This window comes from Phragmites australis, chromosome 23, assembly GCF_958298935.1.
Source record: "Phragmites australis chromosome 23, lpPhrAust1.1, whole genome shotgun sequence".
Taxonomy (NCBI): Eukaryota; Viridiplantae; Streptophyta; class Magnoliopsida; order Poales; family Poaceae; genus Phragmites; species Phragmites australis.
In genome coordinates, this window is record NC_084943.1 from 14,753,282 (window position 1) to 14,825,370 (window position 72,089).

General features: G+C 42.3%; 1 protein-coding gene and 2 pseudogenes across 1 annotated transcript; 2 read left to right on the forward strand and 1 right to left on the reverse strand.

Annotated features, from left to right (window-relative positions):
* Window positions 1–385: 385 nt before the first annotated feature.
* On the reverse strand, window positions 386–3,777 carry LOC133906000 (uncharacterized; annotated as a pseudogene).
* A 36,184-nt stretch (window positions 3,778–39,961) lies between these two features.
* Window positions 39,962–41,015, forward strand: LOC133906001 (putative cyclin-dependent kinase F-2; annotated as a pseudogene).
* Window positions 41,016–43,581: 2,566 nt separating this feature from the next.
* Window positions 43,582–47,015, forward strand: LOC133906300 (uncharacterized). The gene is made up of 4 exons (XM_062348164.1): window positions 43,582–44,003; window positions 45,789–45,885; window positions 46,014–46,073; window positions 46,720–47,015. Exons 1-4 carry the CDS (start codon window positions 43,687–43,689, stop codon window positions 46,798–46,800), a joined length of 555 nt encoding a protein of 184 aa, XP_062204148.1. The 5' UTR covers window positions 43,582–43,686; the 3' UTR covers window positions 46,801–47,015.
* The last annotated feature ends 25,074 nt before the right edge of the window (window positions 47,016–72,089 follow it).

The window sequence follows — 72,089 nt, forward strand, 5'->3', positions numbered from 1 at the left end:
ATATGAACTTAAGCCCATTTTACTTGAAAAATTTATCCCAGTTGGCTGCCAATCCATCTTTTTTGGCCCAGTTGGCAGCTCATACATATGCATATATCATATACATTCATAAAACACAAAATGTGCAAAGAAACATACACTAATTTATAATACTAGTTCACATCAGAAATACTACAATTTACATTGCTCATAGATAGCTCCAAGGAAGCAAAATATCACTGTCTCTAAGACCAAAATATGACCTCCCACAGACCAAAATACAATAATAATGTTCATAGACCCTAGATAGAATGAAACAACAACATGGTCACAGAATATACTGTCTCCCAGGTCTCAAAATCATAGAAATATAAACCATAGCAGTTCACCAACAGTTGGAGCTACATCAAGCTGATAAGCAGAACCTAAAAATTTTAGGGAGTAGATTGACTTGACCCTGATTGAAGCTTAGCAGTTGACAAAGGAGGGAATTAGTTTCTTGTGTTGTATTCTTCAAACTCTGAATCTCTTCTGACTGGTTTTTCATTGTTGTTTCTGATTCTTGTGCATGCTTTTTCAAGGTATCCAACTCTTGCTACTGAGCATCAATTTGTTGTCGAAGTTTTGCTGCTCCTTGTTTCTCGGTCTCAAGTTTAGCCTGAAGCTTTTCTACCTATGAAGAAACACCACCTCTGTAGCTTTTCTTGGAGGCTGACTGAAGGCCCACATTTTGAAGAAATGTACTTGATTGCAGAACTTGAGAAATAACTTTAGTAGCAGACTTTAGTTCCTGTCCATCTTGTACTGGTTCAGCCATGATTGCTTCCATATCAGCCTAGCAATAGAAGGATTACAACTCAGACTTCCATCTTGTACTCAGATTTTTTCAAGTGTACTTCATGTAGAGAAGGAAAAAAAAGGAAACAAGGACTTACAATAGCTTTATTTACTGGCTCACTAAAACCAATATTCTTGCTGCAATGGCAGTCCTTTAAATGATCAATCGCGATGGTCTCTACATATTTATATTTGTCTTGCTTCTAAAATGATGTGCAAACAATTTCAAACTATTAGCTTGGAATATGATCAAGATTTCATGAGTAGTGATCACAAACATCATTTGTTTAGTTTCTTACCATGCCATGGACCTATGAAATGTAGCACCGAGAGCCTGTCTGCTGCTGAAATCAGACTTTCTCACGATTCAGTTGGTTTTTGATAGACTTGTCCTGCAGATGATACATTTGTCTAAGATAGACTAATAAAAATACTAAATACAAAAAATACTCCAAAGATTCTACTTTCATGAAAATACGGTCAGCATTTAGAAGCAACAATGCCATATAAGGATGTGACATTCCAAGAACATCCAAACTTCGTTAAACAGAAAGTGTGCAGTTTAGCAACAAACATCTTGCTGAACCATTAATCCATATGTTCCGGTTCATGCTAAATTCAAGTGCTCTGGAAAAATGGTTTTTTGGTTGCACATTTTTTATCTAGCTGAGAAACAACATTTGTAACATAAGAAGAATCAAAATCTGAAACTCAGTTGAACAAGACTCATCTAAACTACATGCCAGTAACATATCGCGATGACAACAACATATCGCTTGTGATGAACTAATGCCATGTAAAACAAAGGAATAATTAATAATAGTACATCATGAAAAAATAAATTGTCTACAACCTTGTTTGTTGAAGGCTGTAAAATAAAATTTTTAGGTACAAAACTGTACTGGTGAAGCTGTCTAGAACTGAATTGAACTGATGCATAAAACTAAGTTCACATCACAGTTACATATGGCACTACTGAGTTCATATCTCAATTGACACATACTACATGCAATACATAGTTCAGACAATTTGAAGTTCTATCATACCTTGTGCTTTGAGCTTGATCACATCTCCACCAGTTCTCTCCATTGGGCATCATTCATACACTTTGCAAGCGATGTGGTTTTCACTTCATTTGCTGGTACACCATTGAAGTACTGTTTTTTCAATCTATACCTCATCTATCGTTGTCCACCCTTTAGCATATCAGAACATGCATTTCTCACTTCCTTACTATTGGTATGTATAGTAAACTAGCCTTAGTAAAGAGCATGAACTTTAGGAAAAGAGAATGAAAAGGATGCAATGAACTTTGATAGAACAAGTAAAATAGAAATTGACTTCACTTTTGGCCAAGAGTTGATATAGTTACAACAACTTTGCCAATGTAGTTTGTAAGATGAGACTCATTCTTCTTGTACTCCTTCTAGTGTGGAAGGATTGGTATATGCTGCCTAAGTATGATCCCACCCTCTGATGCAAGCTTTGCAACTTGTATAGGTGCCTCCGGCCATCTCTTCCCTTCAGAAATATGGATTGCAATCTTACTGCATAACCCTCTGCTTATCCTATCAAGATCTTTCTCCATTCTTCTTCCCCTTTGCCCTTGTTGTGTACTGGCAGTTGGTGCACCAAACAAAATTTCATAGTGTTAGTGTAAATCATTTAGTTGCTATTTGCAATAGCGTAAAGAATATTTGCCTAGCACAAAGGAGATGCAATCACTTGCCTTCATTGCTCATCTGGATCTGGTCCTTATGTTGGGTTGGAGAATTAGCAGATACCAATGCATCGTGTGTGGCAGTAGACAGACTTAGGGTGGGTACTTCTTGTGGATCTAGACTCCTACCATGGAAAACTTCCTCAACTGAAGTCAATTCCCTTGTCTTCTGCTTAGTGACTCAAGTAGGTTGCTCTTGTGCTCAGGTGCCATCACTTTCTTTGATGCTCTTGCTCCTCCAACAGACATGCTGTCAATCTACTTGGAACTCTTATTAGGTACATCCTTAGGAACCTATGAGGCCTTAATAGGCAGAATACAAGAAGAATTAGATCCAAATTAAACAAATTGCATAATCAAAGCTAATGAGAAATAATACTGCAACAGTGATAGCACAAACTTGCACATGCAAAGAAGAATTAATACCTTATCAACTTCATCTTGTTTAGAGTCCTCGTTCTCTTGAGGGTCATACAAAGAACCTGAATCTTCGGGACCACTGCCCTTGCTTTTTGAAAATGTATTGTTAACTATTGATGCTAATGCAGTGACACCAAATCTTTGCAACACTTGATTGTTCCTCATCATAGTTTGAGCCCTCGTTTTTTCATGTTCGGTAAGTGGAGCTTCTATACATTCATAAAAAACAAATAAGTGTAAGATTATTTGTTTGAAATGCATGTAGAAGCAAGTCAACTCAATGTAAGTATCCAAGTATATAATAGTATTATGTGTGTGCAGTAAGCTTTAGATACAATTTCTAGTTAATATTGCACTCCTATGTGTGCATCCAAGCTCTATTTGCATTTCAGTAGTATAAAGAATTTCAGATGCATAATCATTAGTATTTCAATATTCAGAACAAAACGGTACAATTGTAGTAATAATGATTTACACAGTAACTAATGTAAGCAACAATATTGATATACATTATTTAAGATAGAACATGCTAATTGGAGATGGTTCTGGCCCAATGGGTTGCCTGGCTGGTGGCCTCTTTGATGGATCAAACAAATAAGATACAAACATATGAATTCAACATTTTTCAACATGTGAACGGCCAAATCGAGCAAGCAAACAAGATTAAAAAGCAAGAACAAAAACCAACAGCTCTAGTCTTTCATCAACCTACAACCTACAGACAACTACCTCGCTGCTCCCTGCCTACAGCACGCACGCCCTCCTTGCCCCCTTCCCCCACAATCCCCGCCCACCTCATCCGTCTCCAGCGGCTTCCCCATCGTCAGATTAATGGTAAACAATTGAGGGCAACCAGCAAGAATATGAACGTTGAGGGGAAGATTGGGGATATTTTGCTGGGTACCCTCAATTGTTCACCAAAACACCCTTTATGTGGTGTGGCACATCCAGAGAAGATTTTAGGAAGGCAAGCACAAAATAGACATTTCACATATCATTTTGGGTGGCTGTCTGGCATGGTGGCTTTTGGCACACAAAATTTTGTAAGTGCTGCGCGCACCAGCTAGTTTTTGCGGGCAAGGTGCAGCGGCGGAGCGTGAAGCAAAACGTGGGGAGCCAATTTGCCGAATGCAAAGCTATGCAATTGTAAATCGTATGAACTATGGAATTAGGTGATTAGGGCTTATAAACTAGTGTTGACACTCAAATTTGGCTTGGGTCAAAATTAATGCGAACATCGGATAGTCTAGTGATAGCTTGTTTAAATGCAGGATCATACGGTGAGTTCGAATTTGAGTTTACTCTTTGACTTTTTGTCCGATGAATACTCCGGTGTCATCACCAGATCATCCAGTGTATAGAAGATGGAGGAAAGGAGTTGCAGTGGAAGATTATAAACACTAAACAAAGAGTAAAACTCCAGTCGGTCATCGGAACATCTGGTGTTAAGAAGGATTTCCTGATGTAAACATAAAACTCTGGTGCTAGCATTTTGTTCACACTGATTTATCCGGTGAGAACAGAGCTAGAAGTCTAGGGTTTCTAAAGATTTCATTCACCGGATAGTCTCGTGATAGCATTTTGATTCAGATTGGTTTGGTATATGTGTTATATTTGGACTCTTTCATATTCTTGGCCGAATATGACTTGTTTATGGCATATAAACGCATCCCCTGGGTGGGAGACTTGCTGGGTTGGACAATCCCGCATGTTTGGGATGTTTTGGTCGAGTTATTTTAGGAAATAGCTAGAGACTCGGTTCAAGGACGAGATAGAGTCCAATCCTTGATGGAGAAGTCCATTCCACCCCTCATAAATAGCTAAAGGGGTGCATGCCACTTGAAACAACACACAATCGATCTCTTATCAATACAATTTTTCTTTTCATTCTACTTTTTGCCCTAGTTCTTCAAGGTCATAATATACTCCCTAATGCGCCATAATATACTTGCCATCACTTCATGAACCTCCATTTCATCAAGGTTCTTCTCATGAACAAGTGAGATGAAGATGCTATACTTGGGCTTGGGGAGCACCATCAAGATCTTGCGATGATATCACCTTGAGACATTTGAGAGAGACCAAGTTGAAGCTCACTAATAGGTCATTCCTATTCCATCTAACTTGAAGCACACAAAGAGGTCTTTCAAATCCTTCGGAAGCGGCGACCCAAACTTTTGGGGAAAGATCCTCTAGGTAGCTCGCCATGTGAACTTTCCAATATGCAAAGTTCTTCCCCTTGAACTTGGGTATGCTCCCCGCATTCTTGGCCATATTCTAGTGGATACATATTACAAGTCCTAGGCATTGACAAACACACATATATACATTATAGTTCTCATAGGTCACCCTTTGAAAAGTCGGTCGAGTTGAGCCAATCCAGTATCTCTCTACCTCTCCCGCGATGAGCATCACATCTCCTCATATACAGATGATGGCATGTGTATGTCCGATGATGCCAGGGGCAATGGTGGTGGAGCGGAGGACCCGGTCAAACCTGATCGATCGCAGCATCGCCTATGCTCCAGGGTCGTTGGTGTGTCAAAGACATCGAAATCCGACACCTGAACACCACTACGGTTTGAGCCTTTGGACTCCTCAGCGCATTGGCAGGCCACCTCTCGTGCTCATCCACAACACACTGACAGCCCACCCTCTCATCCTCCTCCTCCTAGCCACGCCAGCCTCTGATCCTCCTCCTCCTAGGCATGCTTACGGGACGTTGCTTCTTGCTCCTCCGCAGTGCACAGCTAATGGGCCAGCCTCTGATCCCCCTCCTCCTGGGCACACTTATGGGCCACTACTTCTTGTTTCTCCTTCGCATCATCGTTAGAAGGCCATTATGTCAAAGAGTCATCCGACGGTACCAACTCCAAAAGTACGTCGAGGCTGATACTTCGTGGTCCCACCTTCGGCCCCATCTCTGAGGTTGAGAGGCCCGAAGTTAGCACCCGAGCACAAAGGCCAGGCCAAATCAGTACAAGACACATTACATTACTTATTCACACATACAAATAGCTTGTCCATACATGAAAACCATATAAGGTATCACATATCTAGCACTCTACTCCCTCTACTCCCCCCCTAAATATCTACCTCTTTGGCATTCGAGGTCGAAGAAGAAGGAGGCATCGTTGTGGCAGTAGAAGGACGGACCTTGAACCTAGAACTGGAGCTGGAACCAGAGTCGAAGTCATGCCTGGCTTCGTTAGAAGCAGAAAGAGCGTCAAAGTCAGGTGACAAAGGTCTCAGAGGAAGTAGGTGCGGTCGCCACAAAAGGATCCTCCGCAGTAGGTGCACTAACACTAGGAGTAGGAGTAGGTGCGGTCGCCATAACTGGATCCTCCGGACTAGGTGCACTAACAACAGGTGCAGGAGTAGGTATGGTCGCTGAGACAAAAATAGAAGTGCTAACATCAGGAGTCGCTGAGACAGAGACCTCAAGTACTGGAGCAGCAGGTGACTTGGAGCTAGAAACCACAACACCCTGTGTGGCCATCTCCTCAGCTATCTAAGCGTTCATAGCCCTAAGTGCTGATTCTGTCAAGCTAAGTCCAAACTCAGGTTGCTGAACTGGAGGTGTTGGACCAACTGTGGCACTCAGATCAGGTAGAGATGACCGAAGTGTCTCCTCAAAAGTGAGTGGAGATGTAGACAATGGAGTGGACACCTGAGAGGTAATTGGCAGTGAAAAGGTCCCACCTGGTCGAGGCAATTGCTCTGTCTAAAGAAGCGAAGATAGTGGGATTGAAGATAGGGGCATAGGGACTGACCCGCCAACATTGGTCGTGGAGTCAAAGCTGGAGCTGGACCAGGTGCTGACACTGCAAACTGAGGTGGTGGTAATCTGATCTGCTGGTGCATGTGACTGATGCAACCGAAGAAGATCGAGAACATGTTGATCATGGATTGTTGAACTACTACAAGAGTGATGCCTCGTGCCACTGCGTTAACTACTCTAGAAAAATTGTCTGTCACTCCTCCTGCTGTGTCTGTCGCTCCTCCAAACATAGGGTGTGCTCAACCTACTGATGCTGACCCTTAACCAGTCTCTGAAGAATAGCGGCAAGTTCTGTCACTCCTCTGGCAGCAGTGACTGGACGTGGTGGTGATGCTGAAACTGGTGCTGCAGACCCTAAGCCACCAACCTCATGGTCATGTGTGCTTTTGATAGGATGTAGATACTCAACGTCATCACTGTCACTATCACTGTCACTGTCACTGTCAAGGTCCACATCAAAATAAGTAGGCAACTATACCACCGCCTCTAGAAGTGCCTGGTCCTCCTAAGCAGCTGCCTTAGGCTCTGCCTTAGTGAGCTACTCCTGGGCCCTCCTCATGGCCCTCTGGCCATGGCGTATGTCTCCTGGTGCAGATGGCGTGTACGGGTAGAAACGTTTCCCGGACGACTGGTACACCTGCACGTACTATAGGTGGTGAAGCTGGCTCAGAATGTAGGAGATGAAGTGAGCGTATGGCTACTGTTGGGCCATGGGAATCCCATCAAAGATCACGTCCTCAATCTCACAAATAAGGAAGTCCACACTATCAAACTTGTCATGACTGAGGATGGATAGAAGAAGCCACTGCTGAAGACTAGTGATGGCCTCAACATTGCTAATCTATGGCACAAGATCCTCCTCAGTGCCAGGAGAACCACCTTCACCTCAGGAATAGGCAAGTCAGGCGAGCGGTTTGTTGCAACATGGAGCGACTGTTGAAAAAGTAGATGCATTTGATCATTCGTAGGGAAGTTACCACCAACCAAAGCACAACGAGGTGGGTTAGAATCCCCATAGACTATGTTGTGTAGGAACCTGTCGCTCTCCTCAACTCCAAGCACCTGAGCTAGCTGGGGTCTATAGATTCTGAACTGTTGGTCATCAAACATGAACTGAATATAATATTGGCCCTATGGAATCCAGATTGTAGCACAAAAACTCTGACCCAATCATCAACAAATTTGTCACGCTCTAAAAGCAAAGCAGTGAATCCAGGGAAGCGATCAAAGTATCCCTATATGTTCACACCTGCGAGGCTCTGTGCAGACCACCCCAGTGTAGTGTCTTGTGGTCAAACATCTTGATGCGCATCAACTTATAGGAGGCATAGAAACTCTCCTAAACTAGAATCCAACACCTCGGATTGGCCCAAGTATCATGACCTTGTGGAAATCACTCATCAACTAGAACAAGTTGAAACCTCCTAATCCTCTTAGAGGTATATCCCTTCAGATCATGTAACGAGATCTTTGAGTCATCTGGTTGTGCTGCCTCCTGCTCCTCCTCACTGCCCTCCTCCTCCGTAGTAGGCTCAGGTGAGCGAGCCCACTTCAGGCTAGACTGGTGATCGGAAGAAGGTGAAGTCAACCCACCCTGTGTACGCACACAGCTAGAATGATGAGAGCTGTGGGAGGTGTCTGACCCTCTGACTGTTGTGTACTCCCCTTGGCTCTCTGGCTCCTCTGAACATCGGCTGTGGCTGCAGGAGTCGCCTGAGACTCTCGAATCCAAAAGGCACCACCACCCATGCATGTGCCTTTGTTTTCTACGCCTCAGGCACCTCAATCTTCTTTCCCTTTCTCTTCCCCGGATCACAATCCATCAGCAAGAGATACGATATAAGGTGAAGAAAAATAGGTGAGAGATAGTACACATATATGAAATGTAACTAAGGATAAGCATAAGGCACAATTGAGAAAAAGACATGAATTAGAGTTGAGAACAAGGCACATTGCATCCCCTCGATGAAATTGATCACTAATTGCATGGAATTGCATCTAATTTCAACAAATTGTATGAAATTTCCATGCATTTGCCTCGGATTTTGTATGAATTTCATGGGGGAAATGAAATTGGGGTCTCAACCACTAAACAAGATGAAGAGGGAGATAATGGTGAGGCCCAGCAGAGGTTACCGATGTGAGGAATCGACAATGGAGTGGCCGAAACGCGGCGTAGAAGCCCAGTGGTGGTGAAACCCTAGGGCTAGGGTTAGGTCGCGGCGGCGGTGATTCCACGTGGTGGAGGTGTCCCACGGCTGATAGGACAGCTGGAGGTGAGAGAGGGTTGCGAGGCAGACCCCTGGTGGCTGGAATCAACACAGGACGGTGAGAGGCGGCAGGGCGGAGCAGATGAGCGACAACGTATGGGTGCTCAAATGAAATGTGGAATAGCTGGTCAAGATGAGTCAAATGATATGACATGTGGGGTTGCGAAAAACACTAACAACAAAAGGTCCACTGACTGCATCGGAGAAAACGCTGGACAAAGAGTCAGAGAGCTTAGGGAATAGTTCTCAAATGAGACGATGAACACCAGACGATAGGATGTAAGCATACCAAGGGTCATCATCTTGGTATGCAAGTCCACTGCCATTTGGTCCTGGCTCCATGTCAGTTTCAGTGACACTACACACATGCCTATGCTCAAATTTTTGCACAACTCTCCAGTTCCAGCAAGTAAAATACCTTTTTTGCTTGTTGTGCTGGAATGAAAGGATCATTTTTATACCAGTAACTTCCATTGTTAATGCTTTTGAACATCATCTTTAATCCTTGTCTTCTTTCCTTCCAGATCAAACCGGTCACATTGAAATAAAACAACTGATCGATTGATGTCCAAACTTGAGTTATACTGCAATTAAATAATTTCTTTAAGGCAACCATAAAAATCAATATTTTCTCCATTATGTGTACCCTCAACCATAACTCCAATGTTCTTTGTCTTTCTATTTTTCTCACGGTCAAGTGTGTGGTACCAAACACTGTCAACAATATATGCTGAATATAATCGAACTCGCGGATCTAGTTCGCATGCCAATGCATATAGGTCATCACTAACCTCTTCTTCCTTCATGTAACGTAGTGTTGCAATCTGTACAACAAAAATATGCAGCATGGTGAACACCTATATACAATCGATCGTAGTTTCATCAAAATTTATGCAGAAAAACTCACATGCTTCTTAAACCATGTGGCAAATGCCTTCTCAAGCCTTATTTCAAGATCTTGAGTACCATCTTTCACTAACTCTTGCCTGCATAGCTTGCAATACCATAGTTAATTCAAAATTAGACCAAAATAATAGGTTGTATAAAAAAAATTAGAAGTGTACAAGGGATTACATTATGTATATATGGTTTAATCTTAGGACAATTGTTTAGCACATACCAAACCATCTTGTCATAATCAGCTTCAAGATATGTAACTTTCAAGGCTCCAAGTAAATCAACACCATGCTGGAAAACAGATATATCACCTTTTCTTAAATCAACATGCTCTCTATTCCAGCCCTCTTGATTGAATCATGTCTCAACATCATCAAAGTACCTTGAGCAATATGTCAAGCACTCATTAGCAACATATGCTTTTGCAATGGATCCTTCAGGTCTTGCCCTATTTCTCACAAAATGCTTCAATGTACATAGCCTTCTTTCGACTAGATACATCCATCCATATTGTATTGGGCCCCTAAGGATTGCATCATAAGGTAAATGAATAGCCAAGTGCACCATAACATCAAAGAAGACATGAGGGAAAATTTTCTCAAGCTTGCACAAAATGATTGGGTTCTCAGCTTTCAATTTATGCAAAACATCTAACTTCAGAGTTTTACAACATATTTGGTGAAAGAAGTTTCCCAACTCAGCAATTTCTTCATATATCTCATTATTCATGATTCCTCGGACGACAGCAGGCAAAGTCCTTTGGAGAAGGATATGACAATCATGAGTTTTTAGTCTTTGGAGTTTGCATCCATCAGCAGCAATACATCTTGCTAAGTTAGAAGCATATCCATCTTGAAATTTGACCTCTGTTATAAATTCACAAAATACCTTATGTTGGTTTTTACTCATTGTATACAAAGCTTTTGTCACACTGTATGAATCTCCATCAGGCTTCAAATGATACTATGAGCTTATGCCCATGTATTCGAAATCAAGCCTAGCATTAAGCGTGTCCTTGGTCTTCCCAAAAAGTTGAGAAATGTTCCAAGAAGGTTTTCACATATATTTTTTTTATGTGCATGACATCAAGATTATGCCGTAGCTTCAAACTTGCCTAGTGCGGCAAGTCAAACAAACAAACCCTTCGGCTCCAACATTGGTAATTGACTCCCCACTTTGTTTACTTGCCTCTAGGATGCTTTCCTGGTCTAACATATTTGACCTTCTCCAATTGCTCCAGCAGCTCCTCTGTATTAAATTCCCCTGGCTTCTCACATTTTTCAGTCTGACCATTAAAACCTTTTCTTCTTCTCCATGGATGGTCTTGTGGAAGGAAACGAGGGTACCCAATATAACATATCTTATTCCTTATTTTCTTTGAGTAAGGATCTTTGTCACAATGCACACAAGCATAATAACCTTTTGTGACTCGCCTCGACAATGTGCTCAATGCTAGATAATTATGAATGCACCATATAATTGCAGCATGTAGACCAAACATTCTACCACTAAATGCATTGTAAGTATGGACACCCTTCCAAAGCTCAAGCAACTCTTCAATGAGAGTTTCCAAGAACACATCAAAATCTCCTGGAGAACTCAGACCAAGGATGCATAAGGCCATCATTAAGTTGGATTATTCCATACATTCCCATGATGGCAGGTTGTAAGGCACAACAAATACTGGCCACATGCTGTATGAGGAGGTCATGTTGCCAATTGGATTGAAACCATCAGTTGCAAGGCTAGTCTCAAGTTCCTAGCATCTTCTGCAAACAACCAAATTTTCTATCAAAGTCTTTCCATGCCTCACCATCAGCTAGATGGCTATGTTCATTCTCCATTGGTTGTCACTTCAACTTGTGCCATTGTGGCTCCTCTGTTGTTTTCTTAGAAGCAAACATCCTCTTCAGCCTTGGAATCAATGGAAAATGTCTCAATACCTTCTCAGGAATGCACTTGCTTCCATCTGCATCTTTCCATCTTGATGCACCACATACTGAGCACTCATCATTTTTTGCATACTCCTTTTGAAACAAGACACAATTATTCTTGCACATAAGGATTCAATCATACCCAAGTCCAATGGAATGAAGAAAGTTCTTTGCTTCATTGTAAGATGCTAGAAGAGAGCAAGCTGGGAATGCTAAGGATAACAACTCCAGCAGTGCAGTAAATGCAACATTGCTAATCCGATAGAATGACTTGATACAAAGTAACTTTACAACAAATGAAAATCTAGTAAAACCAGTGCATCCAAGGTAAAGTTCACACTTTAACTCTTCTATTACATATGCAAACATTGTTTGCCCACCACCATGCCTTTCAGCTGTGTACATCTCCTCTATCATATAAGGAATTCTATCATCTGTGTCTTCATCCTCATTGAAACCAACATCCTCTTGACCACTAATATGTTTATCCTGATTGTGTGCATTTTCATGAACTCCAGCATCAAATGGTTCTCCATAATGCATCCACCTATTGTATGTGCTTGCCATCCCATAAATATACAAGTAATCCACCACATGTCCTTGAGGTCGATGAATCCGATTCAGACATTTACGACATGGGCAAAGTATTTCTTCATTCTCACCAAATCTTTCTCTTACAAACTTCATAAAATCACTAACCCCATCAATATGTGACTTGTTAAATTGTCTAGTATTTATCCAACTTCTGTCCATCTATCAAACATTCAAATAAGGAAAACTCATTATAGTGTCCAGAATAAATCAACATTACTATGCATGCTTTATAAATATTTGTACCATGCAACATAAATCAACAAAAAAATGGTGCCATGATAGAAGAAATCATAAATCCACAAACACATTCTCAGTTCAATTATTTATTAAAATATACTCAAATTAAACAATGTACTATCTGAAATGGCATAGACATGTGCAACAATCTAAAATATCACCATTATTCAAGCAAAATCTAGGCACAAAGAAGCAAGGGATATTACCGAAACTAATACCGACTGGAGGGCATCCATACCTTTGTTGGAAGACTAACTGAAGTAGCTACTCCAGCCGGATGGCGGGTTGCATGGGCAAACGTCGCTGCCGAGGAAGACAAGCCCTTCTAGGGCTACTGCATTGCCCCGGAGGCGTTATTGCTGCATCGGCCTGCACAGCAAGGCAGTGCCACCGGGGTGCATCGCCGTCTCCGCTGGGATGCACTGTCGCAGATCTGTGCTGCGAGGTGCGCACCATCACCTCTAGTCTATGCCATCGGAGTGTACTATCGTCACCGCTGTCTCTTGTTTTATTGAGAGGGTGCGCCACCGTCTCAGCGTTGGGGGCGCGATCTGTTTTCTTGCTAAGGCCCAAAACAGACTTATTTTTGGCCTGCAACAGACAGGTAGGCCACATATTTATGACAGATTTATGTATATATAAAATTTTAGATGTCAACGACTCGAACTCCCTCCATAGCTCAGTGGTAGTGCTGTCCCTCCTCATCCGATCGGTCCCAGGTTCGAACCTTGGGATGGGTTGTTTTTATTTTTATTATTCCTTCCTACTTTTCACCTCATACTTACATGTGGGACCCTGGCTGACTGGTGGGCCACACTTGCTTTACCCATGCCAGAATTTTATGACAATAGAACTTTCTCACAGGTGCTAACCGAACTCTTATGACAAAATTGTTTCGTCACAACACTTTGGTGTATTGGTGTGTGACGATTTTTGTTTGGCCTTAGTGGCAACTGTACCACTATTCGTCACTAAAACATAGGGTTAAAGCCCCAAATTAATTCTTATGATATTTTCTTAAAAAAATGCATAAATCAATGACGGTTTACAACATTGTCATATAGTTTTCGTCATAGATTAGTAGATTTATTGTAGTGTTATATTAACTTATAAACACTAGATTTGAAGTGAAGCTGGGAGCTGAAGCCCTGCCAAACAAGGTCTTAATTGTTGGATCTTCTTTACCATGATTGGTTTTGCTACATCAATTCACTAAATCGACGATTGCCATGAAGATTGGTTCCTTACTAAGTTGATTTTGAATGAATCTCATGATTTTCATCCAAGAACAATTTTATTACTTGGGCGTAGATCCTACCCATTCATGAAGACAAATCAAAAGTCATGTTGTCGCTTCTTGATCTTGGGTCTTTGGCGAGGAAGATCAAGAAGTTATGCGTCCATCGCCTCAAGGATTTGATGGTAACAAGTTGTTCTTCTAAGATCTCCAATGTAAAGTTGTGTACTTACGTACTTGCTTGCATTGTTATTAATATAAATCAAAGGATTTTCTCGAGAAATAAAAAGCAAAGACGCGTTGGTCTGAGATGTGTTATGTGACTATAGCGATGGGTTACTGGAAAAAGATAGTTGTGTGACCATAGTGATGAAATTGGGGACAACTAATATTTGGTGGACATTTGTAAATCGGTAATAAATGTGACCTTTCCATTAGGGCATCTCCACTACTATAGTCACCTTTTGCCTACAAGAATCGTATGCCAACAATAGCATTTTTTTGATAGGATGCTAACAATAGCTAGCACAATAGATAATGTCTCACACCTTTTAAAATTAATACGAGCTCATGAGTAATAGGCACCACTACATAAAAGTCATTTACTGCCGGCAGTGACAGTCCTCAGGAATTGCTAGTGATAGTTCTAATAATTGCCAGTTCTTGTTAAAACCGATAATAATACTTTGAGTATCACTATTAGTTCAGAACTGGTAGTGATACTCAAAGTATCACTGCCGGTTTTAGCTCTAAACCGACAGTGATATGTCCAGCACGCTGATCAGTTCATTCCTACTTCTAATCACTATGATATAACATCACATTAGTGATGGGTGATAACCGTCATTAGTGACGTTACCGCACCCGTCACTCTTATTGCATCACTAATGGTAAAACATCAGTGATGGGTTGGGATCCGTCACTAATGACAGTCACCAGTGATGGGTCATAATTGAGATCCATCACTAAAATGCGTCTCCTATTGCCTGAGAAGGCTTGTTGCCTGTCACTGTGACCGTCATTAGTGACGGGTGTATGTACCACCCGTCACTAATTATCAATCCCCAGTGACAAGTAGCTTTCCAACCCGCCTCTGGTACTCGGTAATTAGTGATGGGTTCTAACCATAACCTGTCACTGGTGACCAATTCATTAGTGACAGGTTGGTTTAGAACCTATCTTTAGGACTCTGTCATTAGTGATGGGTGGTAACAACAACCCGGCACTGGTGACCGAGTGATTAGTGACGGGTGTATTTACCACCCATCACTAAATTTAGAACCAGTGACGGGTAGCTACAACTCGTCACTGGTGACCGAGTCATCAGCGACAAGGTGTTACCATCCGTCACTAATGACGGAGTCCCAGAGACGGGTTTGAAAGCTACCCATCACTGGGTCTCGGTCATCAGTGACGGGTGAATTTACCACCCGTCACTAATGTTCTCATCCCCCGAAGGGATTTACCTGTTTCCTGGCTGCATCCTGAAGCAATGTCAGGATTTGGCAGCCGTCTTCTCCTACAAATAAGACACATCCAGATACATTCATGCCATAATCACCATTCATTTGAAGATATGCAACCACAAATTACATAATCACATTGTAGGGACATCAAGATACGACCCACATTGTAGGGACAAAGACACGAGATATGCAACCACAAATTACATAATCAAAAGTTCTCAAAATGTACAACGACGCAAGTCCACATCAAGATAGTTACAAATTACATAATTCGAAAGTGCAACAACAAATTACATAAGTCAAAAGTGCAACAACAAATTGCATAAGTCGGTTCAAAAGGAAAAAAAGGTAGTAGTAGAGTATTTACAAATAAATATGTCTGCTGGCACTTACCGTGAAGACGGTCTTATGTGTCAGTGTGCAGGGCTCCTTCGGATCGTACTTTGGATCACAGCGCATATACATGTCGAAAGCCCTACATGCGAAGAGGGATCCAACAGTCAACATTTGATGTAAGTTTGAAAAGTTCAATATGTAACCTAAGTCATGAAGAGCTTACTCATCAAGGATTTGTTTGATGATAGTATAGTCACGTTGTCCCAGTTCGCCGTTAGGTCCCATCACTGGTCTTGATGAATCGAGGTACCAGACCAAGTTCCACTTGGGGGCAATGACCAGTAAAATCCAATAGCCACCTGTGTTGTGGGCGGCCATCAGGTAGTCCCTCTTCAAAAACTGGCTCATTGCCCTAGCCACATATTCCACAGCAAATTGCCTTTGTTGTTGCATCATAGAAATCGACATACTTTAGGGGTCAAGGAATCCGAAGGGCTCCTTCTTCCTCGTTTCTTGTATCAAGTGTCTACATATAAGAAATTTGTTAGATTGGAGAATTTAGTGATAATAATTAATGAACGTCTAGTTTGGAAGGGCTTACAATGTAAAGCATTGCAATAACCCCACGTCCAGGCCATCGAGGTTGAAGAGGTCGTATAAGTCGTTGAAGCCCACGAGGAAATAGCCATCCCCAGTCAAGAAGTGACAATTTTGGTAATATAAGACAACAAAAATCTTCTTCTCTCTACAATCTTACAGGTAAGAAATTATGCAACTCAACACAGGGTTGTCCTGCCTGCCAAAGTGGATCTGTCGGCAGCAAGGGCTTCCCAAGCTTGAATTTTGGGTTTGCCTTAGTCCAAACTTCCCCTATCTAGCACTTCTCGGTGAATGAGTCCTTACCAGAGGACTTGGATTTCTTTGGCAGCTGCTTCTTGGACCTTGGCCTGAACTTCTTCTTCTTCTCTGGGCTGCCTTCAGGTTGCTTAACTGTAGATGGTCGAGTGGGCAAAGGCTTCTTCTTCTTCTCTGGGCTGCGCTCAGGTTGCTTAACTGTAGATGGCGTAGTGACCAAAGGCGACAGAGCTAGCATATCTCGAGGCTGAGGTTGGGGTAGGGAACTTAAACATCCAGGAGGATCGCTCCTAGATGGTTCCGTGTGCACCACGATATCCCCCTCTTCCATTGGATCCTTTGAAGACGAGCTTGAAATTTAAACTTAACTGAAATAGTAGCAAACAATAGCTTAACTGAAACTTAAGCTTAACTGAAATAGTAGCAAATAGTAGTAGTAATCAATTTCAATTTCAATTCCTTTTGTGTTTAGACTACTGGAGTTTTCTGAAGTGGATTTATACAATAGCAAGAACCCTTTTGGATAAAGTATAGCTACCTGCATTTGCATTCTCCAGGACTTCCAAAGGGTCCTGGAACTCCAATGTTTTTGCTAACCACACAAGTTGGTGGACTTGGATATACACTCACTAAGGTAGACTACGCTGAGTGTTAAATGGGTAAGATAACAGGGCACCTAAGTAGACTACACTATCACACACAACCTCACTTAGTCACTATCATCATCGAGTAATATAATCCAATATACCATTTGCATTCACCCCCGGCATACAAAGTATGGCAATGCACAGAAGTAACTCACAATGGTGGATGAGGACGATGGTGACATGCATCAGTGAGGAGGGGATGGCGGGAGGCCTACCTTGATGGATGAGGACGATGGCGACACAGAGCCTGGTGGCGTAGGCTCCTCGACATCGGGGTGCTTGTTGGGGAGGAGGCGACGGCGGTGTGGGCTCCTCGGCGTTAGGGTAGTCAGGGACGAGGTTGTAGGGGAAGACGACATCGGGGAGAGGGATGGGGATTGCAGGGAGAAGGCGACGGCCTCGGGGACGACCGGGAGAAGGAGGCGAGGAGGAATGGGCAGCGGGCACAGTGGGACTTAGGAAAAATTGGAGGCTAGGGTTCCTGGGCCCGCTACTTATAAACATATCATTAGTGACAGATAAATTTACCACCCATCACTAATGTTCGGATTACAGTGATGGGTGAACCTACCACCCATCACTAATGTTAGAATCACGGTGAAGGGTGAACTTACCACCTGTCACTAATGATTGGGTCACAGTGATGGCTGGATTTGCCACCCCGTCACTGGGACTTGTTAATTAGTGACAGGTGGTAAATTCACCTGTCACTAATAACCTCTTTACTGACACATGACCTTATCACCCGTCACTAAGGGAGTTACCTGTATACTTGTTGCATCCTAAAGCAAAGTCAGGATTTGGCAGCCATCTCCTCCTGCAAACATATCACAAATTTGAGGTTACATTGAAATTCAGATTTAACTGAATATCACAAATATTACAAATTTGAGGTTACATTGAAATTCAGACTTAACTGAATATTACAAATTAATTTGAGGTTACATTGATTCATGTACTCTCCATTTTCGTGCTTTCTTGACATGGATCCCTTCGTTATGGTCGGAAGGTAGGCATCGAGTCTTCTCGTTCTATGCAACATGTGGCATGATTGCAGTAGCAAAAGGGGGGATTTCATCAAATTGATTGTACTCGTCCTCATCAACCACGTTTTCAACTTCGATGATCCGTCTTTTCCCGGCAAGAACCACATGAAGTTTTTTATTTGCCGTGTTAGTCACATAAAACACCTGGGCAACTTGTTTAGCGGGTACGAAAGGTTCATCCTTATATCCGACAAGTTTGAGATTTACGCTAGTGATCCATACTTGTCTTTCGTAACGCCTTTTGTCTTGTGTACCCAACGACACTGAAGCAGGGGTACCTTGAATCCCAAGTAACGCCCTTTGTCCAGTTCCCAGATGGTCTCTATCTAACCGTAGTATGTGCTCCTGTGCATATTGTTATCATAAGCATCTATACAGACACCGCTCATCTGGTACGTGCTTTTCTGATCTTCGGCAACTGTGTAAAATGTGTAAAGGGCCATGTTCGTGCCGTCGGTCCAAGCCCCCTTCACCCTGGCCATCCAATCGAGATCCAATGGCCGAGATTGCGTACCCCTTCACCATCTCATAATCGGTCCACCGTAGACCCATGGACCGGCCTTCAAGCCGTGGTCGATGAGCCCATGTACCTTTTTCACGCATTTTTCAATTGAAAAATAATCCTGTTTTGATTTATGATGTCATAAATAAGTTTTTCAGTATAAAAACAAATTGGTTTATTCCCGGAAAATAAGTAAAATTTGCAGAAAAGGCCTTGGAACTTCAAAAGCTCATAACTTTTTGCTTGTAGCTCCGATTTGAGCGATTTTCATGCTCAAATGTTCATAGTGATGTGTAGAATCTTTTTAATTTGTTTTTACCTAGATTTAGTACTATTTAGTGTACTGATATTTGTAGTTTCCCTTGTGTTCTTTTTTCGGTATGTCATTTAGGAGGTGATTAGTTCGGTAATCTGCAAGAACAAGTTTTCGAAGACTTCGAGCAACCCTCAGTTGAAGGCAAGTGCCCTTGAACATCTTGCTTCTATTTTAGGATTCATGTGTAGTTATTTATCCTTCATTACATGCTTGTCAAAATTGGAATCCCATGTTAGGGTTTACTAGCTTTTGTATGATTATTCCTTGTTGCCGTTGATGAGTTATGGTTAAGGAAGAGTAGATATGCTAGTGCTGTCATAGTTGGGTAAATGTTAATATTGATTAATGTTTATGCAACAAGAATCGGGTATGGTAATCTTATAGCAACATGGTATAGGGATCCTAACTGGATGATTGGTTCGAGGTGGTGCTGCACAGTAGGTTTGTGGTTATTCCTATGCGGGATCCTAATGACTGCTTCTTGAACATGTAACCAAACTAATCTCCATAACCACGAGGTCTATATGGGTACGGCCTAGCCAAATAATTAGCCACTCCTCCGGTTCTGTGGGCACCAATGGACGGTTGAGTGGCACAAGAGGGGGCTTCTGTCGCGATGGAATCATCTGTTAGCAGTGAAACCTCAGTAGGTGCTTACGGATCGGTGAGAGCTTTGTAAAGGCCTTGTAGTGAGACCCTGACTTCACACCTCGGAAGTGTGAAGCAACAAGGAATCACAACTCGTGGAGAAAGCTGTTCAAACTCTACAGAGTATCAAACTGATCGGATCAGCTTTGCTCACGGTCAAGAGTGGGCTTGGACTTCTTCTTGATTAGCTGGGATCAGGGTTTTTGTATGGATAGTTGGGTAACTGGGTAATTGAATTATCTGGTGAGTCTTGGTAGTCGGATGGAATCCAATGAGTCATCCATTTTGTTAAAGATGTGTTTTCACACTTAGTAAATAGGATGCCCATTGCTAAAGTCATAAGTCATAGTTGCTTGAGCAGTTACCAGTGAATAACCTTTCCTTGACTTAGCCCCATAGCATGTTTTCCCATACTCATGGAGTACATTTTCTACTCACAACTATTGTCCCCTTTCTTGCATCCTTCTGCTATTCAAAAGCCGTCTATAAAGCTGCATCCTTCGATGAGGACAACTTCGACCCGGAGCTCCTGTTCTAGGCTGGTGTGCCCCCGGTTGATGCTTGTGGAAGATGGAAGACCTGTTGGCGCTAAAGCTCTCTTGTTCCATTGTGTTTTCTTTTAGAACCTCAAGCCCTTTTGTAATAAGTTATTAACGTTACTGTAATAATGGCACTTTGATGATACACTGATGATGTAACGCATATATGAAACTTCATCCTGGCATACATGTGTTGTGCCCAGGTTTGTTCCTTTAAAACTGGATGTTACAACTGGTGTTGTCACACATAAGTGGCACACTCATAAAATCTAACCCAAAATCCCACAAAGTAGCAATCATCTACAAAATCTTAGAACAACAGCTAGTGATAGCAACATATTCAGCTTATGCAGTTGACTGGGCAATACTAGACTATTTGCGAGCAGACCAACACACAAGAGAAGTACCCAAGAAATGACAAGTACCTAAGGTACTCTTCCTATCAATTCTACAACCAGCAAAGTTGACATCCGAAAAACCTCAAAGAGAAAGCAAAGATGATGCAGAAAACCAAAGAACATACTCAAGGGAGTGTTTGAGAAACCTCAAGATTTGCTTCACTGCTTGGCGATGAGATGTCCTTGGTGATGCTTGGAAGCGAGCACACTAGCAACCAGCTAAGTGGACGTCGGGTCTTATCGCCATCAGGTACAGGGGGAGCTAATCATGCTCTTGTACTCCCGCTAGTCTACCATCTCACCATCTTCATCTGGATCAAGCACGTTGAGGTAGCCATCGGTGTCACTAAGGGCTTCGCATCGCTCATGTCTGACTTCTTCAGCAGATCCTTAGTGTACTTCATCTAGTGGATAAATGTACCTTACTTGCATTGCTTGATTTAAAGCCCAAAGAAGAAGTTGAGCTCACCCATCATCAACATCTCGAATTCCCCGCTCATAGTTTCTACGAACTTGGCCACAAGAGTATGAGAAGAGCCACCATGATGAGCAATGTTGGCCTGATCTTCCGATAGGTAGCGATAAGTCGGTGGGTGGAGAACTCGATGTTGATGATCCAAAGGCTTCGACCCGAACAGATCGACTCCCTTGCAATCACTACACCACAGCTCCGATGGTTATCAACTGTGTCGCACGGTTGACCTCGCCAAGAAGGCTCAATCCCTGCAAGCGTACCGAGAACACAAGCAAGAACGTAGAAGATGCAATATGAAATATTGCGAATTGAATTCAAGCACTCGAAGTCGGGGTTCCACAAACACTTGCGGCGGCCTAGTCGGTCCGGAACAAGAGCGAAAATCTCACAATTCGTGTGTAGATCAATATCTAAGCAAAACCCAACCCTAATTAAGGTGGCGGCTACTGTATATAAAAGACTAGGGTCGGCCAAGGACCCCTGGATGCGTCCCTAATGGACTCCAACACGTTACACGGCCCAACGGCCCAAAAGATGGTGGCGCAGCACCCTGACAGATTTTGGACGTCCACTTGTTTCGACAATTCCCGTTGACTCAGAAATAATTTGGACATGGGACCAGTACCGTTGGAAATCTTATCTCCTTAGATTTCCAACCATGTGTAGAACGTCGAAAACGGAGTCCGTATGCGTCCTGGGCGACGATTTTAGTGCGGACTGGTCCTGGACTCCGAAACGGACTCGAACTGGATTGGGCCTCCACCTTGGCTTGGGCGCCCTTGCTGTTCTTCTCCCGTGTTACTAAGTAACAATACATCACAATTATTCAGTAGCATCCCATCCTCATCAAAATATAAAGGAACACTAAGGAACGAGCTCACCTCATGATTTAGTTGACGTGCACGAGCTCGTGTCAATGGACCTATTGTTGGAGGAATACTCGGTGTGTGTGTATCCGAAAGAGTGATGTACTCATCATCCTCCCCCTCTTGAATTGGAGTCGTCCTCGACGCAATGTCATCTTCCTCTCCCAAGTAAGGCTTTAAATCTGAAATGTTAAATGTGGGACTAACCCCATAATCTGCAGGCAACTCAAGCTTATATGCATTATCATTGATCTTTTCCACAATTTTAAAAGGACCATCAGCTCGAGGCAGCAATTTAGACTTTCTCAAATCAGGAAACCTATCTTTGTGCAAATGTAACCACACAAGATCACCAATTTCAAAAGTAATATGTTTCCGACCTTGGCTACCATAAGTTATATACTTCTCATTCATCTTTTCAATATTTTCCTTAGTCCACTCATGCATTTTCAGAATCAAATCAGCACGTGTCTTAGCATCAAAATTCAATTTCTCGGATGTTGGTAAAGGAAGTAAATCAATAGGGGCACGGGGGTTAAAACCATACACTACCTGAAACGGACTTACCTTGGTGGTGGAGTGAATTGATCTGTTGTAAGCGAACTCAATATGGGGTAGACACTCTTCCCACATCCTCAAATTTTTCTTCAAAATAGCCCGCAACATGGTGGATAATGTGCGGTTCACAACCTCCGTTTGTCCGTCGAAAACAGCAGCTTTGTCCCAAGTTTATTCCAAAGTGTCCTCCAAAAGTGGCTCAAAATTTTTGCATCACGATCCGAAACAATGGTGTTAGGCACTCCATGCAAGCGAATGATTTCCCTGAAAAACAAATCAGCTATGTTTGTAGCATCATCGCTCTTGTGACAAGGTATAAAATGTGCCATTTTTGAAAAACGATCCACAACGACAAATATACTATCCCTCCCCCTCTTGGTCCTAGGCAATCCTAAAACAAAATCCATAGAAATATCCTCCCAAGGCACACTAGGAACAGGAAGAGGCATATAAAGTCCATGTGGGTTCAAGCGAGACTTAGCTTTATTGCAAGTAGTGCAGCGTGCCACGTAGCGCTCGACGTCGCGCCTCATCTTAGGCCAAAAGAAGTGAGTAGCCAGCACATCCTCGGTCTTCTTCACTCCAAAATGTCCCATCAAACCACCTCCATGCGCTTCCTGCAAGAACAATAGGCGAATAGAGCTAGCTGGGATGCATAGCCTGTTAGCACGGTATAGTAATCCATCATTCAGCACATATTTATTCCAAGTTCTTCCTTCTTTACAATGTTCAAAAACATCTTTAAAGTCCAAATCAGTAGCATATAATCCTTTAATTGTTTCTAAACCAAAAATCTTATGATCGAGTTGGGACAACATGGTATAATGTCTAGATAACGCATCTGCAATGACATTGTCTTTACCTTTCTTGTGTTTAATGATATAAGGAAAAGACTCTATAAATTCAACCCATTTAGCATGACGTTTGTTCAGTTTGGCTTGGCTTCTAATATGTTTCAAAGCTTCATGATCAGAATAAATAATAAACTCCTTGGGCCAAAGATAATGTTGCCATATTTCTAAAACTCGCACTAAAGCATACAACTCCTTATCATAAGTCGAATAATTAAGAGATGGCCCATTCAATTTCTCACTAAAATAAGCAACGGGTTTACCTCCTTGTAGTAGCACTTCTCCAATTCCAATGCCGCTAGCATCACATTCTAACTCAAAAGTCTTACCAAAGTCCGGAAGTTGGAGTAGAGGCGCATGCGTAAGCTTATCTTTCAGCGTATTAAAAGCTTGTTCTTGTGTGGCCCCCATTGAAATGGAACGCCCTTCTTTGTCAACTCATTGAGTGGGGCAGCAATGGTGCTGAAATCTCTCACAAAACGCCGATAGAACCCTGCAAGGCCATGAAAGCTTCTCACCTGTGTGATAGTCCCAGGGGTCGGCCAGCTCTTGATGGCTTCAATTTTAGCTTCATCCACTTCAATTCCCTGTGGAGTAACAACATAGCCAAGAAAAGCAACTCTATTCGTGCAAAAGGTGCACTTGTCAAGGTTAGCAAACAAACGTGCCTCTCTCAAAGCAGTAAAAACAGCACGTAGATGATCAATGTGTTCTTCATATGACTTGCTATAGATCAAAATATCATCAAAGTACACCACCACAAATCTTCCTATGAAAGCACGTAAAACCTCATTCATCAATCTCATGAAAGTGCTAGGTGCGTTAGTTAAACCAAAAGGCATCACTAACCACTCATATAGACCGAACTTAGTTTTGAAAGCAGTTTTCCATTCATCTCCCAATTTCATTCTTATTTGGTGGTAACCACTACGCAAGTCAATTTTCGTGAAAATAATAGAACCACTCAACTCATCAAGCATGTCGTCTAGCCTAGGAATAGGGTGACGATACCTTATTGTGATATTATTAATTGCTCTACAATCAACACACATGCGCCATGTACCATCTTTCTTAGGAACCAAAAGAACAGGAACAGCACAAGGACTAAGGCTCTCTCGTACGTACCCACGGTAAAAAAGGTCTTGGACTTGTCGCTGAATTTCCTTAGTCTCCTCCGGATTGGTCCTATATGCAGCGCGGTTTGGCAAAGTCGCTCCCTCTCAATGGTGGTAGCCCCGGGGGTATCTCAGCTAGAAAGACATCCTTATACTCCTGCAAAAGGTTAGTGACAGCAGCAGGCAAAGAGCTAGGTATATCATCAATTGAAAATAAAACCTCTTTGCATACGAAAGCATAGCACAAAGTATCATTATCTTGAATTTCAGCAAGGTCAGATTTAGTAGCAAGCATAACACCACCCTTTAACTTAATGCCTTCGGACCTAGGTGTGTTCTTCTCTTTCTTAGGTGGAAAAACAGATTGAGCTACTTGCTGATTTTCAGATTCCAAAACACGTTCTTTCTTTTCTTTTTCAGCTAAAGCTTTATCACATTGCACAATTTCAGAGGTGTCAAAGGAAGCAAAGAGATTTTCTTTCCCTTGTGCATGAGAGAGTATTTATTACTTCTACCATGGTGTGTAGCATCGGTATCAAATTCCCAAGGACGGCCTAACAAAAGTGAACATGCTTGCATAGGCACTACATCAAAATCAGCATAATCATGGTAGGAACCAATAGAAAAATGTACTCTCGCAGATTGTGTTACCTTAACCTTACCGCTGTTATTGAACCACTGAATGTAGTATGGATGGGGATGTGCACGTGTTGGCAAGGAAAGATTCTTCACAAGATCGGAGCTCAAGAGGTTGTTGCAACTCCCGCCATCAATTATGGTACGAACACGTGCATCTTTGATAATGAGGAATGTCTGAAATAGATTATGGCGTTGTAGCTGCTCCTCTTGCCCCATTTGAGAACTCAAAACTCGCTTCACAATGAAGGTGCGTGCTGCATAACTCTCCGTGGCAGCGGTACCACTAATCTACTCCCCCTCACTATCCATGTCATGATCGGCTGTAAGATTAGCTTCAAATGCATATTCTTTCTCGACATCACTATGACTAACATATCCACCATCTGCTGTTACGGAGTATGCTCGCTGGCTTGGGCAATCCTTCATGACGTGGCTAATACCTTGGCAGCGACAGCACACAATGCCCGTTGTATGACCCGTGGTAGCTGCACCTGAAGAAGAGCGTGGCATTGGATCCTGCGAAACAGTAGATTTACTCACCTCACGTGATGGTTGTGGTGCTTCTGCTAAACGCGCCCGAGTGTTGGAGGAGGGGGCAGCAGATCGTGTAGATGTAGAAGGGAATGTTGTTGCTTGTCCCGGTGGTACTCGTGAAGTAGATGTACTCCCAAAATTGTTTCGCAATTTCTGCACCTGTTGTCGACCCTGCAGTTCTTTTTCTGCCAAGATAGCAAAATGGAACAATCTATTGGTAGTATTGTAATCTTTATAATCAACAAGGTCCTGAATTTCACGTCTCAACCCGGAGTAAAAACGAATCATGGTATCCTCATCATCCTCTTGTATACTACAACGAAGCATAGCAATTTGAAGCTCTTGATAGTAATCATGCACAGATTTAGAACCTTGATTTAAGCGCTGCAATTTCTTTTTCAATTCACGTGTATAATCAGGAGGAATAAATCTATTGCGCATGGCACGCTTTAGTCTAGACCATGATTCAGGTTCTAAGCCACTAGAAACTAGACCATTCCACCAAATAATAGCATAATTCGTGAACTCACAAGTGGCTAGTCTAACTCTATGCATTTCAGTAACCATATGAGAACTATACTTTTGATCAACCGTCATTTCCCAATTCAAATAAGCATCAACATCATATGCGCCATCAAAAGGAGGCATTGAAAACTTAATCTTAGAATAAGGATCATCGCGACCGTTGCGATTAACATTATTACCTCCATTACCTTGACGATGTTGTTGTTGGCCACGACGTAATTGTTCAGCATGAGGATGTTGCTCAGCACGCGCATCTTGCCCAACAAAAACCTCACCATCTTCTTGGTCACCATCATTAGTATCATCATCATCATCATGTGAATGGTCATCATCCTGTGGTGGCTGTCGCAACTCAAGGTCATTGACTCGCGTGACGAGGTTAGCAATGCTTGTTCTAATGTCTGTCAATAGCCTAGTATGCTCCTGCAAGGCTTTGTTGAGTTCTTCCTTGGATACACATTCCTTAAAATCCGACGGAGAGCCATCACCTGACATGGTTAGTAGAAAACAAAGGACAACAAATATTATCCCTATCAACTACTAGGTTGTGGAAGGTGGAATCACACACACTCAAGCGTCTTACCACGCTCTTACAAATGTTCTTACCAACGCAGCAAGGAGGAACAACCGATGATGAGTCTGGAAGCGTGGGATGATTGCAAGAGTGAACCTGTTCGGATCAAAGGAGGTGGATCTTGGAAGGCACAATATGGTAGCAAGGGTTAGCAATAATTGTAATCAGAAGAGCAAAGCTAAATAAGTGTCCAAAGTATGAATCACAGTTGCTGATCTATCACGTATCCCTAGTCCTAGCACAACAGCTGAAACAAAGCTAAAAAGGATGATCAGAGAAAGACACAGCAAACAGCACAATTATCTGGGTGTTCTCTATGTACTCCTCTTTTTTGTCTTTTAGCACTAGTAGGAATCACGATTTTTTTTTCGTATTTTTCTGATATTTTTTTTTTCTGAACTAGGAGCACACAAGCAACAACCACAAAAATTTTCAGCTCAAACGGATGCAAGATGTGGCCTACAGAAAATCAAGCACGTTCTTTGAAAAGCGTGCGGAAACTTCGCGGCTCGAATACTCAATCTTCCTAGCCGAATTTGGGAAAAAATTTTTGGTGGAACCCGGCAAAGCCGAGGAGCAACAGATGCAACTTTTTCTGTAGATGTCTGTGAAATTTTTTTTTTGCCTGATTCCGAGTCCGTATGAGAAAGTTATGGCTGTTTTACTGAACCCCTGTCGAGTTAGGGTTTTTTTTCAAGCAACTCTTGCAGAAATTGACCTCTTTAAGGTATTGCAAGCAATAGGATCGCGAGATGAACAAGGATGGCAGCGGTGGCATGGCAATTGATACAAGGCGGCTTGCGACCTATCTAGGGTTGGCGTGGCGGAAAGTAACACAAGGCGGCTCGCGGTGGCAAATCGAGTAATGTGGTGGCTCGACTTGTTGGTGGGGATGGTGGCAATGGGATAGCGGCGTGATCAAAACAGCACGGAGCGTTGACTAAAAACCAAGAACACGACTCTAAAACCAGCAACAAGACTCAACCACGGACACAAACTCAACAACGCGCAACTGAAAACAAAAATTGCAAAGGCACAAAGGGTTCTAGGGCAGCGGAAATTGACGGAATTTTTTTGGCTTTTTCTGGACTCTAGGTAATGAAAAACAGACTAATCTAAAGGGGAAGATGAAATTACCTAACGGGCAACCTAAAAATCTGATACCAGTTGATGAGCAATGTTGGCCTGATCTTCCGATAGGTAGCGATAAGTCGGTGGGTGGAGAACTCGACGTTGATGATCCAAAGGCTTCGACCCGAACAGATCGACTCCCTTGCAATCACTACACCACAGCTCTGATAGTTATCAACCGTGTCGCGCGGTTGACCTCGCCAAGAAGGCTCAATCCCTGCAAGCGTACCGAGAACACAAGCAAGAACGTAGAAGATGCAATCTGAAATATTGCGAATTGAATTCAAGCACTCGAAGTCGGGGTTCCACAAACACTTGCGGCGGCCTAGTCGGTCCGGAACAAGAGCGAAAATCTCACAATTCGTGTGTAGATCAATATATAAGCAAAACCCAACCCTAATTAGGGTGGCGGCTACTATATATAAAAGACTAGGGTCGGCCAAGGACCCCTGGACGCGTCCCTAATGGACTCCAACACGTTACACGGCCCAACGGCCCAAAAGATGGTGGCGTAGTACCCTGACAGATTCTGGACGTCCACTTGTTTCGACGATTCCTGTTGACTCAGAAATAATTTGGACATGGGACCAGTACCGTTGGAAAGCTTATCTCCTTAGCTTTCCAACCATGTGTAGAACGTTGAAAACGGAGTCCGTATGTGTCCTGGACGATGATTTTAGTGCGGACTGGTCCTGGACTCCGAAACGGACTCGAACTGGATTGAGCCTCCACCTTGGCTTGGGCGCCCTTGCTGTTCTTCTCCCGTGTTCCTAAGTAACAATACATCACAATTATTCAGTAGCATCCCATCCTCATCAAAATATAAAGGAACACTAAGGAACGAGCTCACCTCATGATTTAGTTGACGTGCACGAGCTCGTGTAAATGGACCTATTGTTGGATGAATACTCGGTGTGTGTGTATCCGAAAGAGTGATGTCCTCATCACACCAAAAATGATATCATCCACATATATCTGAATAAGTAGGAAATCACTGTCATGCTTGAAGGTGAACAAAGTTTTACCCACCGACCGATCACATACCCATGCTATCACAAAAAGGACTTGAGCCTATCATACCAAGCCTTAGGTGCCTGCTTAAGCCCATACAAAGCCTTCTAAAGCTTTTATACTCTATGTGGGTATTCGGGGTGCTCAAAACCAGGGGTTGCTTCACATAGATATTTTCTTCTATAAACCCATTTAGGAAAGCACTATTGATATCCATTTGATACAACTTGAAACCTTTGGATGCCAAAAATGCAAGGAGGATATTAATGGCTTCTAATCTAGCTATTGGTGCAAAGGTCTCTCCAAAGTCTATCCCCTCTATTTGGGTGAAACCCTGAGCCTCAAGTCTAGCCTTGTTTCTAACTACGAACCCATCCTCCCCCAGCTTGTTCTTAAAAACACATTTGGAGCCTATGGTATGAATATTTGGGGGTGATTCTATAAGGACCCAAACTTGATTTCTCTCAAAGTTTTCAAGCTCTTCATGCATGGTATTGACCCAATTTGAATAAAATAATGCATGTCCAACATCATAGGGCTTAGAAGAAGTAACAAATGCAAAATCTGTAAAATAAGTAGTTGAGTAGATTTAGATCTTGTTACCCTTTCACCAAGATCACCGATCATTAGCTGTTGGGGATGTATTCGCTGAATGTGTCGAGGAGCCTGCCATTACGGACAACCTCCCCCTCAAACGCTGCTGGTGCAGACTCGAAAGCAGCTAAAGTAGAAGTAGAGGCTGCATGACTCTCTGCCAGCGTTGAAGAAGTAGGAGCTAGCTCAAAAGCAGGTGTGATAGCAGGAAGTAATGAATCATCCTCATCATCAATAGCTGAAAGGTTGTCATCTATAAAGATGCTTTCACTCATTTCTTGATCACCTACACACTCAAGAATAGGGCTAGCACAAGGGGTTGATTCATCAAAGGTCATATCACATGACTCCATGATGGTGTTAGTGTCAAGATTATAAACCCTGTCAGAATGACCATGAAGAGAATAACCCAAGAAAATCCCATCGGAAGAACGCGACTTGAACTTATCAAGATTACCACACTTTAGGATGAAGCAACGACAACAAAAAACTCTCAAGTGAGAAACCTTTGGCTTCCTCCCAAAGTGCAACTCATAAGAAGTCAGATTCAAAATCAAGCACAAGAAAAATCCAATTTGAGATATTACAAGCTGTGCTAATAGCATCTACCCAAAACTTCCTAGGAGTTCTATGCTCATCAAGCATTATCCTAGTCATCTCAACCAAGGTTCTATTCTTCTTTTCAACGACACCATTTTGCTAAGGAACACGTGAGGTAGAAAATTGACGCTCAATGCTATGTTCAAGACACAAAGCATCAAAGAGATAGTTCTTGAAATCAATGTCATTATCACTGCGAATTGCTTTCAATGCACCAAGGAGTTCTTTGAACAATCTCAAAGCTAAGCTCCGAAAGTGCGAGAATACTTCATCGTTGCTTACAAGAAAGAGTACCCAAGAATAACAAGAGTAGTCATCAATAATGACAAGTACATACCACTTCTCACCCGCCGAACGAACCTGGGATGGACCAACAGTGTCTATATGAAAAGTTCTCCCAGTCATTCAGTCATCACTAAATTAACTGGTGGGTGAAAGGCGACAACCATCTTTCCATGTTGACAAGGAGCGCAAACAAGATTCTTCTCAAACTTGAGCTTGGATGATCCTCGGATCAAGCCAAGGCTACTCAACCGTGTGAGCAAATCAAAACTCATGTGCCTAGCCTCCTATGCCACATCCAAAGCTAAGAAAAAAGTTGTGCAATTAAACATCAAGAAGAACCATAAAACTCAGAAAAATCGGCTCCAAAAACTCTACCAACTCGAGAAATCCGACAAACCAAAGCTCCCGAGGAATCAAGAACTCGAGAAGCATTGCGCTTGAAGTGCACTTCCATGTCCTCATCCAACAACTGAAACACAAAAATCAAATTGTATTCCAGATGCTCCAACAAAGCCACATCTTTGAGAGTAGAACTCTCACTCACGTTTACCATACCATTGGTCCTTACTCTTCCCTTTCTATCATCCCCGAATGTGATGTACTTATGCCGCTTCATCGGGGTGAGGCTAGAGAACCATGATGCATCTTTGGTCATATGGCATGAACAATCGGAGTCAATGAGCCACTTGTTCTCCAGGCCTCCACTTGCCTCCTTAAAAGAATCAAGCTTAGGGTCGCTGTCGTTATCGTCTATCATGAAGCCAAGGCCGGTGAAGTCCTTGTTCTTCATGGGTGGCTCCTCCTCTTATGAGCTCTCATCCTCACTTAAGGACGTGTCGATGTCACTTAGTGCCACCACAAAAGCTCGTGAATGCACCTTAATCGGCTTCTTGGCTATCTTATCGTGGTTCTTGAATAAGGGTTTCTTATTATTTTTGTGCTTGTCGTGGTCGTGGTTGTGGTTGCGGTATTCCTTCTTCTTGAGCTTGGGGCAATCCGCCTTGAAATGAGTAGTGTCACCGCACTAATAACAATCACGAGAGCCACCTCTCCTCCATTCTCATTGGTTGTTGTAGAAGCAGGTGAATTTTTTCACGATCAATGCTTGATCTTCATCATTGGGTGCATCCACTTGCTCTTCTGCAATAGAGATCAAGGAAGACAAAGCAAATCCACTAGATGAAGTGTTAACACAAGAAAAACCAACTCCTACCCGAGTGCTACTACTAGATCCTAAAACCAATGTTATGTTCTGAGATAGGAGATTTTCTAGATATATCCTAGCTGCCTTGGCTATCTCTGTAGACATTAGCTTGCTAAAGAGTTTATCACAAGTCAATGTATCATAACTGGATGACTCAATGCTAGAGATATTTACTTCCCAAATGCTATGGTCAAGAGCATAGAGAAGCTTGATCGTACTCTCATGATCAAAATAAGGCAAAACCCCAGTGGATCTAAGATTACTAACAATCCCATCAAATCTTGCAAACATAGTATCCAAAGATTTTCCGTGTCCTTGCACAAACATCTGATATTCTTGATTATATGTGCTTTGACGTCTAGCCTTTATTTGGTTAGTGCCCCCATGAAAGACACTAAGAGTGGACCAAATCTGTCTAGCAGTATGGACATTACGACTTAGACTGGTGAATAATATATTTCTAGCCTTATTGTTGGCTTCATATTTGTCAATCTGGGTCTAAGAAGTGCGAGTGATATGAATTTCATAGTTGGAGTCTACAACCTCTCATATAGCACTTCCTTGGCTTCAAAGATAAGCCTCCATACACACCTTCCAATACTAAAAGTCATGACCTTCAAAGAACAGGATCTTCACATGTCTCTTCATTATCGCCTATTGATCATAAAGTCTGTTAAGGTTAACAAGTGATCAAACTCTGCTCTAATACCAATTGTAGGAGTAAGAAAGACGAGAGATAGGGGTGAATAGGAGCCTCACCAATTTCTTGGCTGACCTATTCTAATTTTTCACCCAACGTACCTCAAAACAAACTCGCGGACGCTAAAACCCAAGAGACATAATCCACAATAAATATCTTTATGAAAACTACAGCTCCACTTGATGGATCTGAATACTAGGTTCCATTGAAAGCCAATCCAAGTGTCATTGCTCATAAAATTTTATAACTTGAGAAAGAAACACTTAGATCCAAAGATTTAGGCACTGGGTGAGGAAATTCTCCAAGTTGATGGATCTAGAGGTGGAGGATGGTTCAAGACCAACTCATAGATGATTCTTATCCCTCTAACAACAAGAAGAACAACTCCAAACCAGTGGAAAATTGCAGCTCTTCAACAAAAACGAAAATCACAAAAAAAAAACCAAAAAACTTGCAGACTTGCAAGGGAACCAAGAGAGAAAAACTAAAAGGTGATGAACACAAGCATGAGGGTAAACATAAAATTCATTGCTTGTAGAGATACACCCTAATTTTGGTAGATTACAAAGTATTTTCGCATACAAAAGCTCTCACCTAACATAGGCTAAGTACTCATCTCTCTCACTTCTAAACCCTAGCTCATAACTCCAAAATGGCTGGCTCAAAGAGCTCATACAACCACTCCCATCTATTTATAGGCATTGAGAGCTTCCTTATCTCCTAAGTTTCCTTATTCTTTTCTTACCCCCATATTCCAATGCACTCCTATCTACCACTAAGGATATTTTTGTCTAACTTTTCTCCATCCATCGAATGGTCGTGGTGCCTTCATGACTTAGCTTCATTTCGATACAAGCTTCACGATGATGCCATATTTACTTCTCATTCCCACAGTTTTGAGGCAAAACCACGAAACCTCCTTGCACGCTTCTCAAAGCGTGACTCACCACCACTTACTTGCACCTTAAGCAAGCTTCACGATGTTGACACGTGTACTCCGTCTTGCGATCTCAACCGTCGGCAAGTCTCTCCTGCTCTTGACTCCTCGGGCCACCTTGTCATTTGCACCGACATCCCTTTCGCTTGACTTTGTTAACACGCCGTCTTCATCCATTTTTTCATACCTTGCTTTATATCCACGTAAATAGCTAGGATCACCCTTAACTCCGTCCGGCCTCTTTGATTGTCCGGCACCAAGAATCCCGCTTAGCCTTGATCATCTCGCTATCGACCGCCAAGTTGCATCCATCACCTGTACATCATGATACAAGAACGTTTCTCCAATTCCTTCTCCAATTAGTCAAACTCAAAAATTCTCTTTTGAAAAACTCATCACACAAAAAACGTTAACACCGGATGATCTGGTGTGTACAGCCTCTTAACACTGAACCATCCAGTGTATACAAGTCCTATCTCCTTTGAAATCCTTCTGGAAAAAGCTTTGGTGTTCACACCATCAATCACCGGACCATCCAGTGTGTCTAACTACACCAGACAAGCCAGTTTGCAACCTCTCCTAGAAAACGCTCTGGCGATGCCTCTGCTATGCACATCCTCAAGCATCGGACCATCCAGTATGCATGTATCTCCACCCTTCTGAAGGCTTTCTAGAAAATAGTCCGATGAACCCTTTGGTGTTCATCACCAGACCATCTGATGTGTTCAAAATCATTTTTTTTAAGATTGCACTTCTCCTAGAAAATAGTCCAGTGTACAGTCACTTGAACACCAAACCATACGGTGAACACATCAATTTTTTCCTCTGAATTGAAATGCTCCGGCGTGAACTCTATCTGAACACCAGACCATCTAGAAAATAGTCTGGTGTTAACTTTCCTTACACCGGACCATCCGGTGAGTGCATTTTTCCTAGCACAGAGGCAGAAAACTCCAATTCCATTTTTCCCTTGAACTTTGGTTACTCTTAAACATAGACAATCACAACTAAGCTTATGCAATACCAAAAATCATCAAACCAAATTAACAACCTTATCATGCACTTATCACATATAAACCGAGGCTCATTTCAACCTGGTTTCTCAAACTGACTATAGACATGTCGAGGATGTCTTGCTGGTATAATTAATACACTTTCTTGAATTCCAACCACATGATGCCATTGCCATTGTGAAAAAACTTATGTTTGTAATTTGCGTCGAATATTGTTGTACCTTGCTTTGATTGCCGCTTGTACCACTCATGAAATCTTTATAATTGAGTTGTTAGAGAGTTGATCTAAGTTGGATTGACCAACTAAAACTTCCATCTAATAGATGCATCTGGAATTGAGCATGCAACATCTTCTTTAGCTTCTGCAAGTTGAGATGGTGAAATCCTAGCTTCTACAAGGAATGCTTCTACTGCGGCCTTCTTCATGTAAGGCTCACTATTGATGTGTTCATAATCTAAGAAATATTTAGGTGAAAGCACCCCCATCTGTTTAACTTTGGTCATGCTCAAGAAAAACTACTACACTGTAAGATCAACTGGAATATTCTTACAAATATCATCTGTACGTCTGAAGAATGCATTTACACTAGTGTTCACTTCCTTTTTAGAGTTAGGAGGTGATGGCACCTTTTGAGGGGGTGCCGACTTCTGAGACATTTGTGGTAAGTCCTTTGTGGGAAGTCCTATGGATGCACAACTATTCTGAGGACCACCAATGCTGGTGATTACATCATTATAGATGGATAGCTAATGTTGTTGGCTGAGGATTTTCTATACTACTTGTCGTATATGAGCATCCATGTCATGTCTGACTTGTTCCCACTCTTGTTGTACTGCTTCTTGTACAAGGGCCAGCATTTCCTCTGGTTTAGCTTTGCTTCTCTTCTGACTCCTATAACTTGCATTGTCATTTTGGAATCCATGATACAAATTCACCAAATCAACACATCACATGGGGCCATTGTGCTCCTTGTTTTCCAAGGTAAATGTTAGCTCATCCTTATCCCTATTTGGCTTGAAAGAGCCTTAGGTAGATTGTACATGTGCGTCTGCAAGCCCTTACAGAAGCCTTTGTACCACTTCCTAGTCTTTGGAGTTTTTGAAGCATAAGTTGTCATCAATCGAGAGAGAAGCACCCCTCCCAAACAACCAATTCTATTATCATGGGCCCCACTTAGCCATCACACGTGTGACACTTCTCTGGGTTAGTTCTTCTTCCCGCCTCTCCCACACGGATACTTTCTTCAAGTACCACCGATGCCCATTGTGTGGTGTTAAATATTCTCCTCTGAGTTGTCCTTGTTAACCTCACTTATCTTCGGAGCTTCTTTTGATATCTTTTATGCCAAAAAGTCATTGAAATACTCTCTCAATAGTGGGAACTTGTCAAAGTCCAGCGTTAGATTCCTCTTCACATAATCTTTGTTCAGTGTGATCTTCCAATTCTTAAATGAATTGCACATGATCAATAACACATGTTTCTTTGCAGCCACAAGGTTGGACCCTTGAGGGAACTCAAACTTTCTCTTAACTTGTCCCACATCAAGTCCTTGAGGTCATCGGGAACCACCCACTGGTTATCTCGGTGATCACTCTAAAATCTATAGGTGATGGGCACATGATCCCTAACAAGAACCCCATGTGCTGTATTATACGGCCCCAATAATGCCAAGGGTGTAGTAGGCTCCCCGAGTGCCAAGAGCTCCTCAAGGATAATTCATCTCTAGGCATCTTGTTGGGAACTCGGCCACCATGCCGAATCATTTGACCATTAGGAGCATCATACATCTTCACATAAGAGAAATAAAAACTATTGAGAACCTACAATTTCACCAATCATACAACAGTAGATGAAATCATCTACTAATGGATTACCTCACCGATGTTATTGGCATTAGGTTGGTGAAATGATTGAATGGCCCAAGAGGGGGGGGATGAATTGGGCCCTAATCAAAACTAATTCTACCAAACTCTAGAACAAGTAAACAAACTTATCCTTGATAAATAGTAAAATAACTACAACTCCCAAATTAGATAGAATTCTAAGCAAGAAAGTATGCAGCTACAACACAAAGTGAAGGCGAAATATTAGCTTGCAAAAATGTAAATGCTCAAGGTAAATATGGGAAAGTAAAGAGATGGGAAAGAAGATACCAGTATTGAGAAGTTCGCACTTCCCCCTAGTCCTTGTTGGAGCATCCACTAAGGATATCACTCCCCTTGAGTCACCAAGACTCTCCTTGAGCCACCAAGGCTCAACTTGAGTCGTCAAGGCCCAAGTGCTCACTAGTGATAGCCACTTTTCTATTTCTGGATTGACAGGCTTCAAACCAAGCACAAAGATTCATCTTATGGCTCATACAAGAACTCCAAGAGCTCACCAAGACACCTCTAATCACTAAGGCCGGCTAGGTGTTGCCAACCACCAAGAGTAACAAACCAATAGCTTCACTTGACCACAATCAAGCCTAGACTACAGCTAGATGCATATTTGCTACTCTCCTTGCACTAATGAAGTCCCTAATATTCAATTAAGAACTTTGCAAATCACTCTAGTGCACTCCCTTGGCTCTTGATCATACACTAAGTGTTTTACCTCTTCTTGCTCACAAGCTTACCCAACTGTGACAAAATGAAGGGGTATTTATAGGTTAGAGGTCCAAAACTAGCTATTGCCTAACCAACCACATTTTTCGTGAATGCCGGATGATCCGGCGTACACAAGCTCCAAACACCAGACCATCCGGTTTGTATCATCCATCCAGGACTAGTTGTTACAAAATCCTCCAGCGAAGCCTCCGATGTATACGCCAGACCATCCGGCGTGTACTCATCCATTTTTTAGTGAACACATGGATATCCCTCTGGATATTACTCCAGCAAAGTCTCCGGTGTATACACCAGACCATCCGGCGTACACAAGCTCCTTCTTCTAGAAATACTCCTCTTTTGAAAAATGCTCTGACGTGTGTCCATTCGGTGTGTACGAACTTGAAGTCTCTCTCCTAAAATAATACTCTAGCATGTACAAACACAAAATCGAAGGACCATCCGGCGTGTACAAACTTGAAGTCTTTCTTTTGAAATAATACTCTGACTTGTACAAATGCTTAATCGGAGGACCATCCGGTATGTACAATTTTTTTAGAACTTTTTCAATTCAAACTTCTTTAAGTTCTATCTTCTTCTCAACTCATCCATAAACTTCTCTGAGATACCTAGTGCTAGAATTTCACCAGTGTACATCCAACCAAAGACTAACTAGATCAAGCTACTACTCTTATTCCCTCTTTATAGTATGGTCAAAGAACAAAAAGAGAACATATGCTACTCTAAGTATCTTTTATCTCCTTGTGACACTTAGAACTAGAAGATCCTTAATCTTGACATTCACATCCTTTGATTGCTCAACCATCCACTTAAGGGATCAAGATCGTCCAACAACATTGTGAACTAACCTATTAATTGCCCTTCAAAATAAACTTATTAGTCACAATGATATGGTTGTCATTAATCACCAAAACTCACAAAAATACTTACTACTTATCTAGGGGCATAGATGCTACAGTTGGTCTATGTTGAGGAAGCCGCTCTGGCTACCGCTTCTTGATTGGTCAATGTTTGAGGGCCTATCTTGTTCTGGCAATTGGGCTGGGTCGGAGGATATGCTTCTCGCTGCTGCCGCAAACTCAAGCGACGAGCTACCATCCCTAGCAAATTTGCATTATTATTTAGTAATGGAACCCTAATTTCAGACAATAGTCCCACAATATTCATGGAAAATGCTCGCAAACCTGAACTCACTCTAAAACCTAAACTCTAATCCTGATCTCACTCTAAAACCTGAACTCACTCTAAACCCTATTTTTTATGAGCCTCGCTACCAACTCTAAACCTGAATTCACTCTAAACCCTAAACCATAGTACTTGATGAAGACTGGCCTGATCTTTCATGATGGAGCAATGGAAGAACAAGGATAACTAGTGCATAGTTACAATCTAATGTATAGATGCAATGTCGTACCGAAAGACCTCCCACCCATGATCACAAAGAACATGATCCGGATGGGTTGAATCATATAGATTTGATGAGCAACCCAAGAAACAAGTTCTTGATCTACTCAACAACTCAATGGTTTTTGGAAAGTTTTCACCAAACTTGATAACATAGATTTCAACTCTAACTACACATGGCCGGAACTCACACATGGTGATCTATTGCATTATCAAAACTTTGATCACAATGGACGCTTGACCAAGCCTTAAATAAGTGCGGACACGCACAACAATGTCTCAAACCGACCTAGCTAAAATATGGAAAACAAGTAACAAAATAAAATATTTCTAAGGCCGAGACTTAATCTTGCACGAATCCTCTAGCTTTGTTAGTTCCTAGACGTGATCTTCATGGTGGAACCCATGGGTCAGCAACAACAACATTTAGTCCTTGGGTAACAACCTTATATGGTGGGCCCCATCCTTGATTTTTTAGAGATAAGCAAGCACGTGATCTCCAAATTAGTTGGAAAACTCCCATATTCCTTCCTTTAAAAATAGGAGATATTTTGTTCCCTGAAATATGTTTCGTAGTCTTTTCTTCCTACATGCATTTCCTTGCCAAATGCGCAACACCAAATTAATGTGACTTCCATTCCATTCACTTCCATGTAACCCTCTGGATCCCATGCAAATACATGCACACGTTCACTAGCATGGCTTGGCTAGCTCATTGATAATTGACTCCTGAAAAAAAGTGTTGATTCTTGAAAAATAGGTTGACGATATAAAATAACTTCAAGAATAGTAGTATCCGGCTTGGTCACATCAGTACTACTATTGAAAGCAATATTACCTAAATCTAAACCATAGTACTACTAGTCAACCCTTTTCATATGAGATGACTCAGGAAAATCTCTATGGTGCGCACGGTGAAGGACCTAGAATCATTAGCCCCATGATACTCATGAAAAATAGGATCAACGTCCTTCATCAGCATGTCATAAATATTTGCCCTACCATCTCTATCGCCTTCTCTTAAAGAATGGCATTATTCTACATAAGAGAAAATAGCATTCATCTTTCTGAAAATGAATGTATTTTCTACCATTCATATAGAACAAGTCAAGCTGCTCCATATATGTATTGCAATATCCAATCATCTATCTATTTACCTAACAAAAATGGCATTGCTCTATATGAATGAGAGAAGACATCATTCTTCTTTTTGAAGATGAATGTGGTTTTTGTCGTTCATGTAGAACAAGTCAAACTGTTCCACATCCGCATTGTACTATCTATTCATCTATCTAATCACCTAACAAGAATGGCATTGTTCTACATTTGTTCACCACTAATTTCCAATTCAAAATGCTATGTACAAACAAAAATTTCTAAACTAAATATTACAAACTAAATAATTAACTAAATTGCCTAACTAATTCCTACACTAAATTATACAAACTAAATAATTAACTAAATTGCCTAACTAATTTCTAAACTAACTATTTAACAAAATGAAGACAAGGCATCACTACCGGCTCCAATTCAGAACTGGCAATGACACACTATCACTGTCAGCTGGACTATCACTATCGACTCTAGTTACCAGCCGACAGTGATGGTTTATCACTATCAATTCTTTGCTAGACTAAGTAGTGATAGACGATGTCGCCACCACTGCCGCCGAGGGGATGCCGAGGAATGGCAGGAGGAAACGGCGCATGGGCAGCACCTGCTGGTATAAAAAGACGTGCAAGCTCGGCGATGGTGCGTACGGCGTCGTCATTAGGACGCGCCACGGGCCAGAACGTCGCCGTGAAGTCCCTCCGTCGCCGGCGCGGTGCCAACGTCGGCGACATCTTGCGTGAGGCCTGCTTCATGGCGGCCTGCAGTGGCCATCCATCGCACGTCAGCATTTGCAGCATCGCGCGTGTGCACCGGGCACTAGGGCTATTCCTTGTCATGGACCACGTCGGACCGACCCTTGACGACGTCCTGTGGGAACGCGGCCGGCCGTTTCCGGAGGCTGACATGCGCCGTATCATACGGCAGCTTCTGGCTGGCGCCAAGGCGATGAACGGGCACGACATCGTCCACCGGGACATCAAGCCCACAAACATTCTCATCGGCGACGATGGTGCCATCAAGATTAGCGACTACGGGGTGGCCAAGTGTACGACCGAGCAAGGGACACCATACTACACTGCTGGAACGAATGATTACATGGCACCGGAGGTGCTGGTGAAGAACTACGACCACGACACGCTCGTGGACGCATGGTCACTCGGCTGTGTGATGGTGGAGCTGCTCACCAACAAGTTGCCGTTCCAATGGGAGGATGACATCGACCAGCTCTACAAGATCTTCGACATGCTCGGCGTGCCGGGCAAGAGAGCGTGGCAGGCATTGAAGCCTCGGGTGTTCGCTGACGAGGTGCAGCAGTGGCGAGCGCGGTAGCGGCGGGTGGGGCACCGCAACCGGCTGCACGACTTGTTCCCTGAGGAGTTGCTTTCCCAGGACGGATTCGACGTACCCAAAGGCCTTCTGACTTGTGATCTCAAGAAGCGTCTGACAGCGGCGTCCGCGCTCCGGTGTCCGTGGTTCACTGACAACGTCGACGAACCTATTGTCCCTGTTACCGTTGTTTCCAAGGTCGGCGGCACAGCCACGACGGCGTGGTCATTGGTCATGTCTTGTGCTGGGCGTGTGCTAGGATTGCTTAGGCCTAAGGCATTGTTGAAGTGACTGTTGTTTGATCAAACAGTTTTGGTGCTGTCTTGGTGAATTTTGCATGCCAGTTCCGGTGCACTGCAATCTTCCACGTTTCATACCTCTTGTCGCAAATTCATAACGGGGTATATATTCACGGGGAGGATAGTTAGGTGGTCGTTAGCTGCTAGACATGAGAGATTAGACTATATATGAGATAGAATTAGAATATCACTACTACATAAACTATTTTTCGAGACACCTAGGGTGCCTTTCTACATGTGGGTCATATGGCAAATCGCCTGAGCTATTTTTATAGGCGGGCGACAGAAGAAACCGCATGTGCAAATGTTATTTCCATATGCGGTTTCTTAAGGAACCGCCTGTAAAAATCCATTTATATAGGCGGTTTCTTAAGTGAACCGTCTGTGGATAGACGGTCTATTTTGCGTATGTGAAAATTGTCAATTTTCACAGGCTTTCGATCATAGGTGGGTATACTAAACGTCTGTGAAAATGGGTTACAAACCGTCTCTAAAAATAGTTTCTGTAGTAGTATATTAGAGGAGACTGGATAAATTCTTCATGCTTGGTTGATCCCTAATACATAGATATTGCCAACTATATATAGACAACCAACTTATAGAATCCCAATCTGATTATAACTCGTTCATTCCTTCCTGTCGATTCTAGCTCAATCCTAACCGAACTCAACTTGCCTAGTTCTCCTAATCTAACTCTCCTGACATATCTCTACTAATCAGACTTTTCAAACTAATTTATCTCTTCCCTAAAACTGAAACTAACTCAACTCTTTAATCAGTTGCCACTATTTCCTTCCATGTTGGTGCTCTCCTTTCCTTTTCTAATACCGCACATAACATCTCTCCCCTCCTTTGGAGACAGCTCATCCTTAGGCTGTAGGGTCGCGGTTATAGTTGCAATCCTAATAGCCCCCACATCAACAAAAGGTGTATCACACGCCATCGTCTATGCAGATGCTAGCACCAAGGCTATATATGGTGTGGCGGTAGCACGGTGGTTGTTGATGAAGTCAGGAACATGGTCAGCTTGGTCACAAGCCTTAGCTTGCTGTTGTTATCGTCAGAACATCTCATCAAACAGGGTGGCTTACTGTCGAGGGTGATGTTTATGCTTGAAGTAGCAACAGTAACATGCACATCGTGATTGGCAATGGTGATAACCACTAGTGGCGATGTAGTAACAGCGCATGCGGCATCGTTGCCACCACATGGGCATATCATCGAAGACCTGATGGGTAGGTCTGTGTTGATGATGGTCTCCGCGCTCAACGCAGTCGCAACAAAGGTGTCACCCGTGATCGGCATGCTTTCCACATCCTTGAGTTTCTTGAGTGTCGTCATGGGTTTTGTGAGCCCATTCACTATGCGCATGACGTCAGATAGTGCGTTCTTGATATCACTGAAGCCCTCTTAAAATTCCTTACTTAGCATATCTTCCTGCGCTGCAAGCAGTGCCTTAAACTGCTTGTTCTTAGCATCTAAAGCCATGGTCTCTGATACCAATTTGTTATGATCCGAAATCATAATAGGGGTAAACAGTCATGAGATAACCGAGCGGCGTCAGCTGCTAGGGATAAGAGATTAGATTATAAATGAGAGAGAATTAGAATATTAAAGGAGACTAGATTAATTCTTCTTGCTTGCTTGATTCCTAATACATAGCTATTATCAACTATATATAGCTAGCCAACTTATAGAGTCTCAATTTGATCACAACTTATTTATTCCTTTCATTAAATTCTAACTCAATCTTAACCGAAACCAACTTGCCTGCTTCTCCTAATCTGATTCTTGTAACATATCTCTACACATCAGACATTCCAAACTAATTTATCTCTTCCCTAAAACCAATAATAACTATCTCTTTGATTAGCCACCGCTATTTTCTTCATTGTTGATGCTCTCCTTTCCTTCCCTAATACCTCACATAACAGTTTGATATTTTAGTCTCACAAGCGCGCAGTCAATACATAAAGACGTTTTTTCCCCACATTGCCCGGTTGAGAAAAGACTGCTATCATTGCCATCACAAGGAACTCAAATATCAGGCCAAGGTCGCTAGTCCTTCTCCTTCCAAATGAACTAAAGCCATCCCAAGTGAAGCGCTCAGTAAAATTTCATTAAGTCAATAGTAACTCCTAGGTTCCTCTACCTAGATACTTCGGCGTACAAACCGTTTGCCAATTAACCAAGCAATGGCCCCATGATTAAATGTTGATTGCTTTCGAATAAATCGAATAAGTGACTTATTGTTATAAACTATGAATATCAAACGTTGTATAAACCATGTAGATACAAATCATGATTAAGATCTTTTTTAGATGGATCAGGATTAAGATCTTGATTTGCCTTTTAAACTAATCCAAAGAACGAGAGTTTCATTTGTAACTTCTTTAAAAGTTGTTAGTACATGTACTGCTGAAGCTGAAATGAAACAGGGCCCGTTCTCTCTTTTTTTTAAGAACAACAGAGGCCGTTCTAAGAAAAAAACTGCGAATAGTGCCTCCACTGGGCTCTACTCGAGGGGGAATCAAAAGGCCCGTAGCCCCGATCCCCTGCCCTTCCTATTGGCGGGAAACTGTCTTCCTCTCGCGCCTTCTCAGATTCCTCCCTCTAAATATCTCTCTGTTTCGCTCTTCTCCCGAACAAACACCCATCCAGCGATGCCTCCCAAGCGCAAGTCTCCGGCGGCGGCTGCCCCAGCGGCGGGGTCCCCGAGGAAGACGCGTAGCATGGCCGCCGCTGGGAAGCGGGGAGCGGAAGCTTCTTCTGCGAAGAGGGCGCCGGCCAAGAAGGAGCCGGCGGCGGTAACGGCGGCCGCGGAGCAGAAGGAGGGGAAGAGGGCCCCCAAGGAGGAGACGGTGACTGCGGCCGCCGAGCCTAAAGGGAGGAAGCGGGCGAAGAAGGAGGCAGAGGCGGTGGTGGAGGAGGATGGCGGTGATGTAGCGGAGAAAGGGAAGCGCGTCATTGTCGAGGCTTGGTGAGTGCTTGCGTGCCTGTATGGTTGCGATTGAGATTTAGGGGGGCTTTGCGTTCTGAGATTATGCTTTGCGTTCTGAGATTAGTGGATGAGAAAGATGGGGTTTTGGGTTGTTTCGGGGGTCCAGATGGGCTTTGGGGTAGCTCTATTTTTTGTTCGATTGCTCTTATTGATTGTTCGGCGCCAAAAGAACAAATAATTATTTTTTAGGATTTCATTTCTTCTTTAAGCATTAAGAAGAGACTATTGTCTATCCATGTTTTTTTTGCCAAACTATAGTTAGTTAAGTATGTGAAAAGGTAATCTGATAACACAAAGGGCAAGAAGCTGACAATGATTGATTCAATATAGGTTCGAATGCACGTTCTTTCCATGTACATTTATCCACTACAGATAAAAAGGTTTAACGGGGCTCGCAAATTGGAATATGTGATTTTTTTTTTCAATGAAAAGAACTGATTAAGTTTATCATTCATCTTAAGAAAGAAAAGAGGTGTCTAAACTTAGACCTGCCCATTTTCTGGTTATGCAATTTCGCTCAGTTAGTCACTAAATCTTACTGATCCAATCACTGTATTGCATCCTGATGTCCAACACGCTTAGAAAATCACCTGCATTCTCCAGACATAATTGCAATCCTTTAGATTTATTGAACTAATTAAATCCTAGCTAGAATCTTAATATTATTACGATTCTAGCAAAATTTTGAAAGAATCATAATTATGATGCGCATAGGGTTCTACTTGATTCTACCGATCCTGTTAATTAATATAATGAATTATATGTCCTTTCAAGTTTCAATTTTTTCCTTTGATTTTACATCTACTATTAAAGAAAACCTTATCATTGCTGAAATACATGGTGATTTTAAAATAATATATCTTTGTTTAAATTTGGTCTGTTCTTATATCTATGATTCGATCCTGTCATAGAATCTCCGTTTTGATACCAGATCTCAATCTTGTTAGCCTCTTTTCCTCTGATGCATACAAGTTTCCAATTCAATAGATAGTTTGTTTTTTTGGAACAAGGGAAATAGGGTTCCATTTCAGTTTTCGTAGAACAGAAGATTAGGTAATTACATGCTAAACATGTTTGTAGGATCAATCAACTACTTGGAGATTGGAGTATCTTTGATGTAGGGTTACAGATTCTTACAATTACTAATTTAGGAAAAGGGTCCAGGAGCTATCAAACTTCTTGTTTTCTGTCTCTTGTAGATTATCACAGTATTTGCTGCTATGTGGATAAACCAAAACAGTTATAAAGCGTGGAATATATGTATTCTTTTCACTTGCAGTCATGCAGGTGGAAATTTAATAAATTGGAAGTAGAGGTTCCCATTATCATTCGACTGAAAAGCAAGGCCGCAACAAATCAGTTTGAAATTAAGCATTCTTGAGCCCACCTGTCAGATAAATTAGTTTTGGGGAGAGAACAGTTGCATTACCCAAGTATTTAAGCTTACTTGTTTTAAAAGAGAAGTGGAGTCTAGGTTAGGTCAATTAGTAAATTCGTTAGTAACAGTCTAATATACTATTTTGATAATTTAAAAGGCATGTAAATAGCATTCATTAATTAACATACAAATCCAGTCCTTTGACATTGCATGTTGGAAAGAATATTCGCCTTGATTAGTTAAAGGTTTCTAAATAATTTTCTAGCGTTCATCGTTCTTAACGACTCACATATCATTCCGGTCCTTGTACTTTGTTGAATGATATTGGCTGCAATTCTGCTTGTATTTCTTTTCCCTCACCCTTTCTTCTTTCTGCAATTCTCTAGCACTCAGTGCAGACAGTTTAAGATCAGAGCTCAGAAGGTGAAGGAGGATCTGGAAAGTTCTGTTCCTGGTGTTTCTGTGATAATCAACCCTGAGAAGGTAGCCTTAGTTTGTTAAACCACCATGATCTTCACCATGTTGTGGGTTTGTGTGAAAATCAATCCTAAAAGATCTTATTTGTATATGCTGCTTTCTTGATGGTAATCAATGCTGTTTTTTATTCTCAGCCACGTCGCGGCTGCCTTGAGATACGTGAGGAAGGTGGTGAAGTGTTCATATCACTGCTGGTAATATTATGGGAATGCTAAGTGGCTATACGCATTTTTATTTCTTTTAAAGCTATGCTATCTATAATCTGAGAACATGGCCTTTATTAGTTATATGCAAAATTCTCTCTAATGACCTCATGCTAAGGTTTGCTACACATCTTCTGCACGAAAATTAGCCTGCTGCTGCATACCCCCTTATCCCACACTAGAAGAGATATTACATGATGTCAGCAACTCATGACATGTGATTTCAAAATATAAATTTCATATCTTTGAAATGTGTATCATTGTTGCTATCCATTTCATCCAATGTGTTGCTTATGATGAGATCCACAAAACAAAACTCATGGTGCATATATTTGTATTCATTTAGTATCAGCGTATCAAATTGTTGTGATACTTCTTTTTGTTCTCCCAAGTATTTTGTTCCACTAGCTGCTTTACATTGCTTCCTAGAAAAATGCTATAATGGTAAGATGAATAAATTGCACTTTTGCACCATCTAATATGTCATGAGTTGTAGAAAACACTAGGGATAGGCAATCTTTGCATGTAATACCACAAATGATTACATCTTACCTTGCCCATTGCACCACTTTTCATTGTATTTGTTACGGTACACATGATTGCATTTGGTTTAATTAAAACTCCAAATGATGTGCAGAACATGCCACGCCCCTTCACTCCAATGAAGAAGCTCGACATGGATGAGGTTATCAAGGACATTGCCAAGAAAATATCCTAATTTAAGTTGGCTGGCCATGGATGGATGGCACCATTTTTGTAAGCTTTCAAGTGTAGCTTCGTGTAAGGACACCATCAATGGCTCTTGTATTGCATTTGCAATGTCTCCGTAGAATGTGGAACACTGGTTCGGTCATGTGTCCAATGTAGTTAAGACATTTCGAATTGCTACCTGTGGCAATTGATAATGATACTATGCTAGGGAGCCTTTCTTTACTTGTTTGCCTTTCTGACGGTATAACGTTCTCTTGTATGCGCTTTATGTCCTGAAGACTGGTTGGCTTCTGATCTTTGCCCTTTGTTCCAATTGCTGGAGTTTTGAATTGTTCAGGTGAGTGAAATCCACGTTGAGACCATCAAAAGGTGGAAAAAGGAATTGTTGGAGCCCAAGTTGATATACTGGCAAATAAAATGGTGTGTCTCTGAAGCCAGGCAGCTAGACAAGTAACAAGTATTTGCTAACTCCAGGGATCCAATGAAATGGTATGGCACACAAGTTAAGCACTCTTCTCTGTTTGTGATTTCCAGAGGTAAAAGAAAGCTGGCAGTTAGCATTGAATTAATCTATTATTGAATTTTATCACGTCGAGAATGGGGAGAGTACTTCGATGAACTATTTAATAGGGAGAATGAGAGCTCTACTATTGAAATAATGGGGAGAGTACTTCCATCAAGAAAACTTTAAACGGGATGAAAGGAGGCGAGGCGATAGACTCTGATAGTATCCTCATTAAGGTGCAGGGATGTTTTGGAGATATAGCGATAGTATGGTTAACTAAACTCTTTAATCTCATTTTTTTGATCAAATAAGATGCCCGAGAATAGAGGAGAAATATATTAGTAACAATCTTAAAAAATAAAAGAGATTCAAAGTTGTACTGATTATCGTAGAATTAAGTTGATGAGTCATACAACCATACAATAAAGCTATGGGAGAGGGTTATTGAGCATCGCCTAAGAAGAATGATAGACATTACCAAAAACCAATTTGGTTTCATGCCTGAGAGGTCGATCATGGAAGCAATTTTCTTGATAAGACAACTTATAGAGAGATATAGAGAACAAAAGAAGGACTTACACATGATATTATGGACTTAGAGAAGGCTTACCACAAAATTCTGAGGAATATCATGTGCTGTGCTTTGGAGAAACACAAAGTCCCAAAAAACTACATTACCCTCATTAAGGATATGCATATAATGTTGTGACAAATGTTTGGACAAGTGAATGTGATACCGATGACTTTTCGTTTAAAATAGGACTACATCAAAGGCTAATATTGAGCCTTTATTTATTTACTTTGGTGATGGATGAGGTCATAAGGGACATAAGTGAGATATCCCTTGATGTGTGCTCTTTGCTGACGATGTGGTGCTAGCTGAAAAGAGTAGGATATGGGTAGGAAATTAGAGTTGTGGAGATATACTTTAGAATCGAAAGTAGACTTAGCAGGACCAAAATTGAGTATATGAGGTGCAATTTCGGTGCTACTAGGCATAAGGGAAAATATGTTAGTCTCAGCGGAGAGGTGGTTCCCAAGAACGATACCTTTTGATACTTGGGATTGATGCTATAGAGGGATAGTGATATCTATGAAGATGTTAGTCATAGAATCAAAGCCGGACGAAGGAAATGACGCCAATCTTTTGGCATTCTCTATGTCAAGAGGGTGCCATAAAAGCTGAAAGGTAAGTTCTATAGGATGACGATTTAACATATGATGTTGTTTGGCACCGAATGTTGGCTATGTAAAAGGGGACATGTCCAACAGTTAAGTGTTGTAGAGATGCATATATTACGATGGATTTGTGGCTATACAAGAAAGGATTAGATCCAAAATAATGATATATATGATAGAGTAGGGGTAGTACTAATTGAAAAAAAGCTTATCTAACATCGGTTGAGATAGTTTGGACATATCCAACAGAAACCTCTAGAGTCACTTATGCATAGCAGAATACTAAAGCACGCTAATAATGTGAAGAGAGGTAGGGATCGACCAAGTTTGGCATAAGAGGAGTCTGTAAAGAGACTTGAAGAAATAGAATATTCCCAAAGACCTATAAATAGATAGATATGTGTGGAAGTTAGTAATCAACGTGCTAGAACCATAACTTATGCATCAGTCTCCTTGTACCGTTATTATTTCTACTATATTTTTCTATTACTAGTACTTTTATTATTATTGTTGTTTTCTCATCATCTTTTTAGTTTGATCTTATGAGTTTCATCTCTAGCCTACTCTAACTTACTTGGGACAAAAGATTTTTTTTTGTAGTAGTATAATGGATTGACAAGCTTACTGCTGCAAGCATAATGAACAAGCGACACGATAAACTTAACTCTTGAACCTATATTACACTACTACAAAAACTATTTTTTGAGACACCCAGGGTGTTTTTCCATAGGCGGGTCATATGGTAAACCGCCTGAGTGATTTCCACAGGCAGGTGACATAAGAAGTCGCCTATGTAAATGTCATTTCTACAAGCGGTTTCTTACGTGAACCGCCTGTGGTAATATACCATTATCACAAGTGGTTCACACAAGGAAGTAATAACGGTACAAGATAGTTCACATAAGGAACCACCTCTAGAAATAGGATAATTAACACATGCGGTTCACATAAGAAACTATTTGTGACAATAGTTACCATTTCTACAGACGGTTCACATAAAAAATCGTCTCTAAAAATAGGTGACATGTCATCTTAAAAATTTCATAACTTTTTCATACTAATTTGGATAGAGACAAACTTTATATGAAAATTATAGCCCTCAACGAGATCTATAACTTTGCAGTTGAAAACTTTTTTATTTGAAGTCATTTAGATGTCCAAATAATCAGTTGAAGTTTCACACATAAGTTTCACATGATATTGTTACCTCAAGTCCTATTAATGCAAGTAAACTCAAGAATAAGGAGAACAAAAAAATACTACCAACTCTAATATGTCCAACAAGATTAACAAGAAGAAGATCAAAGACCCCCACTATCAATAATAAGACTTAGCTTATAGTAGTACTAGTGATAACAATAGCATATACAGTTCTTTTGATCGATATCTTATATCTAAATTTCAAACGATTATTTTGATATCTAAATAACTTCAAATGAAAAAAATCAACTATAAAGGTGTAGATATTGTTGAGGGCTATAATTTTCATATAAAGTTTGTTCCCATTCAAATTTGTATAAAAAAGTTATGATTTTTTTTAATATAAACTATCATCCATTTTTAGAGGCGGTTCGTTATGTGAACCTCATCTAAAAATGTCCCTCCATGTGGTATTGGATGACAATTTATCTTAAAAAATTCATAACATTTCCATACAAAATCGGATGAGGATCAACTTTATATGAAACTTATAACCCTCGACAAGATCTACAACTTTCTAGTTGAAAACTTTTTCATTTGAAATCATTTAAATGTCCAAATAGTCGTTTGAAGTTTTAGATAAAGATATAAAAAGAATGCATATGCTATTATGATCAGTAGTAGTTATGTGGTAGGATGGTGAGAAGGATTCGCGCGAGCTGAGAGGTTTCGAGTTTGAGTGGCAAGAACTGCACGTGCGTGAAAAAACACGTGACTTGTGACTACTGACGTCGTGGCCGCGGGGGTGCCTAGTCGGTCCAAAAAAGTTTCGCTTTTTTTCTAACCAAAAATTGTGGATTCGAGAACCGACTATCACATGCAGTCTGCTTAAGCGAACGACCTATGAAAACTGAATTTCATAGGCGGTCCCTTAAGTGAATCACATGTGGTAATAGATTTTCACTTGCGGTCTTTTTTTACGCCTGTAGAAATTGTTCATTACCCCAGCCATTTGATCACAGGCGGATGCGCTAAATGCCTATAAAAACGGGTTATCACCTACTTCTGGAAATAATTTTTGTAGTAGTGTTAATTGTTGTCCCTTTTTCCTTGTGCTCATGATGGTGTAGACTCATACACATTCACGGAGTACATAATGAGAATACTAGATTTATTATCACCATAATAAAAAATAAAATAACTTGTCTGGAGTTTTTAAGGTTTCAGACTATACCTGACATTATGTTGTGGTCTTATAAGCAGTAAGACATGAAATCTATGCCCAGCAACAAAGGTTGTGGAAGTACTATAGGACCAACTAATGACTACCTTGAATTTTGATCCCACACTGAACTAAACTTAGTTCCTGCCAAGTCTCTAAAAAAACTTGGCCACGGAGGAGGTCCCTCTGGCCTCTAGCTTTATCTTAAAAGAGGAGAGTATATAACTATTTAGAGAGATACTTACACAACCTTCGAGCAGTCAGGTTTGAGTCCAGATCGGCAATCTCTCAATTGGAGGCTGCCAAGTCTTAAGACAAATAAACATTAAGCAAACAAAGCAAGCACACTCTAACTGGACAATTTGTGCAAGCTCATCATTGTGATCTCCAGAAGAAAGAGGATCCAAGAAGTATATCATTGGATTTCCCCTTCAGTTGACGTTTGAACTTGGCCTTAAGGAGATCATATTATAGATCTAAGGATAATTAGGCCACTCCCAATACTAGTTTTTTTAAAACATTAATTAGGTGTTCACCTAAGTAAAAAGATAATGTGGCAAGTAATTTAAAGATAAAAGAGAATGAAATCCTAAGTGATTGTGAGACAATAAATTGCTTTAGGAGATCTCACGAAACTAGCAAGACACATGTATCCATTGAAAGCTTGTTTCTTAACATCAATTTTTTATTCTCTTTCTTCTCTTAGACATCATAAAAAACAAAGCAATAGGAGTGGCCTTAGTATTTGTGAACCATGAATATGTCAGTGGACAGAGTTTATGGCATGCAATAATTGTTTATTTAAACACAATACAAAGCAGGAGTACCCAGCTAGGTACATTGCAAATATAAAAACAACATCAAAACAATTAAAGTAAAGACATTTAAATGAATGCGTATGTATACATATGTTATGCTCCTCCTCACCCTGACCTCTCAACGGGCAACGTAAGGATGCGCACCGTACCCCTTTTTAGGTAACATACGGTGTTGTATCGATACGATTACAGCCATAAAATGGCAACATAACTTCTAATGCATGAGATGCATATGCATGACATGCTTCATACATAACCAATAATATAACTTTCAAGATATGCATAATACTTCAAGAACTACATACCATGATAAAGAACAACTGCAAAACGACATTTCTCGCTTCATTCACTTCTTAATTTAAGATTCAAGTAAACTTTGGAAAAGTAAATATTAAGACAGCAAGCTCAAGTATAATCAAATCACATAATTTCTAACATAAGTATATATGTCATACTTCCCATACGAGGAATATAAATAATTACAAGGAAGGAAACTTATCCCACTCCCTTTACCTCATAATCCAGAGAAAACATCCAATCTTCGAAAGGCAGAAAGTAAATACCACTTTCACATTTTATTTAATAAATTATTAGTGAGTATGGCAATTAAAAAAATAGAGGTAACCAAATAATGAATTAAAGCATATCAATCTGCTACATTCACTTGCCTTCACCGACGATAAAGGTGGGAACTAGCTGCATCCCGAAGTGGCACCATCTGAACAAGTGCATAAATTAGCATAAAAAAATGCTGTAACAATAAAAACAAAATGAGACGCTCCTAAGCCCGAAAACCCCGCATAGAAGGTGATAATGAAAATGATGGGTTGACAATAGCAGTAACAATCAATTCGTCGTTGTAATATACATTTTCCACTTCTTATCTCACTCTAGTTTTAGTAAACTTTTTGTATGCTAGAAGAGATACCCACCAACATCAACAGTAACCCATGAAATTTAACTGAACTCATGTTACTTGTATATATTATATATGGCTGGGAACATTTTGCAACAATAAACCTAGAGTAGTCTGAATAACAATCATTAGTTTCTTACCTACAACTGGAACACTGTATGCAAATGTCAAAATTTAGATGACCAACTTTTTTTTGTGAAAATTGAAGCTTTATTAACCCTCATCATTACATCAAGTTGATAGACCACACAAGAGTCACTACGCCAGAACATGTCATTAGTGACGGGTGATAACCGTCATTAGTGACAGGTCCCGTACCCATCACTAAGGTGTGTCTCCTATGGCCTAAGTAGGCCTGTTGCCCATCACTAATGATAGAGTCCTAGTGACAGGTAGCTTTCCACCCATCACTGGGATTGGATCATTAGTGACACGGGCATTGACCACCTGTCACTAATGACAGAGTCCCAGTGATGGGTGGAAATATACTCATCACTCGGACACAATCATTAGTGATGGGTGCATTTACCACCCGTCACTAATGATAGAGTTCCAGAGATGGGTAGCTTTCCACCCATCATTGAGACTGGATCATTAGTGATGGGTGCATTGACCACCTGTCACTAATGTCTGAGTCCCAGTGATGGGTGGAAATCTACCTATCACTTAGACATGATCATTAGTGACGAGTGTATTTACCACCCATCACTAATGACCAAGTCCCAATTACGGGATGTGGTTACAACCCGTCACTAATGACATGTTTAGTGATGCGTGACGTTTTCACCCGTCACTAATGTTCTTGCCCCTTGTCACACCCGGTTTTAACGGACAAAATCAAGTGCGGCTTATATGTGCCCAGAAAGTTCATCACACATAAGGACATCATAGGTGAAGTAACAAAAGCAATACTTTAACTTACAACTGTTAAACTTTTACATTAAAGACTTCACCTAAATAGCTCTATTAGCTAAATGACAGTAGACTAAATGACGACAGCGGGACGAAAGCATCGACGACCAAGCACTCTACAGGCGTCGACCGAAAGACATAATCCTAGATCACCAGGTCGTCGTCTTGGAAACCTTGAAAGTCCTCCACTGAGCAGCATATGTATTGAGGAAGATAGCAAGGGTGAGCACATGGAGTACTCAACAAGTGTGGTAAAGTAATGACATGCATGCTTTTGACAAGAATATGTTGACACATGGTATATTTTTGTAAATGCGAGTTAAGAAAACAGTAATGTAACTACAAAGTATTAAACAATTGTTAAGTGAATGTATCACTTATAATAAACCAACCAACCTACAAGGCTCTCCACCTTGTAAACCTAACCACCTAGTACTTCCTGTACTATAACCAAAACCATAACCATTCCCATACCCAAAACCAAATAATAATGTGAGAATCCAAGTCTTTTATGACCGCGAGCACAACTTATATATCAGATTTTACACTCTGCAGATGTTGCATAACTTATGAGTCGTGATTTCATCACCTGCAAGCAGATAACTAAAGTCTCCATGTTGCAATGCCGGCCAAGCATTATACACACGCCAGTGGTATGTTGCCAGGAGATCACTATGAAGCCTTTACAAAGAATCCTTTCAGTATGTGTTATCAACACTCTAGGTTTCACCGCCAGGTGCTACCACCTAGATGCCCACTCTTGTGCCTTGTGGTTTCTGGGAATTAACTTTGCTCATCCACACCTCCCATCTGGCCCACACAATACTAGAAAAACCTTAATTAATCAGCTAAGCAAACCTATATCAGTCTCGTATTTGTACAGAACTTCTCATGTTGTCGCTCCACGAACCGGTCCTTAATTAGATCACTTGAGCAAACACTAAACTAACCACATAACCATGACCACTATCACCAACATCCCTATGCTCAAGGCCTAAGGTTCCATGTTGCTAAACCATTAACAAGTTAACCACCATTGTTGCATATGTTCATTAGTCAAGATTATGACACTTCCGAGTATCCTAAAAGTATGGCTAAGCAATCTACCCACCAAAGATACCTAACCATAAACCATCTAGGTTCCAAAGAATGATAAGGGAAAATCTAGAGAAAACCCTAACAAAGGTGACTACCCGTCATATTGACAGACATTGCATGCAATTTTGTAAAACAAAATAGTTTAAATTATAGGTTCAAGATGATCAAGGACACTTTCCTTCTCTTTGCTGCTACTCAATGTATCCTAACTCCTGATCTTGATGTTCCTCAAATTGATCCAGGACGTTATCAACTAATCGCATAATTACCAGCAAAGAACACAAACTAAATACACTAAGAACAGAGCACAGACAAAAGAACAACAAGACAAAACCTATCTATAAAGATAGAGCTCGGAGAAATGAATCTAACAGCGCAAGAATCGTTTAAAACGGAGCTACAACGAAAAAGATATGCTAAAAATAGTTTTAGGGTTTAATTTGAAAAAGAAAAGGACTAATTTTTAATTAAAAAAAAAAATTAGGGACCTTTTATAAAATAGAGGGACCTATATGTAATTTTGAAAAGTTCAGGGACCTAAGTGTAAAAAGATAGGGCTCTTTTTGTAAAAACAAGAAAGTCCAGGGGCAATTTTGAAAATTTACCAATTATTAGGAATATTTAGAATATTTTTATATTGAAAAATATCTTTTATTGCGTGGCTAGATGACTAGGCTCATCGTGGGCTACACGTCAGCAAAACGCTAATGTGGGGACTGACAAGGCTAGATGACCAGGCAAGTGAGATGGCAAAGGGTTGACTGGGTTAAGTGGGCGACACATGGCAAGATATGATTGGTGGCCGAAGGGGTATGCTTCAATCTAACCAGGACCGTGCAATCTGGATCAAACGGATGAGGGAGAAGGGGGCTGCCAGAGAGAGGAGGCACGGCGGAGCTGAAGGGTTGGCGGCGGCGCACTCACCTGGGAGTTGCCGGAAACGCGTTTCGGCTAGCCAGCGACGACGACGAGCAGTGGAGCAGAACCAGTAGAACACATTGATCTCGTTTTGGCACTTACCGAGGACAGAGAGATACCGGAAGGCAGTCAGCGACGGTATTGGGCGGTGGAGCACACGGGTCTTCATCGGCGAGGGGTCTCCTGTGGTCTATCAGCGACGGCAAGGACCGAAGGAGCTTCTGCGAGGGTACGCACGTCCAAATATGACTCCGGTCGGCATTGATCGGCTCTGGAACGGCACAACGGCGAGCTCAGCTAGATGCGGCGGCTATGGTGGCGGTGGAGCTTCGAGTCTCGGTGAAATCGTGCCAGACTTGACGAGTTTGCTTGGGGAAAACACGAGGGGGTCTTAGGTGCTAATATAGGTGGCAAAAGAGGTGACGAGGAGCCTGAGGACTCCAAAACAGCAGTGGATTCCCCATCAAACTCGGCACGGCGGTGTTTCTTGACTCAGAGACGATGGATCTGACTGGCGGGGTCCACTTGTCGGTGGCTCGGGCGAAGGCGGACTCGGCGTGGGCGTCTTCAACTGCGGGAGGCTGGCCCTAAGTTGGAGCGTGGAGCTGGGTCGGCTCAGGCGCGCTAGTGCGGGCCAGGTGGAGGAAGGTGCAGGAGGGGAAGGGCTGAGCCAGCTAGGCTGAGAGGGAGAAGGAAAGGAGGGAGGCATGGGAGGCATTTTCTTTTATTATTTTCTTTTTCCCAATTCTATTATAAAGCAAACAATTCAAACAAAGCCAAACAAAAACCCTAAGTGCTTAACTCCAGCATGAATGTATCCAACCAATAATAATCCTAATTCAAATTTGAATTTGAATTTAGAAAATAGGTTTTTTCCTATTCTAATTATTCAATCTAGCTTCTAATCTTGGAAAATTTAGAAAATTGAGAAAAGTTAAAATCAGGGTGTGAAATCCTCATAGGAATTTAACTGTTTCCTAACTGTACCCTGAAGCAAAGTCAGAATTTGGCAGCCGTCTTCTCCTGCAAACATGTATATGCACCATATCGACCACATCAATATCAGGTAACATATCAAAGTAGTACATCCACCATATCAACATCAGGTAAAACATCGAGATCACTCAAATGTACATAAGTCGCAAGTGTACATCGAGACAACTAGAAATTACATAAGTCGAAAGTGCAACCATAAATTACACAAGTCAGTGTGCCGCCTACCTACAATTGAACTTGTCTTTCGAAGGGACGACTTTTATCATTATGAACGAGGCGATCCGTCCTTGAATGTTGAAGAGTGTAGACTCCTCGATGTTGCAGCCCGGTATGCTAAATTCCTACTAAATGAAAATAATAATGGAAAAAGTATGCAATTAGCTTGAGCAAAATCATTTTATTATCAGATATTAAATGAATAAAAGCAGTTATGAAAAGACTATATGCAATTATCTTACATTTGGTGATTTCATATCCTTTGCTGCCACAACTAGCAGCATGTGATGCACAACGTAGAAGAAGCAGTCATTGCTCGGCAGTTGGTGTTGGCACTGGAGACAAAAGAAACTATCAGTTCCAAACAAAAAGATGCAGTAGATTATTTACAAATATGTCTGCTGTCACTTACCGTGAAGGCAGTCTTATGTGTCAGTGTGCGGAGCTCATTCGGATCGTACTTTGGATCACAACACATATACATGTCAAAAGCCCTACATGAAAAGAGGGATCCATTAGTCAACATTTGGACAAATTTTGAAAAGTTCAATACGTAACCTAAGTCATGAAAAACTTACTCGTCGAGGATTTATTTGACCAAAGTATAGTCACGTACTCCCCGTTCCCCGTTACGTCCTACTACTGGTCTTGATGAATCGAGGTACTAAACCAAGTTTCACTTGGGGGCAATGACCAGTAAGATTCAATGGCCACCCGTGTTGTAGGTGGCAATCAGGTAGTCCTTCTTCGAAAAGTGGCTCATTGCCCTAGCCACATATCCCACAACGCATTCTCTTTCTTGTTCCATCACAGAAATCGATAGAATTTGGGGGTCAAGGAATCCGATGGCTCCTTCTTCCTTGTTTCTTGCACCAAGTGTCTACAGATAAGAAATTAGTTAGATTGTAGAGTTAGTGGTAATAATTAATAAATATCTAGTTTAAAGGACTTACAATGTACATCATCACAATAACCCCATGTCCAGGCCATCGAGGTTGAAGAGGATGTATATGTCATTGAAGCCCATACTGAAGTAGCCGTCCCTATTCAAGAAGTGACGATTTTGGTATTGGAAGATAATGGAAGTATTCTTTGCTCTACAACCTTGCAGGTAGTAATTATACAACTTGACACAAGGTTCTCTCACCATTCGCAGTGGATCTATCATCATCAAGGGCTTCCCAAGTTGAAATTTTGGGTTCGCCTTAGTCCAAGCTGCTCCTATCACACGCTTCTCGGCACTTGAGTCCTTACCAGAGGACTTGGACTTCTTCGGTAGCTTCTTCTTAGACCCTAGCTTGGACTTCTTCTTCTTCACTGGGCTACCATCAGGTTCCATAGCTGGAGATGGCAGAGTGCGCAAAGGCGACGCAGCTGGCTCATCTTCAGGCTGAGGTTGGGGTAGGGAACTTGGTGCACTTGAACATCTAGGAGGATCGCTCCTAGATGGTTCTATGTGCACCAAGATGTCCCCCCTTCTTCCATTGGATCCTTTTAAGATGAGTTTCACCCAGTTTTGGGATCTCATTATTAGGGGCGGGGGGGATACGCAAATCTGTGTCAATAGCATTGGTGTAAAAAATCTGCAAAGACCATGGCATAACCAGAACGTATCCATACCGTATCTAACACCTGGACCTCTGGATGCACCTGACCCATTGTAGCCTCATTTAGGTAGCCACCAGGTCTTATGACCAGCGAGCATGGTGTGGGGCCATCGAGAAGGTCTATAGTATTCGGCTCCATGGATGAACAGAAGATAGGTTGTTTGACCTCCCTAGAAGCTTGATTACTCTTGTGTCTAGAAATAGGGCTATCACCTGCTGATGCACTAGGAATTAAGACTCCCTGTGACGCAAATCTTTGCATGATGTCTTGATAAATGCTCTCCGTGATTGACTAGGTCAATGCTTGCACATCGATTGGACCCGACCTCTTCCTCTTCTTTTACATCCCAACTTGTTTGGGGAAGCCTAACTTCCAGCCCTAGGAACTGTACGCATCTCGCATGTGACCTGGGTGCTCGGGGTTTCCTAATGGAGTGGAGAGCTCATCATGTTCCCTGACCCCGGTGAATGAACCTTCGGTGGATTGGGTTGCTATTTCTTTCACCTTTTTAGCAACTGACTCGGTTTCGCTAGATTTGAAGGTGATATCTCCATTATTTTATAGCTTACGCCTTGCTCGCAAAAACGATTCCGATCGTCCTAGGAATTACAACCAAGAATTCTTGTGCCCTTCATTTGCTAACTTTTCATCCTCCACTTGCCATTTCTCCTTTTTCTCCATGTACCCGCTTGTGCCCAGGATATGGTTCTACTTGTTCTTCTCTCCGTTTGGAATGCCTCTGAGCTCTTCAACCCCACAAAGCTTCCCAATCCTCCCTTTTCATATATGGGTACTTGCTGAAGGGCTTCAACCCTTTTGCCATATACTCGTTCATAAGCTTGCTCTTGTGACTTCTCCAAAGTTTAGCAATCATTTTCATAGCAGCCCTACAAACCTTCTCCTTCAAGTTCTCCGGGCCACACATTAGTGACGGGTTATCACTGGACCCATCACTAATAGTGCATTAGTGATAGGTACCGAGGAGCCGTCACTAATGATGTGTCACCTTTGATGGTTTCTTACATAGTGAGTCACTCCTGGTCTCTGCATATTAAAGATGCACACAACCAAAAACAAAAATTAAAATACACCAAAAAACTTGAGAAAAAAGCTACGAAGAGCTAGACAACCTAGAAAAATAGATCTCTATAGGTGTAGTTATTATGCTTAGGCTAGGTTGCGTAATCTAGATTGTCACCCAAACCGAGTAAAGAGCTCGTTGGTAACTCTCTCCAAACATGTCCATGCTGAGGTAACCAGCTCGTGATGCTCATGTCGTTGTAGCACATACCATGAACAGAGCCAGTGTGTTCACGTAAAAATAACCTGCAAAGGAGAAAAATATTTTGTCTTATTAAATACAATATCATTCCTGCATAGCCATAGGGACTAACAAATAGTGAACACTGCTGCCAGTATTTTGGCTTTCAAACTTTTACCAAGACCCTAAAGCTAATGTCCAAACAAATTTGGTACACTTCGCGGTTAGTAAAGATTTAATGCCACCTGGACTATAAGCCATTGTCTTTTGCTTAAGTTATCATTTGTTATTGAAACACCTTTGTGTATATACCAAAAGATAATTTTATATTTTAGTGGTATTTTTAGTTTCCATATTTGACTGTTCAAGATTGGCTCGACCCCTTGCACAAGTGCCCTATAGACAGACTTGACCAAAAACTTTCCATATTGGTTTAAGTTCCATCTAAGCTCATCTTGTCTGTTGGATAATGTCATGTTGCTGAGGTGTGCTGTTGTGAGGAACCGTCCAAATAATATTCTAATTAATCACTAGGAGGATCATTATTCATAATCACAGCCTCGATGATTAACCAGAATATCATCCTGGTAGTCCCGCCGTGTGTTTTGTGCCCAAGATCGGAACACATGCCTTCCCAATATGAACATCACAACAAAGCTTAAGAAAGAGCGAGTAATTAACATTATATTATAAGTTCTTAAGCGTGCAACAAGTTATCACAATTTACAGTAAAAGAGAGCTAGGAGAAGACTAAAACCTGCTCAACTCCTAACCAGCAAAAGAACTAAGCAGCGGAAGACTAAAAGCTATACAACAAAAGGATATGGAGCCACATGCCCTTAGGCTCCATACTAGAACACTGAGTTCGGAGTAGAGTGTGCTACTCCTGGCCGCTACCCTGATCGGCAGGCACAAAGTAGCCAAACACCGCCCCCTCCTCACCGACCTGTGAACCTGCATCAACTTAAGGGAAGCACCCTGAGTACGAAGGTACTCGCAAGTCTTGCACAATATGGGTATATAATGTCCCGTCTCCAAGGATTTTGCATTGAGCTGTTAGCAAGATTAGGCCACAAGGTTAAGTAAAACATATGCGGTAAGCAACCTAGACATATGACCTCGGTTGGAACTCAGAGGCATTTCTGCAGTTGCGACACATGGAAGACGTTATGCACGGCAGAGAGAGATGGAGGCAAGTCCGGTTGATATGCCACCTCTCCACGTCGAGCAACAATCTGGCATGGTCCCACGTATTGAGGCTCTAACTTGCCTCGAACCTGGAATCAGCGAACACCCTTGAGCGGCGAAACCTTGAGGTATACATGATCTCCAATTGCGAACTCGAGGTCTCGGCAGTGATGATCCGCATAGCTCTTTTGCTGGGATTGAGCCGTGGGAAGACTCTTGCGGATATTTAGAACATGATCTTCCGCCTCCTTGACCAAATCCTGACCTAGAAAAGCCCGTTCACCGGATTTGGATCAATTTAGCGACGTTCGACATCTTCGGCCATAGAGAGCTTCAAACGGTGACATCTCGATATTCGCCTAGAAGCTGTTGTTGTAGGAGAACTCCGCGAATGGCAAGCATATGTCCCACCTCTTCCCATAAGTGAGAACACACGCACGAAGCATATCTTCAAGAATCTGATTAACCCGCTCAGTTTTACTGTCTGTCTGAGGATGATATGTCGTGCTATGAAAAAGCTCGGTTTCCATAGCCTCTTGGAAACTCCTCCAGAAATGAGAAGTGAATTGTATGCATCAATCAAAAATGATCTTCTTTGGAATACCATGAAGGAAAACTATCCTGGTGAGGTACAACTCTGCATATTTCTTGGCCAAAAATGTGGTCTTGACAGGCAAGAAATGAGTAGACTTCGTTAATCGGTCCACAATCACCCATATAGAGTCGTACCCATTCGAGGTCTTAGGCAAGCTGTTAATGAAATCCATTCCAATTTCCTCTCACTTCCAGGAAGGAATGGACAACGGCTGAAGTGTAACGGCTAGCTTGATATGCTCGGCCCTCAGTCTTTGGCAGACATCACACTCAGCTACATATCGAGCGATCTCTCACTTCATGCAATTCCACCAGAATCTCGGCTTGAGGTCTTGATACATTTTTGTGCTTCCCGGATGAATAGAGAGCAATGAATCATGAGCCTCATCGAGAATCTTCTTCCTCAAAGCCTCAACCTTCGGAACCATGAGACGGTTCCCAAACCATAGAACTCCATGATCATCTTCAGAAAAGCATATGGCCTTGCCGATCTTCATCTTGTCCTGGATTCGGGCCATGCCCTTATCATCCTTTTGAGCTCCTTTGATATCATCCAGGAGAGTGGATTTGATCTCCAAATTGGCAAGGAAGTCATCTGGAACCATTTTGAGCCTAAGCCGGAGAAAATCATCACAAAGTGTGGCATTCCCGGGCTCGACTCTAAGGCAATGACAATGAGCCTTCCGGCTTAGTCCATCGGTGACCAAATTCGCTTTGCCTGGATGATAATGATATTGGTGATGTGCCCTAGAGGCGATCGAGTTTGCGGATTGGATCTGCTAATGGGCTTTAATGTTGATTAAAGGACCATTAGGGTTTAGAGTCATAATGGGCTTTAATGTTGATTAAATGCCCATTAGCGTGCTCTATATAAGAATAGGCAGGGGCTAAGGCGCATTGAGTTTTTCCAGAAAAACAGATCTTGCCACCAAAACCCTGGCCGCCTCCTATTCCCGAACTCCCTTCGAAACCCTAGCCGGGCGCGCGGTGCTAGCACACCGGCGCACGGCGATTCCATCCTTGTACGTGTGGATACCGTAGAGGCACTACTACTATTGCGGTGCTGATCTGCTCGGGAGTACTCGGGACGTACTCGCGAATACTCGGAAGGTGCTCAGGACGTGCTCGGGACGAGGTTGACGATCGACTACTTGACGCGCACGACGTTGGATTGGTCTGCTCCAACTCTTCTTCCGCTGCACTGCTCGTCAAGTGGTAACGATTCATGATCCCCTACTCGCATGGCTTCCTGGTTGAATGCGGTAGAGAAAATTTATTTTGTGCTAGCGTAGCCTACCCGTTACCCAACAGTGGTATTAGAGCCATCCTGCGTAGTTTTCGATCTGGATCAGTCACATATAGAAGATATGTGATAGAAATAGATTAGATCTATTGTTTTTGATCAGTTCATATGATGGATTGATCAATGCACGGTTGGTGAATTAGAGATCGGATGAGATGCCAGTCGATGAAACCACATAGCCAAAAAGATTAGCTCGATCTCCCACCTGGTTTTGCGTGCGACTTGCCCCTACCGGCTGGAATCACCATCGGGGCTAACTGCGTGCATCGCGACATGGTCGGGAGAACAGCAGATCGAGGTTGTGTGTGCTGTCATCGTTTCTGGAAAAACCTCACGCGATGATCAATGGGATTGATCTAATGGAAATTGAGGCATTATGAATGACTCGGAATTGGCTCGATACGATCGATCCGATGAGATTTTCATAGCGATTTCATAGATGCGATCTATGTATTTCCGAGAGGTTTTCAGGGCGCTGCCCTGAAACCCGCGGTGGGCAGCTCCCCCCTCTACCCCCAGGACCGCCGTCGCGTACACGCATAGATTGTTGTAATAACATGATCCCATCACGACATTAGAATTCGATTCTACACTTAACTCGTTTTTGCAGAGAATGTTGTGACTGGTATGGCCTTGTGATATGTGATGCGTGTGTGTAATTTTTCATGGCCTGCGTGTCATGGTTAATTGCAGCCCAAGGCTGTCATGTTATTGTATAACGGCCTGCGTGTCGACTTGTGATGCTTCTTCTCATGTAATTTATCTAGTGCTATTAGGTGTAATAGACTAGAACAAGATCATTGAGATTTGAAGCATGATGACCCAGAGGATAGGAACCATGGCGATGGAGATCACCATGTGAAGGGGCCATACTATGTCACAGTTAATATGATTTCCTGTGATATTTTTATGTTCCTGTCATACTATTCTTTCATGTTTTATATGTGGTGGATATGATTTTCATGATAGAGTAGTTTCCCTCAGAAAAATCAAGAGTAATTGATGCCCTTCCAATAGCTGCACCTACAAAGGTTTTGATCATTGTGTGGTAGGTCTGCCAAAGCAGGGTGCCATCATTTATCTTAACCAGTTAGAGTGGATGTTGGACATCCACACACATAGTATTGGTTTACTTGATAAAGCTATCAAAACGGTTTTGGGCTTTGGGGCATGGTGTTGGGCGCCGGGGCATTCGATGCCACCCAACAAACAAGAGTCACATAGGGATGTGATTAGCAAGGCGTTGCTTACCTATGTCACTAAGTTTCTAGCAGTGATGCCAAAGCTCACTAGAACTTAGTTGAATATGGATCTTGATCCTCTATATGTTGTTAGAGGGAAAACACATATAGTGGAGTATCTTTTGTTAAATTGTTTAATAGAAGATTCACATAGGCATAGTGCTGAACCTGCATTTTCTGTTGTAGATTATGGCACCGGCCGCTAGTAACACTTTCAGTTTTAATTTGCGATCGATTCTTGAAAAAGAGAAGCTTTCTAGAACAAACTTTATTGATTGGTATAGAAATCTGAGAATTGTTCTCAAACAAGAGAAAAATGAATATGTTCTAGAGGTCCCCTATCCTGATGAACCAGCTGATAATGCTCCTGCCACGGATCGGAGGGCTTATGAGAAGCACACCAACGATTCACTGGATGTTAGCTGCCTCATGCTTGCCTGTATGTCCTCTGAGCTTCAGAAGCAATATGAGAACAAGGATGCCCATGATATGACTGTGGGACTCTGAGGCATGTTTGAGAACCAAGCTCGGGCCGAGAGGTACAACACCTCAAAATCATTGTTTGCGTGCAGGTTAACAGAAGGCAGTCCAGTCAGTCCTCATGTGATCAAAATGATTTGTTACATTGAGAGCCTGGAAAAACTTGGTTTTCCCCTTAGCCCTGAGTTGGCTATGGATGTAATTCTCCAGTCGCTCCCTGCGAGCTTCGAGCCGTTCATTTTGAACTTTCATATGAACAGCATGGAGAAAAGCATGGCTGAATTGCATGGGATGCTAAAAACTGCTGAGGAAAGCATTAAGAAGAGCTCTAGTCATGTGATGATGGTTCAAAAGGATAGCAAGAAGAGAAAGCGCAAGGGCAAGGCTAAAACTTCGGATGAGATCTCGAGTTCTAAGCCTAAACCTGTTGGAAAGCCCAAGGCTAGCCCTGCCGCTTCTGACACTTGCCACCACTGCCATAAGACTGGTCATTGGCGGAGGAACTGCAAATTGTACTTGGAAGAACTCAAAAAGAAGAAGGGAAGTAAGACTTCCTCTTCAGGTATAAATGTTATTGAAATTAATCTTGCTACTCGTCCTGATGATTCATGGGTATTTGATACCGGATCAATGATTCATACTTGCAAATCGCTGCAGGGACTGAAAAGGACTAGGAAGTGTGCAAGAGGCGAATTGGATGCTCGCGTCGGCAATGGTGCAAAAGTTGCTGCGTTGGCCGTTGGCATTTACTCCTTATCGCTACCCTCAGGATTAGTTTTAGAATTAAATAATTGTTATTATATTCCTGCCTTGGGCAAAAACATTATCTCTTCTTCATGTTTGGAAGAAGATGGTTATGAATTCATAATAAAGAACAAGTGTTGTTCGATATTTTTGAATGGTATGCTCTATGGTAATTGTCCATTAGTAAATGGATTATATATATTGGATCTTGAGGATATAACTATTTCACATTGATACAAAGAAGCCTCGGCTTAATGATTTGAATCCCACCTTTGTTTGGCATTGTCGATTAGGTCATATAAATTAGAAGCGTATGCAAAAGCTCCATAAAGATGGTCTTCTACATTCATTTGATTTCGAATCCTTTGATACATGCGAGTCTTGTTTACTTGGCAAGATGACTGTGAGGAACCGTCCAAATAGTATTCTAATTAATCATCAGGAGGATCATTATTCATAATCACAACCTCGACGATTAACCAGAATACCATTCCGGTAGTCCCGGCACGTGTTTTGTGCCCAGGATCGGAACACATGCCTTCCAACTCAAATATCACAACACAGTTTAATAGAGAGCAAGTAATTAAACTGGATTACAATTATTAAACATGCAACTGCTTCCACAATTTACAACAAAAGAAGAACAGCAACAACTAAGCAGCGGAAGAAAAACCTATACAACAAAAGAGTATGGAGCCGTATGCCCTTAGGCTCCATACCAAAAGCGTCGGAGTTCGGAGTAGAATGTGCTACTCCTGCCCGCCACCCGGATCGGCAGGCAAAAAGTAGCCGAAAACTGCCTCTTCCTCGCCGACCTGTGAACCTGAAAACAACTTAAGGGCAGCACCCCTTAGTACGAAGGTACTAGCAAGTCTTACACAGTATGAGTATGTATATTCTCGACTCCAAGGATCATGCATTTAAAGCTGTAGCAAGGATTAAGACATGTTTAAGTTCATTAAGCGGTAAGCAACCTAGACTCTAGGTGTAAGCAACTGACTTAACCAACCACCGACTCAAACTCTGCCAACCAACTGACCACAACAGATATGTAAACAACAAGTGTATAAAAGTAAACCATTACCACCAAACCACCGACCACATACCGACCAAACCACCCCAATCCAACCATGCCACAACCCATATCGCAACTCTACGACCAAAATATGGTCGCTCGGTGGAGATAAGCGATAGCGATGCTCATAACCGAGAGCGCGGCAGTTCGAACTGATTATACACCCTGCAGGGGGATACTCCTGGACCCACACGACACAGGGACCATACGGCTTGTGCCACCCGCTAAGATGCACACAAGGGGGTACCCGTGACAACCTTTCCCAACCAGGCCCAACCATGTGGATCAACCATAGCTCGGCACGACGGTATTAGAACTACTCCCCGAGCAAACTAATACCGCTAAAAGCCCGGACTCAAACCGGACTCACACCGGCTATGACGAGGCCCACATGACCACGTCTGCGAAGGTAATCGGCTCGCCTACCATTATATCAGCATGTGGTGAGTAAGGTAAGTGCTAAAGCCGACTACACCGATGATCGGTGCTTAACCGGTACAAGCGGTCTACGGTGTCCGGGTCCCCTCCCCGAACTGCCTGAGGACTCCTCGTGAGCAGATGACACCCCTAACACCGCCCACACCTCGTCTCAACTCACCACTCACCAAACCGACTCATCCTCAACACAACCACAAGTGTGAACAAGTAATAAGCCCTAGGCTCGCGACAACGGTGGACGCCGTCGTCGACTTCTACCGGAAAGCCTAAGTACCACTAAGCATAGCGAACTATCATTAGACCTCGACGACACCACTAGGCTCCAAGGAATAACACATGACACGTGACCGAAATGGGAGAATGCATAGGCATAGGTTCTACCCAACTCGGTACCCAACACATGCAATGTATACATAAGCGTAGATAACATATTAGATTTTCAAGTAGACACGGTGCAATATGATAGATGCTTGCCTTGCTGCCCTAGCTGCTGCTCACAGCTACCCGAGTCACGATCACCACTGCGGGAACCTCCGGGGACAGCCTCGTTCGCCTCGCTCGCCAGGTCGAAGTTCCCTAAAAGAATCACGCATGCAATGTAATGAATATGAATGACATGCAACGAAAGATGCTTCACTATAAGACAACAGTGGAGATGCAATGCACTTATGCCATGAGTTAAAAGCCTTAAGAATTTCCTAATCTGAATTATTATTCAGCATTTAACAACTTCCTAAATTGATTAAGCTTAACTCTCAGTTTAAATCTAAAAAGAAAACTAACTATACTTAACATGAGGGTGACCCTTTTAAGGAAATAGGGAACCCACTAATATAATTTACACAACTCTATTTATAGACCAACAAAACATGAAATGTTGAAAGATTGAAACCATTTTGACAACTCACCAATCCTCAGTAAGCATTTCATAAACCCTAGCACTTTTACTGAACATGGCATAATTTAACAAGATTAACAAAGCTGGACTTACAAATTTTGGACTCATCAAAAATTGTTTATGAATTATTGAAGATTAAACACATTTCATTAATTGAACAAATTTAATTATACATTTCACAACACCTAGTATTTTTCATGTGCAGAGTATGATGATACAAGGCCAACAAAATTAGATTCATCAATTTTGGAAATACCAAACTTTAATTATAAATTATCAAAGCTTGGACATATTTTATTAATTCAATAATTCACAGCACACATTTCATGACCACTGGTATTTTTAATGAACAGATCATGATACAACAAAACCAACAAAATTGGTTTTAGGAAATTTGGAGCTCTACACAATTTCCTCTGCACTTTTCAAGTTTTCAGCCGATTTATCAACTAAATAAATATTCATTTCGCAATTTTCGATTTTTTTTGAATACTTAAATACCCTAAACCTTTTTCCACTCGGGTTCGGCTAGCCGCTGCGACTGACAGTGGGGCCGGCGTATTTTGACCTGAGTCAAAATCGACTCGCGCCCAGGACACTGCGCAGCGCGGCCGGCCGGGGCTCGGTTCGTGCCCGCCGGCGGCGAGCGGCGCAGGTCAGGCGGCCGGGAGGGACAGCTGCGGCACCAGCACGAGCGCGCAGATCCATTTGAGGCCTACGCGGTCGCTGGCGACGGCCGGAGGATGGTCAGCGGCGGCGGATAGCGGGACTTCACGGCGGCGGCACGGCTTTGCCTCGCCGTCGGCGAACGGCGGTGCAATAATCCTAACCGAGCACCCTCCGCGTTCTACGCAAGCACGTGGACCTAACGGCGCGTTTGCCAGCCGACGAGCTCGACGACGGCACGGCTGGCGGCACGCGCGGGGAGGCGGCGGCGGCTCGGTCATCGTGGACACACGCGCCGGTGACAGGGCGGGAGGAAAACAGCGCCCGCATAAGGTGTACAGGAACACGGGGAAACTCACCGTGCAGCAGGTTGGGCCGGAGAAGCGAGGGCATGGTGGTTCGACGAAGGGCGGCGGAGTTCGACTGCCACCGTTGGGGAAGAAGGCGTGGATGGCTCCAATCCTTGCGGGAAACGACCGGGGAAGGAGGGGAAACGGCGGAGGAGCTCGGGACGCTCTTCCCTGCGGCTCCACTGGGCTCGGGCTCGAGGGAGCTTGCCGGTGGCGCGTCGGACTTGGCCAGCGGCGCGGCGCAATGCAGCTCGGCGCTGTGGTGTGCTGGGCGACAGGAAGAGCAAGCGAGGGAGAGAGAGATATAAAGCAGAGGCGAAGGAGGAGATAAGGCCTGGGCCGATCTTTTGGCCGGCGACGTGGAGATGGCCACCGAAGTCAAGGATTGCGGCACCGCCTTGCTCTGTGAGAGCGGGAGAAGGGGGAGCAGAGGCTGTCTGAGCGAAGGGGATGACAGGTGGGGCCGACGAACAGTGACCGCCAGGCAAAAATATCTTCACTACTTTGGTTATCAAGGTGGAGGTCTTACTGTGGTCTAAAAATTGTGGAATAAATTTTGTTGGCTTCTATAAATCATGAACAATCCATTTTACCTTGTTTGACCCAAAAAGCTTGCACCAAATTCAAATGAAAATTCTCCAAATAGGTAAGCTTTTCTAACTTGTTTTGATTTTTATGCCTTTAAAACAATTCCCAAAAATTTGGGAAAATTCATTTATATTCTCCTCCTGACATCTATTAATTTCTAAAATTGTTTCCAGCCCTATGTTGTATAGCAATATGGTGAGTTGCTTGACAACGCATCAACTAATATTGATTTTTACAATTTGTTTAATTGAAAATTGAAATGCCTAAAATTGCTCAAAACCAAACAAATGATGCTAAGGACACCCATTAGCACTTAACTACACGTTTTAGAAATTCTGGGCCGTGACAATGACTAAGACGCCTTTCACTGGTCGAAGTGAGAGGACAAATGAATTATTGGCCCTAGTACATACAGATGTATGTGGACCGATGAGTTCTACAGCTAGAGGTGGTTTTCAGTATTTCATTACTTTCACCGATGACTTTAGTAGATATGGTTACATCTACCTAATGAGGCACAAGTCTGAATCCTTTGAAAAGTTCAAGGAGTTCCAGAATGAAGTACAAAATCATATAGGCAAGACAATTAAATTTCTGTGATCAGATCGTGGAGGTGAATATTTGAGCCATGAATTTGGTGATCATCTAAGGCAATGTGGAATCGTTCCACAATTGACTCCACCGGGTACGCCACAATGGAATGGGGTGTCCGAGCGGAGGAACCGAACTTTGTTAGATATGGTCCGGTCGATGATGAGCCAATCTGATCTTCCATTGTCCTTCTGGGGATACGCTCTAGAAACTGCTGCTTTCACGTTAAACAGGGTTCCATCTAAGGCTGTAGAGAGGACACCATATGAGATATGGACCGGGAAGCTTCCCGGATTGTCTTTCCTTAAGATATGGGGTTGTGAGGCTTATGTAAAATGTTTGTCGTCTGATAAGCTCACTCCCAAATCTGATAAATGCTTCCTTGTGGGGTATCCTAGGGAAACCAAAGGATATTATTTCTATAACCGGGAAGAAGGCAAAGTGTTTGTCGCCCGAAATGGTGTCTTTCTTGAGAAAGAGTTTCTCGTGAAGAGAGTTAGTGGGAGCACGGTGCAACTCGAAGAAATTCGGGAACCACTTGAAAGTGTTTCAGCTCCTATTGAACCACAACTCGGTATGCAAGATGTTGCAGAACCTGTTGTCGAGACACCAGCCCCACGTCGGTCGGAAAGGTTCAGTCGTGCACCCGAGCGGTTTATGTTCCTAACCACGGGGCAGCGCGACATATTATTGTTGGACAATGATGAACCTAAGACTTACTCGGAGCATTGAGTTTTTCCAGAAAAACAGATCTTGCCACCAAAACCCTGGCCGCCTCCTATTCCCGAACTCCCTTCGAAACCCTAGCCGGGCGCGCGGTGCTAGCACACCGGCGCACGGCGATTCCATCCTTGTACGTGTGGATACCGTAGAGGCGCTGCTACTATTGCGGTGCTGATCTGCTCGGGAGTACTCGGGACGTACTCACGAATACTCGGAAGGTGCTCGGGATGTGCTCGGGACGAGGTTGACGATCGACTACTTGACGCGCACGACGTTGGATTGGTCTGCTCCAACTCTTCTTCCGTTGCACTGCTCGTCAAGTGGTAACGATTCATGATCCCCTACTCGCATGGTTTCCTGGTTGAATGCGGTAGAGAAAATTTATTTTGTGCTAGCGTAGCCTACCCGTTACCCAACAAATGAACCTTCAGTTCATAATCTTTGATCAACTCGAGCCATCTTCGCTGCCTCATATTCAAATCTACTTGAGTGAAGATGTATTTCAAACTCTTGTGATCCGTATAGATACGGCACAAGTTCCCCATCAAATAATGACGCCAGATCTTCAGAGCGTGCACGACTGCAGCCAGCTCTAAGTCATGTGTCGGATAATTCTCCTCGTGGCGCTTCAACATGAGCAACTTCTTCAAGGTTTGAAAGGAGGACTCACACTCACTTGACCACTTGAACTGTTTCCCTTGCTTTAACAATTCAGTCATTGGCTTGGCAATTTTGGAGAAGTTCTCGATGAACCGGTGGTAATAGCCTGCAAGTCCGACAAAACTTTGGATGTCAGTGACATTTCTGGGCTACACCCAATTGAGCACATCCTGCACCTTGCTCGGGTTGACTGCAACACCGTTTTCTGACAGAACATGACCCAGAAAAGCTAACTCCCTGAGCCAGAACTCACACTTGCTGAACTTGGCATAAAGTTGATGATCTCTGAGTCGGCCAAGGACCACACAGAGGTGCTCAACATGTTCTGCATCAGTCTTGGAGTATATAAGAATGTCATTGATGAAAACCATGACAAACTTATCCAATTTCTCCATGAACACCGTGTTCATCAAGTACATAAAGAATGCCAGTGCATTCATCAATCCAAAGGACTTGACGATGAATTCATACAGGCCATAGCGAGTCGAGAAAGCCACCTTCGAAATATCCTCTGGTCGAACTTTGATCTGATGATAGCCCAGTCTCAAGAATCTTCGAGAAAACCCGGGCTCCAATCAATTGATCAAATAGAATATCAATCCTAGGGAGAGGATATTTGTTCTTGATAGTGACCTTATTCAACGGATGGTAATCAACACACATCCGCAAGGTACCATCATTCTTCTTCACAAAGAGTGCCGAACATCCCCAGGGTGAGGAGCTCAGACGAATGAATCCCTTGGATAGCTATTCCTGAAGCTGCTTCTTCAGCTCAACTAGCTCAACTGACGACATCTTGTAAGATTACTTGGAAATTGGAGCCGCTCCAGGCATGAGATCAATTGAAAACTCAACTGCTCGGTCGGGTGGCATTCTTAGCAATTCATCCGGAAAGACATCCGGGAATTCCCACACTACAGGAATACTCATCATGTCTACGGTGTGGACAGCCTTCAAAGCGAAGAGAC

Coding starts and splice junctions, on each gene's coding strand:
- LOC133906300 (XM_062348164.1), top strand. CDS start 43,687: ATGCCTCCCAAGCGCAAGTCTCCGGCGGCGGCTGCCCCAGCGGCGGGG. Junction 45,886..46,013: donor TGATAATCAACCCTGAGAAG/GTAGCCTTAGTT, acceptor TTTTATTCTCAG/CCACGTCGCGGCTGCCTTGA. Junction 46,074..46,719: donor AAGTGTTCATATCACTGCTG/GTAATATTATGG, acceptor AATGATGTGCAG/AACATGCCACGCCCCTTCAC.